We start from the raw sequence: 72089 nt of genomic DNA, 5'->3' as shown, positions 1-72089 counted from the left end.
ATACGTAAAAGGGTAGCTTTTTTGTGAGTAGGCACGATCGCATATATCGTGTTTAGGGTATCAAAAACATGAAAACATGGGAAAAAGGGTGGCAAATTTCCAATTGCTAATACGCGGAAATAAAATTTAGGGTATGAAATTTGATGTTAGGTTTATGAAAACAGGTGCGTTTACCTGTTTAGGGTATCGTTTTAGCCAAGGGTTAAATCCTTGTTTAGGGTGCTTTCCAAAAGTTGATTACCGCGGATGGTGTACAGGCCACAATGGGAGTGACCCCCCTGGGATGTCATGTCATGTCTGTTATCTTTGATCTACAGGTCTGCTGCATGCATTGTTATCTGTGTTTGTTGAGCAGATGGTCATATTGATACCAACTTTTTAATCTCTCATGTTACCATGGTTACAAACTGGTGTATGGAGTTGTGGGCATGTGAAATGCAACAGGTGTAATACAACAATTTTTTATCACCGAGTATTTCATGCTAATTAATTGGTCATGCATCATTTATGGCTTTGGCTTTTACTGCTATTCTTTCTTCCTTCTTCCTGAGTAATGTGGAAGTTCACTGATTTTGCATCTCTGTGGAGTGTGGACTAGCTCGAGATACTCTAGCTAAAATACAGGTTTACATTTACTATCTTACATTATCTTGCTGTATTTCAGCTAGAGCTCCAAACGACAAGCTTCCGGGTTTTGTTGGAGAACAATACTGTTACGTAAGATGAAGAAGAAACCCGCCTCGGAGCCCACCCTACTCATTATTTCATTGTACTTATTGCAATTTGCCTCCACACATTACGTAATCAACACAAAGCTTTTGTGAGGATTAGTGAGTGGATAAAAATTGACAGTGGAGGATCTGAAGGACACGCCGATTGTTATTGTCTGTCCAAATAACTTAGACACCCGGTTTTTATGATTTATTTCGAAAAGTTTTCACTTTGGCAAAAAGTCATAAAAGAAAAGTTACTAAATACTGTCAGACCTGTCAAAAGCGATGAAAATTTTTTTTTCCATGTCTACTTTTATTCAATTTTGACCGATTTACAGCAAGATATCTGGGTCCAGGCGAATATTCCTAATGACATGAAACTTTTGATGGGATAATCTATTTAAAGTAAGGGGTGTTTGAACATTGTAATCATGCATATAGAGGTTGTGCATAAAATTATTGATTGGCTCCAAACAACAGATTTGAACCGGTGTCCTTCACCGTAATCATGACGCAGTGTAGTCCATTCAATCAAATGTTGTTATCAACCTATTTGATCATAGTGCATTTGTTATAGGAACTGTCGCGATATATTGCAAATGCAATCATGCTTTTCTTGAATGCATTTTTTCTTGGTTCCTTATCATCGATGCAATATAATAATAGATGCTTTTATTAATTCACAATAACTCAAAAGATGTCACAGTTGGTGCATTATAACAAATAATAGGACAAGTTACTATGCGTCTGGAGTGTATTGTGGATTATACTCCTCACCAATAACATCAGAGCATTCATAGGGCATACAATTTGTATTTATTATAGAATTGGGTCAAGCCACAAGCATGCACAGAAGAAGATTCAAATACCACGCCGAATTGTTGTAATTGGCTGAGGGACAGCTGGGATCACTGATTTAGTACACAAAGAATAAATATGCCAATAAGAAACGTCTGTAGTTTATGAACTGAATTATATTGAACAAATATTTTTGGTGAGGAGTATAATTAATGTACTACTCATTCATTCATCCACTATATGCAAAATCACCATACCTACAAATCCGTATAATGAGACCTTCCAAAATAATGGTACCCAACTTCTACCGGATTATTTTTAAAGTGTTGAGAAAAACCTTCTAATTTCAATAGAATTTCAGGTAAACTCTCACTCAATGCTTTGGAAACAAAAAAATCCGTTAGGTCTCAGCAAATGTTAACACTTTTCTTTCATGACTTTCTTTGAAAGTGGATATTTTTTCCAATACGTAATAAAAACTGGGTGTCTAAGTTAATTGGACAGACAATAGTTGTCAATCATGAATTGCCGCAATGTATTAATATTTTACTGCATGGCATTCCGCAAACACCAAGACAAATTATGCCGTATTTTTCCAAAGATCATCTCATATGAAGTAAGCTGAATGCGATCTGTACTTTTGTAACATTCCGATCGCTTTTGATCACCTATTATCGGCGAATTTGCTTTAAAACACATGAGTTCATGTTGTGTAAACATAATTAGCATAGACACAAATGAAATTACGATGCAATACAATGCAATTTGAATGCGCAGCAGATCTATAGAAATAACGCGTTGCCCGGTTTTATGCAGAATTAGACCCTGTCTGGTGTGGGCCCATTTTCACCATGTGGATAGTTTTGTTGTTGTTTTATACATGTAGGCCCCTAGGCTAATGGTTTTAATAATCTGTTTCTTAATAGTTCCTGTTCTGTTCCCTATTTCCCAGTTGTGAAGGTCAAATACCCTCTGATGATATCCTATCCCCCAAAAAGGGCCAAAACAGGCAGGTCACAGATATTGGAATACCTGTGGGCAAGTCAATTGAATCAAAGGCCTTCTGAAGGGCTTTAAATGAAATCTGTTATCATGATTATAGCACTATTACCAGTTTAAAGCACAATCAATCATTTTGTCTTAATAGCCATGTTCAGACGGGCTTAGGGGTAAGTTTGTGTTAAGCTAACACAAAGCTACCTCTGAGTAAGCTTCGTGTTAAGCGCCCGTCTGAACAAGTATCGTGTTAACTACCTCGAAGCTTAACACGGAAGATTTACCACAGAGAAATCTCTGTGGTAGCGCGCTAACACGAAGCGATCGTTCCGTGTTAGCGCCCGTATGAACAAGATTCCGGGGTAAGCTTGACCTTATGGATACAACACTTACAGTTTCGCAGTCTTTTAAATTTCTTCAGCAATAAATTCACAATAATTTATCTCCGTTTCTCACCGAGAATGAACATGATGAAAGAAGCACCACAAAAGCGAAAACAGAAACAGGAACAAAAAAAAAAAACCCAAAAACCCATTAAACTGGTCAAAAGAAGAAACGGAAGAGCTGATAAGTGTCTTGAAAGACAAAGAAACTGAGTGGAGAAGAAAATAACAGCTAAAAAACATGTGTAGGACATAATTGCCCTGAAACTAAGAGACATCGGCATCCACACACAGTGCACTTGCAGTATAGCAAACGGCCCTATAACTTCCAGGAAATTCCTATATTTACCACGAAGCAAAGACCGACAAGCCTCGAAATAAGCAGATCTGGACCAGGAGCCACACATTTGGAAAAAGCGGCTCCTGGTCCTATGATTATCTAGCGAACCAGGAGCCATTTTCAAAGAGCTAAGAGTCATTTAAATGTTAATTGTACTGTTTGTACATATTAAATACAAAACCTGCTTTAACTACCAGGCTCTATTTTTTTTTAAATGTAGAGCCTGGTTCACATGATTTTGGTGTGGACCAGGAGCCAAAATGTTATGACCATTGGGTAAATGGCTCCTGGGTGCCTGGTTATTTCGAGGCTTGAAGACCGAGCCGTGCAGCTAACACGGAGTGCTTAGAGTTAAAGACCACGAGGAAGGACCGTGTGGACAAGTATCCGTGTTCAGTCATGACCTTGCACTACCTGTGATCATGCCTATTGTGAATGTGGATTGGATTATTCACAGAAGGAATATTTTGGTTTATTTAAAACTACAGTCCACAGTAATCATGGTAATGCAGATCTATTCTAACAACACCCAGTGACACCTCATAATTTCCCTGGACATTTGGATGTATTGAAATAGGTATTAACATTTTACAAATCAATAAACAGGGTTGTTATATTCATGGTAGTGCTAGTGTTAATGCCTTTCCAGTGAACATAGGCCTAATCTTACATTGGAACTTGAATATGCATGAGGTGTCATAGAATTGGAACAGATAATAGGTCCAAATCAAATTCTCTTTTGATACTTGTTCCATGCCATGTATTATATTCAGTAGTCTTAAGTGGTATTTCTAGGAAAACACATTCTTTTTTCCCTTTTGTATTTATTTTTTTTAAATTTCTTTCATAATTAAATAGCTTTATTCTTTGGCTTGTTTCTGGGCATTCTGTATAGAACAGCATAAAAACAAGAAGTTTATTTAAATTCTTGGCCAGTGTTGCCAAAACTTTTCAGCGCCAAGGCACGGCACTTGGTAAAGGATTCTCAAGTAGCCAAATTTTAAACTTCCAAAAAGCGTAATAGAATGCAAAAAAAAAAACCTTTATAAATTGGCTAAATTGAAAGGAAAATACATCAAATTACTACCACAGCCTGACACTGGCAAAAGTAGCCCAATTTTAGGCAAGATGCAACATGCTTTTTTGAGTAGCCCAATTATGCGCCCAAGGCGTGGCATTGGCATCACTGTTCTTGGCCGACTTCCAGACTGCCCCCAAGTGACTCACATTGGTTAGTGTGGCACATTCTCCAATTTTAGGCATTTGGGGGGGGGCAGTGTTGAGGTTCACAGCGGTATGTCCAGAAACGAGCCCAAATTTAGAGCTATATTTAAAATAATGACATACATTTATAAATAAAAAGGTGAAAAAGAGTGTATTTTCCCAAGAAATACTATTTAAAACATAACAAGAATTTGTCTTTAAAAAAGACAAGTTCACGGATCAGGTGTATAGTACATACACATACTTTGAGCTCATCATCATCAGTCGGCTGCGGAGCAGGCGACTACAAGCTTTCTCCAACTGTTGCGATCTTGGGCAAGCGAAACAATTTTGTTTGGCTGCAGCATCCCTTCAGTATCTCCCAGGAGGTGCTGTACTTACTATAAGTACAGTGTCCGTGGCCGTCCCGGTTTCCTCTTCCCATGTGGTGGAATATAAAGGGCATATTCTTTCACAGGCTCGTCATCTTCAAGATGCAGTATATGGCCGAGAAATTTGAGTTGATGAATCTTGACTCTGGCAACTAGTGGAGTGGTGTTGGTCAGATTGTAGATGGTTTCATTTGGAATCCGATCCACACACTTGCTGTTTAACATGACTCTGTAGCAAGATGTTGTAAAGGCATTGATCTTGTTTTCCATGGCCTTGGTGATTACCCATGACTCGCACCCGTACAGAAAGATAGTGACACAAGTTGTCTCAAACAGCTTGATTTTTGTTCCAATTGGTAGGGATGGGCTTCTCCAAAGGCGTTCCAGTTTCCAGAAAGCGGCCCAGGCTAGTGCTTTTCTTCTTTTTAGGTCTCCAACACTAGAGCCCATCTTGGAACCCAAGTACTTGAAGTCTGTGACATGGTTGATGGTACTACCATAGACTTCAAGTGCTGGCTGGGCGTTACAGTTTGCAGTCATATATTCTGTCTTAGGTGCGCTGATGACAAGGCCTAGATCTGCTGCTGCTGTTGCAGTCCTAGTAAGCTGTGATTGGGCCCGGGCTATAGAAGATTCCAACAGGGCAATATCATCAGCAAAATCCAGGTCATTCAGCATCTTAGCAGGATACCTGCTTGACCGACGTGGGTAGGTAACAATTCCAGCGTCAATTCCAGAAGTTGATTTCTTCAGGAGGTAGTCTGCCAGGATAATGAACAGGAATGGTGCCAACACATCACCTTGAAGCACTCCAGTTGTTACTTGGAAAGGCTCTGAGATACTTCCATCTATCATAACAGCACTATTGGAGAGCACCTGGATGGCATTTACCACAACCTTTGGTATTCCATAATGCCGCAGCACTGAGAACATGACGGACCTGTTGATGGAGTCAAAGGCTTTTTTGAAGTCCACAAACGTGACTGCCAAGGGAAGGTGGTCCTCCTTGAAGCCTTCCATGATCCTCCTCAAAATGTGTATTTGCTGAGCGCAGCTTCGACCTGATCTAAAGCCAGCCTGGTTGCTTCTCAGTAAAGGATCAATGTGAGGTCGGATTCTGTTCAGAAGGATCTTGTTGTACACTTTTGCGGCAATGGACATAAGTGAAATACCACGGTAGTTTGTCATGAGAGAGAGGTCGCCTTTCTTTGGTAGAGGAATGATGACATTTGTGACCCACTGACGTGGCGGTGTCAGCATTGATCTAACATTTAATATTCATATCTAACCTACTCTGCACGTATTTGACAATAAATAAGTGATATGAGGCTTAATAATGATACCTGCGTCTTGACTCTGGAAAACAATATTTTTTAAAAACCTCATTTTGCATTTAGTTTTTTAAGCTACCTCGGAAGCCACCTACAGGATCTCATTTTGCATTTAGGTTTTTATTGCATTGCAAAGTAGCAAAACTTTCTTTATATATGGCCCAATTTGTGCCTGGAAAAGGCTATCCCCTCTTACAACCTATCGACAGGTCTAAAATCTATAATGAGGTGTCACCGGGTTTGCAAGAGATAATAATACCAAATCTAAACACCATGAAATTCACCACATCACGACCAAGCTCACATTGGGCACCCCATTCCTTTTTAAAGGAATTTTATTAACTCTTGCTAGCTTTTGTCAGGGTCAGTGATATTTGTCTTTGTCAATATTATACAGGTTTATACACATGGGTTATTACAAGAGTCAATAAACATTCAATTAACTGTAGATAATGGACTTAGTTTTGTGCAATGTAGTTATATTGAACTTTATCTTATCTGAAGTAAATCACCTGCTACACAGTTTTCTATACAGAATGATTTGTTTACTTTGTGATGAGGCCTGACCTAATCCCTGCTAGTTTTGATTAACCAATCAGTTATGTGTATTGTCAGCATGTGATGGCCATAAGCCAATTGAAAACATGTTTCTAAAAAAGGCTAAAAATTTCCTACGCTGGACAGACTCTTGGACAGGTTAAATGTTAAATAGTAAGTTGTCAGTGGGGCAAGATTAGATAAAAGCATACAAACTAGGGTATGAGATATTAGGAATTATTTCCTAGCCTCATAACCACAGGGTGGTGTGCTATGTAGCTATTCAAGACACAGGATATGTAAGGGATAAACTGTGCATATGAGATACGGGTGCAAGTGGCATCATTTCACTGCCGTGAAAAAAATAAATATATACTTGGTATGTAAACTGGACCTATTCTGCATTAACTCTTGCATACTGTGCCTGTAATGGCTTTCTCGCTGGTTTCTGCTTAAAAAACTATCACTAAAATTGACCCACTTATGTGTATAAACTAGAGTGGTTTGTAAGTAAGTAACATACACTTCTATAGGGTGGTCCCGCTATGCGGTCCACCAAAAATCGTGAAAATTTACTGAGCCAAGTGCAAAAACTCTTAACAACTTGCCCCAACCAAAATTTTCAGCCCTCCACCAAATTCTGTTTAAACATACAGTGACCTTGAAAACAGACAACAGCTAATTACCGTATTGGTCCGAGTATAGTCTTACCTGATTTGACAATGTCCTTTTTGTCCTTTGATGATCAACCAACATTGATTCCAGACAATTGATGTGGTTATGAATAAAATGAATAAGATTTTGGTCAACAAAAATGCTTTGTTATGAGTATAAAAGATAGGACAATTGATTTCTTCAATTCTATTTTATGAAAAAATATTTGAATTTTGTTTGCACAATTGACATAAAGGATTGGAACACAATGAACATAACTCTGTCTTGTAGTCTGCTGTCTGCCAGTCTTTTTATTGATTGGAATGTACTTTTGGCAGGATTTTTGGGTCTTATCTAACTTTCTTTCATAATGGACTGATATAATGAATAGTATTTCTAAATTATAATCATTTTTTTAGACAAAAGATGATCAAAGATTTATGCAACCATTGTGCTATAAATAGTAATAATCAACAAGATTTGGAGGCCGTCAGTCTCATCATCTTAGGTGGCATCACCTGAGGTGATAGATATCATGTGACTAAAATCAATAAAGATGTAACAAAAATCAATATATCAATATTAGATTCAAAAGTTGTTCTAAGGGATGCACTATTTGATTCTCGGGGCATGGGAGCTTGGGTCAGGCAGAATTTTTTGGCCAGAATTTTGATGAATACCTTTATTTTTTTTACTCATCAGTGAGGCAAATGTTTTTTCTTCTAACTAGTAGGTGAATGGTTTTTTTTCTTCAAAACATCCCATGCCACCCCTGGAAACCTAATGGTGCGCCCCTAAATAGATCAGATTTGAAACATTGGCCCTGCAAGCAAAATGGAATAACCTTTCTTATAAAAGAGGACTGCAGTTAATCCCCAGACCACAGTATTACAAATGAAACCTGAATCAGTGCAGGGCAAGATGTGCTGTTGGCAGGTAGGTGATTTTATTTCATAGACTTTTGGGAAATGAGGAAATATGAAATTCTGCAATTTATTTTCTACTAATACCAGAGAAGATGAGAAAAATCTATTCTCATCTTCTCTGCTATAATACGTTTTAGCTGAAGGCGACATTCAATTGAGATGATATCACATGAAGGGATGTGTGCCCGGGGATGTGTGGTCTAGTAATGTCACTTGAGGTGATTTTTTCCTGAAGTGATGTCACCTGAGGTGAAGCTAGCAGAGGAGATGTTACTTGCTGATTTTATATGAGTTGATGACCTGAGGTGATGTCACTTGATGTGAGTTGATATCACCATAAGTGATGAGTTGTCATGAGGTGGTGTCACCTGAGGTGAAGCTAGCAGAGGGGATGTTACTCGCTGATTTTATGAGTTGATGACACCTGAGGTGATGTCACTTGATGTGAGTTGATGTCACCATAAGTGATGAGTTGTCCTGAGGTGGTGTCACCTGGGGTGAAGCTAGCAGAGGGGAGGTCACTTGTTGATCTTACATGAGTTGATGACACCTGAGGTGATGTCACTTGATGTGAGTTGATATCACCATAAGTGATGAGTTGTCCTGAGGTGGTGTCACCTGAGGTGAAGCTAGCAGAGGGGATGTCACTTGTTTATCTTACATGAGTTGATGACACCTGAGGTGATGTCACTTGATGTGAGTTGATATCACCATAAGTGATGAGTTGTCCTGAGGTGGTGTCACCTGAGGTGAAGCTAGCAGAGGGGATGTCACTTGTTGATCTTACATGAGTTGATGACACCTGAGGTGATGTCACTTGATGTGAGTTGATATCACCATAAGTGATGAGTTGTCCTGAGGTGGTGTCACCTGAGGTGAAGCTAGCAGAGGGATATCACTTGTTGATCTTACATGAGTTGATGACACCTGAGGTGATGTCACTTGATGTGAGTTGATATCACCATAAGTGATGAGTTGTCCTGAGGTGGTGTCACCTGAGGTGAAGCTAGCAGAGGGGATATCACTTGTTGATCTTACATGAGTTGATGACACCTGAGGTGATGTCACTTGATGTGAGTTGATATCACCATAAGTGATGAGTTGTCCTGAGGTGGTGTCATCAGAGGTGAAGCTAGCAGAGGGGATGTTACTCGCTGATTTTATGAGTTGATGACACCTGAGGTGATGTCACTTGATGTGAGTTGATATCACCATAAGTGATGAGTTGTCCTGAGGTGGTGTCACCTGAGGTGAAGCTAGCAGAGGGGATGTCACTTGTTTATCTTACATGAGTTGATGACACCTGAGGTGATGTCACTTGATGTAAGTTGATATCACCATAAGTGATGAGTTGTCCTGAGGTGGTGTCATCAGAGGTGAAGCTAGCAGAGGGGATGTTACTTGCTGATTTTATATGAGTTGATGACACCTGAGGTGATGTCACTTGATGTGAGTTGATATCACCATAAGTGATGAGTTATCCTGAAGTGATGTCACCTGAGTTGAAGCTAGCAGAGGGGATATCACTTGTTGATCTTACATGAGTTGATGACACCTGAGGTGATGTCACTTGATGTGAATTGATATCACCATAAGTGATGAGTTGTCCTCAGGTGGTGTCACCTGAGGTAAATTTTTACCTTAAATTATGGACTTGTGATGATTGTTTATGAAGTAAGGAAACCTGGCTGCGGGAGACATTTCTTACACAAGGTAGAGGGTGATGGTACCATTTTTGTTTGAAACGGGCTGGGAGCAGACATCTGGAGAAAAAACCCTATAACCTATCAAATACTATACGTCATCAGAGCACTGCTAACCAACATGAATTCCAGCGAACAATACATTCAGATATGATTCAAACTTGTTATTCAATTGTACTCGGAAATACTTGAAGCCTGTTCCTGTTCCACCAACATACCTGCCATTTCAATTGTTAAGTCGTTCCGGTTGGTTTATTCGATATGGTCTAATGGTAGAAGATAATGATTAGAAAACATATTAAGAGTGTTTATCTGTGGAGTGTGTATGTGTGTAAAATATTTGGATATTTGGAAAATTGGGAAAAATCCTGCCTCTTTCAACAAGTTTAAGACAGCCTGTTAAAGCACACTTCCAATATCTGTGGTTAAAGTAAGTCATGCTTCCCTGGTGTGACTAATGGTATCAAGAAATGATATGGTCTGATGGAATACAAGGAAAATCATGGTTTAATATGTTTAAATAGGGTATGATTGGTAATCATGTTTATTGTGTGTGACCACAGACATTACTTGGGTCTGTGACTGGATTGTCAGCCTCATCTTTTGATTGGACCACCAAAAAATGCAGATTTAGAGGAAATTTTTACATGGAAAATATTAAAAATGTGTAATAAAGTTCTCAAGGATATATTTTAAAACTGGTCAACAACACTCACTTTTTGAACCGAATATTTCAGAGAAACCATTCTCGGTCATCAGCGGTGTAATGCTGTTGGTAGACTGACTGATGATTCTCCAGTGTTTCTAGATGTAGTTGACAATGTCCTTTTGTCGTTTTTTGTCCATCACAAAGGACAAAAAGGACATTGTCAACAATAAAGTGTGTCAGATTAGAATTCTTCTCACTTGAAATAATGATATCAATCAACATTCCACAATTCCATTCCAGTCAACCAAAAAGCCACTTGTTATTGAAGAAGAAAAATGTTCCATTATCATTTGTCCACAAAAATGTCTGTAAATGAGCAAACATAATAACATACAAAAGAAAATCTTCCAAAATGGTATATTAGGATTAGAATCAATTTGAAGGCTTTAAAAAAATTCAGCCATACTTGCTAAATCAGCCATGCTATTGACAAGAAATGATGCAATGAGTGGTTTGTTAAGGAAATTTGTAAAATCTTAGGAATGTTTATACAAATGTTTTGTGGAATTGTCATTTGGTATTTAGGCTTATCCACTTCTGTTTGTGTGCCAATTCTTTTTTTTTTTTTTCAGGGTTTGACTTATTGTGGTGTGAAACCAGTGTGTATCTTGATTTATAAGTGGTCACAGACAGAGTTGCCAGATTTTTGTCAGCCCAAAAACACCCTGCGATGTTTAATACTGAGTGGTGAAGTGTTAGGCCTAAAAAAAAAATTGTTTGATTGGTGTAACATAAAAAAAAAATTAGGGTAGGTCAGTCGGGATTTTTTTAAACATTTTTTATTTTACTTTTTAAGCTATACATTTTGTTTGACAAAGGCTTCGGAACTTTTTATTTATTTTATACAAACAAACCGGTGCACCCGGTGCACAATCTCGTCAATTAACTTGTCAACGTGCCTGGAAACCAAGCCACAGACCCAAGCCGATGCAACTATGCTGAGAAATAAAATGTGATCGTACACTACGAATCAGCCATAAAGCCCTGGTCAATTTAGTTTTATTTCATGTTTAGGGATGCACCATTAGACTTCAAGGGGGGTTAGGAAGTTGGGGTCGGGATTTTTTTTTTTGCCATCAAAGGCGGCAAATATTTTTTTTGGAAAAAAAAAACCCTGCATAGAAAGTTTTTTTTTGCTCATGTAGTGGGGAAAGTTGTTTTTTTCAAAACTTTCTAGCCCCCCTTGAAGTCAAATGGTGCGTCCCTTAGAATATATATATACCATAAGCTTTAGAATGGCATATCATTTGACTTCAAACAATATCCAGAAGCGGGGTTATGGTTTGTTGAACTCTGCTCCTTCAACAAAATGGTACCTTTTTGGTTCTACATGTGTCTCTTTTTCCACATTGCTGGTAATAAATATCAAACCGTCATAATTGGCGGTCATTTCAAATTATCCCCAAGTCAACAAGGTTTAGGAAAGTCCTCTCATAGAGGTTATCCGTGTTCTATAAGCTGTATATCCTATCAGCAACTGCTAATAATAGTGCTATACCTTGTTTAGGACTTTCAAAAGAAGTACCTGCATATGTGCAACCATGACTGTTTCAAAATAACCTGCCAAAGTCATGCAGGTAACTCCCGAGGTTGTGCATTGAATTGGTTTGAATGAGGAATACTACGGGAACCAGCGCCTTTTGTTGGAAGTCACACATTAGTGAAGTGGATAACCCCTATTATTGGTTATCTAGACAAAATACAATGCAATTGTAACCCACCACTTGAACAGGATTTAGCCAAAGCATACAAAGACTAGAGCTACTTAAGGATTCTATAGAAATAGGTAGAAGCTTATTATCCTCTTCAGCAATATTAGGATTATATTCTTTTCTTACGTAGCAAATTATCATCAGAGCTAGAGTCCAAAGCATAGAAAAGGTCTAGAATCATTTGCAGAAGTGGTAGAAGAAGATAAACCATAAATACAGCGGAGTGAAACAAGTGCGGTGGCTTGACAGTCGCTGTCGCGTTGTTGCTGCAGTTGGAATGAGAAGCATATTTGCATCACCAGTTGGACTCCTTGAAAATGCTGCATTTCAGGGCTATCAATTTTTGGAATTGCTTGGGGTGAGACACTGTCGAACAGAGGCGTACCGGGACACAATTATTATTTTTGACCCATGATTATTTTTGACCCATGATTATTTGAGCCACTGCGCTCAAGAATCTAAAAAGTGGGGGGTAGGGACAACATATAATTTTTACAATGTGTGAGATTTTACTCATTTGAAAGCTTTATGCGTGAGATTTACGACATGGACGTGAGATTATACTACCTTGGCGTGAGACCGTGAGAAAGTGGCCCAATGCCACTGCGCTCAAGAATCTAAAAAGTGGGGGGGGAGGGACAACATATAATTTTTACAATGCGTGAGATTTTACTCATTTGAAAGCTTTATGCGTGAGATTTACCTCATGGACGTGAGATTATACTACCAATACCATGGCGTGAGACCGTGAGAAAGTGGCCCAATACATGAGACTCACGGCCAATGCGTGAGAGTTGACAGCCCTGTGCATTTCCATGTGTTCAAAATAAAATAGTTGTCTGGAACGGCGGATAAGGTGTTGGTGTCTTTGGAGTGTAATGGGTAACATAGTGTTTCTTTTTAAATTGGGCTTCCAAGTTGTGGGTGTGGCAACACTCATATATTTTACAATCCAATCAATTTTGAACTGGCTCATGGAAATAGTATACCTCCAATTTGTAAGATTGGATGTAGCTCAACGAAGGAAGGTAATTTGAGACCATAATGTGGTTGTGTCCACACAATTGCCTCTGGTTGTCCACATGGCGGTGGAAAATTCAGGTTATCGAAAAATTCAAGGTATCAGATGGGGGGTGACCCGAGGTATGATGCCATGTGCGGATATTATTCAGCTTTTGTTACTGTGCGCATCAATGAAGTCTCAACTCACACTCACGTAAATTCACATTTAAGCGTTCGCCAGTCACTCATTATGCAACGCACAATTAGCGTAAGTACATGTATTGCGCCCAACTTTGTGCATGCCATTCTATCAATGCATGATGTTATGAGTTTTTTCCTCCTTAACCCTAACATGCCTGAGTACTACAAAATACTACTTGATATCCCACGTGGTGTGATGACGCAATCGCCCTAAGTGATATTATAGGCACGTTTTCGCTGGCCAGCGAAGCCCAAGACCCGTGGCAAAGTGTCGCCGAGCCAGTGGTTGGCATGCGAGGGGTCTCGGGTTCGAATCCCACCCGGAGCAAATAACTTTTTTCTTTGTTTTCTCTGTTTATTCCTTCCTTCTTTCCCTTCCCGACGCCAAAAAGCCCCTGGCGGGTTAGGGTTAAGCCAAACAAACTTTAAGGATACGCTGGACAGTTAGCAGTACATGTATGCTTAATTTATGAAAAGAATTCTGCATGTTTTTACACGGGAATTTGATTTTACAAAACACCTGTAACATAAACAGTGTGCCTATAATATATTTGACTTGTGGACACACATTTATCTTGATTGGTGTGCAAGGATATGGATTTTTCACACCTTGAGTAGACTGTATCTTGAATTTTCACACACATTCAATATGAGTACTCAGGTAGTTGATTTATTATTTAAAGTACAAAAGATGTTCCACTGATGACTTCAGTATCTTGTACATGTAGACAGGCACAAACTAGGGACGGTCAATAAGTTCCCGCAACTCAGGTCCACAACTTTTGTGTTTCCTGCATGACTTTGATGACCTTCACATATGATAAATACAAGTTTCACATTATGCATTTGATTTCCATGCATTTATAATATGTGATAGATGTAGAGGTAAACACAAGTTAATGGTTTGCGTATTAAGAATTTAACAAACTGCAATTTTTTTTCCAAATTAACTGTGTATGTTCTTACATGTACCACTTCAGAATAGGTCTAGTGGTTCTCCAAGTCGGTGAAAACTTCGACATTTTTTTTTAAATTAAAAAAAGATTTTATATCCTATCCGATATCGATACGATACCGGTACAATACTGATTATCAGTTGAGCCCTAATTACAACACATTGTCTATGGAGCAGTGTAATACACATACTCATGCGTAACTCGCATATGCAAAATCAGAATCAACTGAAAATTTGGGAATAAGCTTTTTTCGTAGAACTGAAAATGTAATAAAAAGAGGATGCTAGGATCACAAAATACTCCTTTAAAGACCCATTCAGTGATCCCAGCGCAAGTGTAAAAAAAAAAATTGTTTATAAATTACTAAAAAGTGAAGGATAAGTCATTCAAAAGGTCATTTGGTATTTTTGAAACAACAAATTTGGCAAAAAACAAAGAACACAGCAGTACTGACGAAGTTGAAACCCCATTCAAATACATGTAGCTAATTTAGATACTTTCAGTATCTAAATTACAGATTCGTGTAAAATGTCTTATTTTGTCATAAATACACAACTTTTGGCTGTACCACTCACAGGCTATGTTAGCATGGTTAGCACATCTATGACAATGACAAAGGTACCAAAATCTAAATTTTTACGATCGTCCGGATGAGCAAATCACTGAATGGGCCGAATTCACATGCTTTTTCAGGCAGTTTAAAAAAAAATCCATTCTCATGCCTGTCTTTTTATTACATGTTCCTTAACTGCAGTTCAAATTTCCCGCCAATGTTGACAATTGTCAGTGTATATAATAATAGCAATGACTATATGCAAAGACATCACATAATTAAAGGTTCCGTTGTAAGTTTTGAAAGATAAAGGTATTATATAGATGTTATTATTGTAAATAAAATGTTGCTTGAGTCACGCCTGAATGGAGATACACAATGGTTGCAGGAACTTATTGAATACCCCTTCAGTGTACACCATCTTCAATTTTCATGCCCAATTAACAATTAACTTATTTTCACTCAGGAAGTTGATTACAAAACAAAACACCTGTATAAACTTAAAGGGAGTCTCCGGCAATCACAACATTATACCTTATATGTTAGAAAAATAATTATCAAGCACGAATCACATGGTTTTATTCAAAACAAACTCATATTGACCACAAAAACGAATAAAACAGTCGGCACTCACCACGCGATATTCAAAATTCCCGCACCGAAATTGTCTCAGTCCAATGGCGTAATGGTTATTTGTGCTCAATTGTCGTCAGCTGTTATTATATTACTGGGGACGTCATTGCACTCGACAATTTCAGCGCCGGGAATTTTGAATACGGCGTGTTGAGAGACGAATGTTTATTCGTTTTTATGGTCACTATGAGTTTGTTTTAAATAAAACCATGTGATTCGTGCTTGATAATTATTTTTCTTTCATATAAGGCATAATGTTGTGATTACCGGAGTCATCCTTTAAACTGTTGGTCTGATTACTTCATTATCTTGTGGGCACTTTAACATGTTTAATACCGTTAATACATGTTATTTTCCAAAGGTGGCGTTTATTAGAAGTCATTTTTAGAACGATAATTCCCGTTAAAATCATTAGGTAAGCTTAAAACTCATGCTGAAATGACGAACTATGAACTTAGGAAGGATGACTTCCAGTTCACTTCCGGGTTTACGATCAGACTTTCGCCAAAATTAGCGATCGTGTGTGCACCTTGGTAAGCTTACTACATAAGTAAAAAAAATAAAATAAATAAGATAGCATGGAAATATCGGCATTTTTGAAACATCTTGGTTGAAAACAAATGGTGGGGGCATTTAATTGAAGGGGGCGACTATTCGAGGATATACGGTAGGCCAAAAAAATAGGTTTAATTGTCTCATGTCCTCTTTGCACATTTGATTTCTGATGGTGAATATGTTTTATATAATTTTTTCAATTTTTTTCCGGTTTTAGGGTTTTTTTTCTTTGTACAAGTGAAAAAAAAAAAATTGTAATGCATAAAATAAGCCGTCAAAAGCGTAATGCGCATGCTACAGGAAACCTTTTACCTTATTGTAAATAAATTTAATGTTACTTGAGTCATGCCTGAATGGAGATACACAATGGTTGCAGGAACTTATTGAATACCCCTCATATTTGCATGATTTGTGTGCAAGGATGTGGATTTTTCACACCTTCAGTGTACACCATCTTCAATTTTCATGCCCAATTAACAATTAACTTAGGAAGTTGATTACAAAACAAAACACCTGTATAAACTTAAGCTGTTGGTCTGATTACTTCATTATCTTGTGGGCACTTTAATACCGTATATCCTCGAATAGTCGCCCCGGGGGCGTTGTATTTTTCAAAGGGGGGGGGGCATTTATTAGAGGCCATTTTTAGAATGATAATTCCCGTTAAAATCATTAGGTAAGCTTAAAACTCACACTGAAATGACGAACTCTGATCTTAGGAAGGATGACTTCCGGTTCACTTCCGGGTTTACGATCAGACTTTCGCCAAAATTAGCGATCGTGTGTGCACCTTGGTAAGCTTAGCATGGAAATATCGGCATTTTTGAAACATCTTGGTTGAAAAAAAAATGGTGGGGGCATTTAATTGAAGGGGGCGACTATTCGAGGATATACGGTAGGCCAAAAAAATAGGTTTAACTGTCGCATATCCTCTTTGCGCATTTGATTTCTGATGGTGAATATGTTCAAAAATAAAATTTTATTTCGCAATTTTTATTTTATTTTCAAATAATGATAATTGATAAAATAAAACAATGCATACCGCATTAGATTTGTAATATACATACATGTACATACATACACAATTCTTTTATAAAGTGCCGTTACATCTAGACCACAGCGCATAAACAAATTCAAAGCATAAACACAAGCAAATACGAGACAATTTTTTTGGCCTTAATTATTGACACAAATTTGTGTGTATTTTGATGCAAATTTTTTCCCTGGGATTTTTCACCACTAAAAGTGGACTACACCTTGAATTTGCATGCCCATATGAACGCTGACTTCTTTTCAGGAAGTTGATTTGATAAAACAATAAGCAACAACCCGTAAATTGATATTTGAGCAAATTGAATGGGTTCCGAATTATACTCAGGCCCACAGACATGGATATAGGTGCAAGATTCAGATTACTTGGAACTAGCTGCAACCATATGTTGCACTAATAATATTAATCTACGCATTATGTTGCACTAATTTGTTAATTGGGATTTGATTAAACGTAAACTATCTTATAAAAACAGATACAAAATGTGACAGGATCTACAATACTCTAGAATTTGAAGCTGGTTTGACGTTTGCTCATCTTCTCTGGTTGTCCATAAGCATATGATTCCTTGAAGGATGATTTTATGGTGTGATTTATGATCTTGACCATCTCATGACCTGTGATCTCATATCTTTCAAATTTAATTGAATATGGATCAGCAGCATCATCAAGAAGTTAGTTAGCAGAATCATCAATGTACGTAATTGTAGCAATTCTTTCATAGGAGATGTTGGTGAGTATTTAGGCTTTTACTGTACTGTTTTAAGAGCTTGTTAATAAGCATATGTGCCTATTAATTAACAAGTTGCTTGAACAAGAACAAATGGAAATTTTTAGTGTAGTGTTCTTTGTCTGAGCAACTCGTTGACAGGCACATGTTTATTATTATAATCTGTTGCAAGGTTCCTTTTATTCCATAACCAACCATTGCGTATGTATACGTGTGTAACATCAAGCTTGTGCATAGGAAGTTGTGGAAAATAATATGTGCTGGCTGATTAGCAGTATCAAAAAACAGACATTTATTTGGGTTTTCAATGGAATAGAAAATTTTGAAGGAAACTGAATCCTGAGCTTGATACCACATTTGAACCATGTTTTGAAACTAATGTCTTTGACCAATCATTGGTGATAGGTGTAGATTCCAGTGCCTTTCAAATGTAGATAACTATATGATAGGTGTATGAGTTTGCAAGGTGGAAATTGCCATAGGGGTTTACATCAGCATTGGTGTTTATCTGACAGGAACAGTTTGTTTCATTTCCTTGCAAAGTTTACATTATTCTGTTATTTAGTTTCATTGTATATAATTATTAATATTAGACAGGAAGCAGCAGGTGATAACATGTGGAAGTTTCAGGTGAATCAGAGTATTTCGAAAATATGATTGTGAACACTATGTAAAAGGACATTGGCCTGGATAGTATACTAAAGCAATAGATTCTGAAAGTAACTTAAAAAAAAAAATCTAATACAGGGAAATTTATATGACATCATTGCTGTCTGCACATGATCCATCTTGTTGATTGTACCTTTTCAGCCTTTATCTTCCCTTAGGCAAAAACAATAAATTGATTGTTCATATAGGTGTCCTTAAAGGGGTAGGGTTGTTCCACAACGCCCCCCCCCCCCCCGTCAATATTGTTTTACTTTATATTATAACGAGATATTTGAGTGGTATTCATTTTTGCAATTTTAACTTTTCTGAACATTTTCTTCAGGAGGAGATGCTAGCAAGCAGTGGATCGATGAACTCTGAATAAAACAGGGTCGACCCGGTTTTAATTTTGAAAGTTAAAATTTACTGTTATTAAAGCACTTCAGGCTTAGTCTTTTACCATGTTTACTGGTATTTTAGTACACCACTGGGCAATGCATTATAATTATGCAAAAAGTAGAAATCAGAGTAAAATTGAGGGCATCACTGTGAAGCAAATCACACATGGCTTTAACATAAGACTAATCTCAGGACTAGTAGGATCTAGATCACCAACAAAGTGGGTGGGGTCCCTAGAGATGATCAGAATCTTGGAAAGGGATGGTTTGGCCAAGGTATGCTAATTAATAATATTTTGACATGTAATTTCCTTGGTCAAACCACATTGAAATGGTTTTATAATTATTTAGTTGGAAAACGGGTTAAAAAGTGACCATTACTTACAGGCCTATAGATCAAACTGTGGTCTTCTAGGAATTTCATCTGCTCTTTTAACATCACTTACTCACACCAGGATTTTAACTCTGTGTAAGAGTTCAACTTTCTCTTACACACACTCATGATTCACTTCATGCATCTCACAACAATTGCTTTTGTGTTTACTGTTTCCCTCCTGCATACAAAATTGAAAATTGCAAGATATTTAATTATTTGATTTTTATTTGACATTTTCTTTGTTAAATGACATTTTAATTACATTTATTTGCTACTTTCTTACTTCGATCATCCTAACTATGATGCTGAATGAACAAAGAACACCCCTGCATTATTATCAATGTATAAAATCAACCATAAGGCGACGAAAAAAGAAAACCCTGTTCTACGAGCCCGACCGACCCAGATTTTGAACAAATTGGGAAAAACATTTTCCTGTACAACCACTACAAATGAATGCCGACCCAAATTTCGGAAATTTCAGGAACAAATTTTTTTTTTGTATTTTCTCAAATTGCAAATTATTTACAGATTTTGGTGATATTTTGGGTCATTTCCAAAAATAAAAAGGAAAGAAAAAAAAGGCCGACCGACCGACCCTACTTGAATGGTCCGTCCGCCTGTAGAACAGGGTTTCTTTTTTTCGTTGCCTAAGCAATATCCGCAGTGCCAAAATGTACTGTTAATATTGGCCTGTGACCGCTCATTTCAAAATAAAGAAAATAATTAGTAATTAATAAAGTTACCTCATGCCTTTTTAAAAATATTAAACGGTAAACTAAGAATTGAATGTGAAGGGCCTTATCATGGGTCCATGTAAACATTGAACTTGAGTTACAATTCAGATTGGAGTATCCCTACTACATGCTACTACATGCATCAGCTAAAACTATGTAGCAAGTCACAAATTGCCACGTCAGCATTTATGATTTATTATACATGTAGCAGCGAAGAGAAGATTTATTTATAGCTGGTGAAGATATACCAGTCACAAGATATAGGCCTATTGGTTTGTATATGTATGCCGGTTCTAACTTCATGCATGGCCTGTCAGCCGCTTGTAGTCAGCTTTGTTCTCACAAAACGTATGGTACATGTTTATTCTACACTGAAAACAAATAATATTTTGGTTCTCGTCACCTCCCACCTCAGTTACTGGGATTTCTCTGGGTTTTTTTTAGATTTTTCAAAAAATATAAGACTTTGGAATGCTATAGGAAAACTCAACATACATAATATTTTTATTAGAGAGACCAAGGATCATTTCTAAATCTTTTTGTGCAGAGCGCACCCACCAAATTTGAAAAAGTATACAAAAATTCCAAAAATTAAGAATTTTTGAGCATAGTGAGCCAAAAAAAAAAGCTTGATTTTTAAAGCTTTTTTGGTCAAAAAAGGTCCACATTTGGGGAAGAAAGTCCACTTTTCACAAAATTGCCCCCCTGGAAAAAAGTCCCGTTTTTGTGGTACTGTAGGGGGTTTATCCCTCAGAAGCTCACATTAAAAAAGAAAGAAAAAGGGCCTCCTCCTTTCCTTAAACACTGTTGGAAAAGACCAAAAACTACTAAATGCTCGTTTTACATTGAAAAAAAAAACCTCATGAAATTCATGAAAATCCCCTGGATGGGAACCAAAATATTAATTTTATGCAGCCTTATACCCAACATACCTAATTGCTAGTTATAGTTACTTCCAGGATTATAATAATTAATATTAATTTAAAGATTCTATAAATTAACCTAAAATTTGAATTAGAAGGCTTCATCCCAATGAATGCATCAATGATAAATTTTAATATCCAGTCCCGGGGGTATTGTTATTTATTGGGTACTATACAGGGGGAGTTTTTACAAGGTTTTTATTTGTGCTTTTCGTTGTTAATTCCAGAACTGTGAATTTAAAAGCCCAGAAAAATATTTTTACCCATTTAAATGCACTACTGTTTGTAATCGCAAATACAATAAACTGCAAAATTGCTCGGACAATTCAAATTATTAAAACATTTCTGCCATCCTGCTATAGTCTACAGTGTGACATGCGGCCTACCTACAATATGAGATAAATATAGTAGCTACCACAGATAGGAATGGCTACCCCTCTTTTGTGAACCTAATTGATGGATGCTATTGCTATTAAATATAAATCAAATCAATAATAAATCAATTAAGTTGACTGACAATTATGTTTGTCTTCTCCATGTAAATTTGGCATAACCAATGATGAGTCACATCTAGGAAGTTATACAGAGATCAGTGCCGTACTATTACGCTGACTTTCGTATTCGGCGAGGAGGACGATTTCGACCTCCTGGTTTGTTTACAAACAGAGAGGTAGACAAAAACTGTTCCGCTTGTCCAAACACTCAAGTATCAGAAGGATGGTCCACAATAGCGTGATTCACGTAACCTGAATAGGGATTAAAAAGCTGTCACGTAGAACCATGTGCTTCTATTGTCCAATTTGCCATCAAGATTTCATATGGAAACAGTTCAGACCCAGTACACGATCATGTCAGAAATTAATATTTTGTTCTGGGTCTGATTATTCGGACTAAACAGAGATGATAATCCATCAGCCAAGGCTGATTTTCAGAAAAATGTAAGTTTGACTCCATCACTTCAGAACTCATAAATGAACTCCACTGACTTCCCATCAAACAACGCATTGATTAAAAAATTCTCTCTCTTGTTTATAAAGCACTTCACGGTCAAGCGCCATCGGACATCATTGATATGCTTCAAATTCGAGTTACACAAAGGCAGCTTAGATCATCATGCTCAGATGGTACCTCTCTTGTTGAGCTAAGAACGCAATGTGTTTCTTTTGGTGACCGGGCTTTTGCTAACTATGCTCCCAGATTGTGGAATAAACTAGCAGTTCAAATCAAAAATTGTACTTTTGAACAGTTTAAGAAGCTCCTGAAGAGCCACCTTTTTCAGGATGCTTATCAGCAGTAGTTTTTGAGCTAATAAGCGCCATTGAACATTTTTGAAATGATTTCGGCGCGAAGACATAAATGTAACTGATTGATTGATTGATTGATTGATTGAAGCCTGCAGCCAGAATATTTTTTTTTGTGGGAGGGGGGTGCAGATTTTCCAAATGCAGACCATTTCAAAAGAAATCTTCATTCTGGCCAAAAATAGACCTTTATCCCCTCTGCAATTGATTTTTCAATCCTATCTTAAGGGATCCAAAATGATCGTTTATTGCGTTTCGACAGTATTTTTTGTGGGACATGAGAGCACCTCAGACCTATAGAATTGCATTCTGAATACGAAGCATGTCTTTATGATATCAAATAATTTTAATTTTTTAAAATCACAATATAATACAAATTTTATGACAAATTATAAAAATTTGATATTTTTCAAATTTTGATATATAACAGTCCTCGAAGTAAATTATATAAATCTAATGATATATTCTTAAAGTGTATGTAGCAGGAGGAAAAGCTGACGGTCAATTGAAAATGCTGACCTTTCATATTGAAGATATGGATTTTTTTCCCAAAAAGACCTAATTTTTTTGTGTGTTTTGGGAAAAAAAATCCATATCTTTAATACGAAAGGTCAAAATTTTCAATTGATCGTCGGCTTTTCATCCCACCTACATACACTTTAAGTATAAATCATCAGATTGATAAAGTTTACTTCAAGTACTGTTAAGGAGCCCTTTTTCTAAGAACCTCCTGAATTTTGCTGAGGCGGGAAGATGGAGGTTCTTCAAATCTCTTCATACTTTTCTTATGGACATATAGTGATGAAACATTTCACATGGTGAAATAATTTTGCTGTATCATGTGCCAGTGTTTCTAGAACAAAAACCCTTGATTGAGCCCATTTACGCAATTTTGTCAGACTTTTAAAATCGACTATATTTCCTGTTTTCAATGTATTTCTAGATCTGAGTGTACAAGAAAGTTAATATTTGGAGTAAACATTTCAAATGGTTGGGTTCACAAATATATTTAAAGATAAAGTCATAGTTTTGGTGCCTTGTGTGTTTTTATATTATGTAAATACCTTAAAAAGAAGATGTTTTTAAGCAAAAATAGGTCATTTTTTAAATCTGTATTTCTCTCATGGGCAGTAACTTTTCAACACAAATCATACATATTTACAAAGCCGAGGAACAGTTCTAAAAAATATAAATTTTCACCGTTGTGTTTGTATTTACTTACTTAGATACACACAATTTAAGTTGCATGGTTTTAGTGAACTACTAATTTGCATAACACCAAAGGCGCACATACTTTATCCATGCCTCGCCCATTGTGCCACTGACGTACACTTTTTCATTAACATAATTCATAAGATGCATTTTATCTGTTGTATTATATCAGCTTCATTTCTCACTAAAATTTAATTTTCTTCATGTCCTAGCCCCTCTCTCCATATTAATCGGCATGGAAATCTGACCTTAATTAGAAATAATAAAAAATCATGATAAAATGTATTTATTTAGGTTTTAAATCTTTATTATTTTTATATAATGCAGATTACTCAGTTAGTATTCATGTTATAATTCATAGATTTCTCCTCTTTCCTATTTCAATGGTCAGTTGTAACTATACAGCTACTTGTAAGACAGTAAAATTTACTGCTTTATTTAATAATGCTTACATGCAGCAAGAAAAGTTCCATTACAGCACTTCTGACAACATAGGGTTCTTTGGCATACAATGATACAAGTGGCATTGATTGGTGACCCATGCTAAACTTGTTATATTTCATATTAAGGTTATTAATTATTTTAAACTGTTGTGATTTGGTAGTTCACAGCATATTACGAATGGTAGTGAGTATAGCAAAAACTGCATTGCTCAATTTATAGCGAGCGTGTAGAAGAATTCAAATATGACAGATATACTTTTAAAGGTGCTGCGGTTCTTGAGCTACGTTTTAAAGAGGGATGAAACTACAACACTTTTGTAAAACGTACATAACTCATTAACAACAATAAATTAAGCAAGTTTGCAAAGTATACGATTTGTAGAATGAACTTTTGCAAAACATGAAGGTGTTAATTTTCAATAATATATTGATCTAGATAATGAAAATCAATTTTTAGGTTGCTTCGACCAACAATACCTCGTCTACCCTTAAGATTTGATTATTAACTTGCACGGTATATTCTATATTATAGGCCTATAGGCCCATGTTAAATACAAGATGTGATGAGTTTATGTTTATTGTTTTATGTTCATTATAATTACATTTTCCGCATTCTAATATAATAACTGCAATGGCCGCTGACAAAACATTTGCAAAACTATATTTGGAGTCTAATTTTTAGAACTAATGTTTTTCCACTATGTTCTGTTTTAATTTAACCATATACTCTGAATAGAGTCTATGAATAGAATCTATGATTTAACCATAGGTCACGCTTCCATCAGACAGGGCTTGTGCACCTCGTGCTATTCCATGTGTATATTTGTGTCAGCATGGATCATTTGAAATAGGAATGCATGGCTGTATGCTTGAAGAAATAGAATTGAGCAAAATAACGTTTTAATGCATAAATCCTCAGCGATTATTGCAATCAATTTTAATTTTAATAAAGAATGAACTAATTCTTTCAGAGAATTGAAATAATGATTTCAATGTATTTTTAACTGTTATTCATGACCCAATGAGTAGAGTATGCTGCACAATGGTGGTGGCTGGTATTAGTCCGGTATCTACGGGAAGTTAATGAAGATCCCCCCAGGACTCTACCAAACCAACTTTTTTAGCTTCCTTTTATGGTCCTATAACACATTCAAGATGTTAACAAAAAATAATTCCTGGCACTCCAGCCATTTTCAAGGTTAAAGGTTGCTCAAATCTGGTTAACAAGCACACCAAATTATTCCTCTTATTGTAAGGATTCAGATAAAGTACATGTGACATACCGTTCTTGAGTTATAAAGCAAAAAGGTCCATTGGGGGGTGGTCAGTTGTTGTTTTTGGCCACTCAGGGGGCGAAAATTAAAACTGCTCAGATTTCAACGAAAATGGTCTCAAATTGATCGTCATGTAAAACCAAGTAATCGTTTGCACTGTCTAAAGTGCTTTGTTATTGACCAAATTTGCCAATAAAGGTCAGTCCCCATTACAGCCTATTTGACCACAACATTTGTTGTGATGTTTCCCAGGTAACGAAACATCCTACATGGTTACAACCATTCCTTATTTGACTCGTTTTTTAATGACAAGCAATTTTAGACCAATTTCGTTGAAATTGGAGCATTTTTAATTTTTGGCCCCTGTGTGGCCAAAAAAACTGACCACTCCCCAAAGGTTTAAACCACTAAATTATCTTGAATGTGTTATAGGACCATAAAAGGAAGCTAAAAAGGTTGGTTTGGTAGAGTCCTGTGGGGGTCATCATTAACTTCTGGTAGATACCGGACAATATTGCCAGCTGCCAGCTCCATTGAAACACTGCAAAAGAGGGTAACTTACATGTCGCAGAAGTACACTAAGGAGTAAAAACACAATGGTGATTTTATTTATTTTTGAAAACAATATTCAAGGTCCCATTTGACATGTAAATTTTTTCTCAAGAGACTGCCTGTAAAAAATCTCTGTTTGAAATTAAGCTTATTTTTAACAAAAAATTGTCGCAAAACTATGGTCTATATTAAGGTATCCTGCGAATAGTAAATAACACAGGGACAAAATGATGCATGTTGGGTATGCCCTATAATGTTGTTGAAACTATGTAGGAGTATCAGTATCAAAGTCAATATCGTTTGAAAGTTATGGGATACGATATAGAAATCCATGTATTCGTTATTTGTCAATATTTTGCATTTAGGGCAAAATTAGTGATTTTTTGTCTAGAAACACTGATACGAGGTAGGCAAAAAATTCATTGCCATGAGCAAGTAATCATCAACCAAGAGGCATATACCAAATATGAAAGGATTTGTCCAACCTTCATCTTCCCATGACCTGGTGGTTTTTACACGGAGGCCTCCTTAAATATCAAAAATATCAATTTTTAATGATTTGCCATAAAATGTGTATTAAATTGCGAATTTCAAAAAATCAAAATTATTTGATATGGGAATGACATTCTTCATATTCAGAATGCAATTCGATATGTCTGATGTGCTCTAATGTCCCAAAATAAATACTGTCCAAACGTTCATACCCCAGCCCTTAATAAATTTCACAGAAAGTTCATGATTTGGGGTATATTTAATTTTATACATTTTTCTTGTCATTATTGGCCCAAATTTGCTATTTTTTGAACGGACAAAGTAGACCTTTTGTAGATTTATATGGGGGAGGGGGCATCACCCCACTGCACCCCCTGGCTATGGGCCTGCCATCAGTGCATAGACCCTGGAAAAAGTTCCAGGGTCTATGATCAGTGTCACCACACATAAACTTTTTTGCATGAACATTATTTGGGGGGATAGGAAAGCATTTCAAAGATTTCAAACATGTGACAAGTGAACTCACATAAACTTACGGAGCCCCTGAAGTTTGGAAATTATCTCGAGATAATAAAATTATCCCGAGATAATATCTCGAGATAATAAAATTATCTCAAGATAATAAAATTATCTCAACATAATAAAATTATCTGGAGATAATAAAATTATCTTGAGATAATAAAATTATCTCGAGATAATAAAATCTACCACAAGCTGTATACATAGCTGATCTTGCTAAGTGTAAGGACAACAGTTGCGTAGCCAGGACAGAGGAGGGGGCAAGGGGAATGCGATTTTTGAGGGGAGCAAACTTTGACAAAAATGAGCAGGCCTACAAAAAAGGCCTAGGGGATAGGCTTGCTTCTAACCCATTTCTCTTGACCCATTTCTCGGCTGACAGTAAAATTTTATTATCTTGAGATAATTTTATTATCTCGAGATAATTTCCGAAAAAATATTTTTAACATCCCAAAAAAATATTTTTAACATCCCAAAAAAATATTTTTAACGTGTCACTTCAGGGGCTCCGTATAAACTCACAAATTTTAACAGAAGATAAAATGAGATTGTAGAAGGTACAAGGTACAAATGTAGGCCAAGTCAAGAGTCAGTTGGGGTCAAAATGCATAGTTATTAGTGTACCATATTGGGTGTATTCACACATTATGTATTAGAAATTTGGCACACATCTGGAACTTTCAAGCACTGCTGCCCAGTGACCATTTTATCTGTCATAGCACTTGTTAAGTGCCTAGTATATCAGTATATGAGACCATGACATGACAACTCTGACATTTACAAAATCCACCAGTCTTCGCTGGCGCGCCTCGCTGGACGCTTCGCGGCCATGCACGCTTCGCGCACACCCACCTCTCGAGGAACTAGATCTAGTTGTCATCTGTCACAAATAGTGGTATGGGAGGTGAAAGAGGTCAAAATGTTGGTGTCCATTGTCTGATTCCATCCATCATAGACTGCTCTGCATTCCCTTTTTTTGATAAACAATTCATACCTTTCCATGCATAAGGCCAAATAAAAAAATAAACATGTTTCACATCCCCTCCCGCTTCCTTTTTTGAGGTTTTCTCAAATAAATGTTTATTTTTTGAAATTCAGTTATAACTTTTCAAAAAATATGTCTAGGAAGTTGTGATGCTTTCTATAGCCTTGTTAAGATACAAGAAACATTTTAGGAAGGTTTTGTGATCATTAGAGGGGGTGTAACTCTCAGAAAAAACAAATAAAAAAGGGCCTCCTCCTTTTTCCAGGCATTATTGTATGTACGGATTATACGCTAAAACAGCTCTAAGTATGGGTATTTACACCAATTTTGCAATAAAAAATAGAAAATAAAAAGCCCCCTCTTCCTCCTTTTTTTTTTAAACTAGGACCAGAAACATGTTTTATTTTTTACTTAGCCTAAAACATAACACCTTTCCATGCATAAAACATATAAACACATCCCCAGCGACTGCCCTGCCCATATCCAGAGAAAAAGGTTTCAGATAGTGTGTGGTTCCTAGTAGTTTCTCTCCCTATGGATAATACACACGTCCCTTAGGGACGCACCATTAGATTCTCAGGGGGGGGGCATGGGAGTTTGGGTCAGGCAGAATTGCCGAAGGCGGTGGAATTTTTTTTTCAATTTTAATGTATACAAAGTTGGGTGGGGGACATTTTTTTTTTACTCATCAGTGAGGCAAAAAAAATTTTTCCGTCTCACTAGTGGGCGAAGTTTTTATTTTGTCTCACTAGTGGGCGAAGTTTTTTTTTTCAAAAAACTCCCATGCCCCCTTGCAAGTTGTATAGAAGTGCCAACCATCTGCTAGTCCAGAGAAGATGTCTTACCCTTCCCAGAATCCTTTGCAACCAGACATATCACCTCATTACATCAAAATAAGACACTCCCATTATTTTGTACACAGGCCCTATCCAGGGGAGGGGGCCTTTTTGGTCAAAACATTTTGGAAAAAAAGTCCACTTTTTCAGAATCCGTCCCTCCTAGGCCAAAAAGGTCCACTTTTTCAAAATCAGCCCCAAATAAATCCCGGTTTAACAGGTTCCCTTTTGAGAATAGCCTGACTAAACATGGGCAGATAGTAGTGATCTGGATATGCTTTGTTCATGGAGATATTTTGTCACGTTCAACCTACCCCCCCCCCTCACAAGTAGGTCCAGGTCCCTTGACCTGGCACCTGGACTGAACTCTTTTAAAAAGTACAAAAACATATACCCCAGGAACGATGTATAAACAAGCAAACAAAAAATGATGAATAAAACATGCTACAATTTTGCTTCAGTAGGGCTGGGAATGATGACGTGACACTTTCAGACACCAGAAAAAAATGTAAACAAGCAAACAAAAATGATGAATAAATCATGCTACAATTTTGCTTCAGTAGCGCTGGGGCTGGGAACGATGACACGTACCTTTGGGCACCAGGAAATTGATCACACAAATTGATTCATTGATTTATATGCTTCCACAATCTGCTATAAAACAACTTTGCAACTCACACAAAAGTGTCATTTGGCTATTTGGCTTGAATGAAGACACAAGCACTAGCGGTCCGATGCAGCACTTGTTGAAGTTGGTTACTGGCACTGGTTTGACTTTAATTTGACCCAGTGTTTGAGCAAATACATTGTACATTGTGCCTTTACCTGGGGCCTTTACCATGTTTACAAACCATACCACTGAGATGTAAAACCAGTCACACTGTGTGTGATAATAGTAATTTCAGTATGCAATCCAAGGCAAACATAGTTATGTCACACATGGTCACACCAGTGGATTGTCAAACCTGATTCGGAGAGCAAAGAGCAGTGCAGTGCATGATTTGTCTGCGCCTGCAACAATTGTGGGGATATGCGGAGAGCCTACTGGCATTCGAAGTCCTGCTACTTTTCACCATATGTTTTCACACAGTATTGGAAGTTGAGCGGACAGTGTGTGCAGATGCAGTGAATAGCGCTGGAAATATTGAACTGCAAACAATTTGTGTAGGGAGTTGTTTTGAACTGACGTGTAATGCACACACTGCATAGGACTTTGTATTGGCATGCACACACTGCACAGGGCACAAGTCCGTAATAAAACTTTGTTGATACACATGATGTAGGCGTGGACAAGATGTTACTATGTTAGGAAAACTAACACTAAATGAGTCAAAAAGTGAGATACAGAATGGCAGGACACTTACATAAAATGCATGTATGATGTACTACATGGGTACTAGCGATTTAAGTGCAGAAGTGTAGCTGGACAAATCAATTGGATATGGTACCGGTGATAAAAACATTTCTGAATGGCAACCATCAATGATCAAGCACCAAGATTTTGCGTTTGATTCAAATATGCAGCGTGTGACAGACACAAAAATTGGACAGTAAGTTCCAAGTATCTCTGTTTTTACATGTTGTGAAGTAAAACATGAGTGAATTGCAATCAACGATCGCTGACAGTTTGTATTTGATGCAAACTAATTTAACAGTGGCTCTTATGCTGAGCAACTAGGAAATCTGTGATAAACTTGGCTTTTCAGGCCTTTTTTGCCTGGGCTTGGGAACAATGTTTGGCTTTTCCCCAGGCTTTTCCCAATGGAGAGGAAGACCTTTATGAATTGGGCACCTAGCGATCTGTGATAAGCTTATGAAAATGAGCAACTAGCAATCTGTGATAAAGTTTTTTCAAAGAAGAGAAAACTTTATGAAAATGAGCAACTAACAATCTATGATAAGTGTTCTTGCTAAAAGAAAACCCTTGTGAAAAGCAAGCTACCAAATCTGTGATATATCAGTTTGTTAAACATTTGAGCTATAGAAGCTAGAGGAGCTTTTGAAAGTGTTTGTGAAGAGCATAGTACCAAATCGGTGATAATTAAAATCATGTAGGTCTACATGAAATTGTTGAACATAAAGAGCTGGAGAAGAGCTCATAAAAACTTTGTGAAAAGCAAAACAAATACATGTTTTACATTGTACCATCTGTGATATAACAATTCCAACAAGAGCTTTTGAAAACTTTTTTTGAGAAGCATACTTCCAAATCTGTGACAATTTAAAACAGTTGAGCTGTTGAAGAGCGTAAGATATTCTTTCGTGGAAAGCAGTATGCCTATGAAATCTGTGAAACATTTTTGGCAAGAACTGTGGATGAGAAGATCCACTAGATTTTGATTTGGACCAAAAATGCCATCAAGATTTGCAACAAGATCAATTGTTTACAAAGGTAAGTTTAATTTTAACCAAAGGTTGATAAAACTCATCAAAATACTGGTATCTCCAGGCCCGTATGCAGGATTTTTTTTGGGGGGGGGGGTGCTGATTTTGAAAAAGTGGACTTTTTATCCAGGGAGGGGGCAATTTTGTGAAAAATGGACTTTCTTTCCAAAATTTGGACCTTTTTTGACCAAAACCCCGTAAAAAACATGATTTTTTTTGCTCGCTGCGCTCACACATTCTGAAATTGTGCAAATGGGGGGGGCAGGGAGGTGCTTGCCTGTGTATGCGGGTCTGGGCATCACCAGCATATTTTATTACATGCAGGCATTGGTAACCAACCATACTAGATGATCAAGTTCCAACAATTCTAGATCAAGTTCTTAATTTAACAATCTGTAGCTGTATCTGGATGATTTACTCTAATAATATTACTTTAATATCAGGTTAGGCCCTTCACAATTAATTCTTAGTTTCCTGTTTCAAGTTTGAAAATAAAGGACGAGGCGACTTTTAATTATTAATTATTAATTATCTATTAATTATTAATTATCTTTTACTTTCTTTATTTTGAAAATGTGGTCGTGACTATTCTCAACAGTCCATTTGGTCATTTTGACTAAGACTACGGATTTAATTATTTTACCTTTATAATTGATTTTTAACATTAATATTAGTAGGGGACCCTACAATGTTCTTGTTTTATATTCATAATCAAGTTGAGATGATCAAAAACAGATATTAGCAAATAAAAATATTTACAAAGTCAATTAAAAGATGAAAATACCTAAATAAAAATAAAATAATTAAATATTTTTCCTTTCTTGATTTTGGACGCGCGAGGGAAACAGGAAACTAAGGATCAATTGTAATTGGCCTTACCATGGTTACTGCATGGCATCAGAGGTTGATCTATTTGGCCTGTAATTGTTTGAGTGACTAGATTTAGCATAAGCATCTGACAATAGCAACAATAGCACGTACCAGTGATCACGTTTTAGTTCTCAAGACTATGATTGACAAGTATATTACAAAAGCCGGTAAATCTTATCTATATGTTTGTTTTGTTGATTTTTGCAGCATTCGACACTGTTTGGCGTAAAGCACTTTTATATAAATTATATAATTCTGGTATTAATGGACTTTTTCTTAAAATAATTAAGTAGTATGTATGAGCATGTCTCATTTGTTATTAAGTATAATGATAAAGTAACAAATGCTTTTCAAACTTCTGTTGGTGTTAAACAAGGATGTATCCTTAGTCCAATGTTTTTTAATCTCTTTTTGAGTGATCTTCCAGACATCTTTGATAATCATTGTGATCCAGTTCAACTTAATAACTCTAATTTGAATTGTTTGATGTATGCTGATGATTTAGTCATTATTTCACAGAGCGCTAAGGGTTTGCAATGTGCTCTAGATAGACTTTCTAATTATTGCAAAAATGGAAACTTATGGTAAATACTGATAAATCAAAGGTAATGATATTTAATAAGAGTGGTCGTATTATGTGTAATCATGCTTTTAAGTTTGGTGACTTATTACTTCAAATTGTTGATGAATATAGTTATCTTGGTATTGTTTTTACACCATCTGGGTCATTTACTAAAGCAATGATAAAACTTAAGGAAAAGGCTTCTAAAGCATTTTTCAAAATTAGAAATAATTTATATAATTCTTCTGTTAAATGTAGTTTCCAATTATTTTACTCACTTATTCAACCAATTCTAGCCTATGGATGTGAGGTTTGGGCACCTTATATGCTAAAGAACTTAAAGGATGATAATTTTATTCAATTATGTGATAAATTACCTAGTGAAATTCTACATGTTAAAGTATGTAAGCTTATTTTAGGTGTCCACCGAAAGACTACAAATCAAGCTGTAAGGGGTGACTTAGGTAGTTTTCCTCTTTTGATTTTTATGCTTAACCTTTCGGTTAAATACTGGTGGCATTTGAATGATTTATGTATGCAAAATAGTTATAGTAACAAACTAGTTATTGATGCTCTTGTTGAAAACAGAAAACTGTCTAATAATAGCAACAGTTTTACATGGTCACTTGGTATTAAAAAGGTTCTTTCTGTTATCAATAGGGATGATATTTGGGACAAACCCAATGCGTGTAGTTCATCTAGTATTTCTAAAACTATTACCACTGGTCTAGAACTTTTATATAATACTCAGTGGAAATTTGTTACTTCAAATTCTCAACCTAAACTGAGGACTTATTGTACTTTTAAACAACAATTTTGTAAAGAAAATTATACTGTTATGTTTAATCGTAAACGTAGATTAGCATTCACTAACCTTAGAATTAGTTGCCATTCTCTTAGAATTGAGTCAGGTCGACATACCTCGCCAAAAACTTTAATTGAAGACAGACTTTGTGTTCATTGTGACGCAAATAAGATTGAAGATGAATATCATTTTGTTATGGAGTGTGGTCTATACAATGAACAACGTTTGCACTTCCTTTCTAACATGAATAAGATGTTACACTGTAATGATATGTCATTGAATGACATATTCTTGTTAATTATGGGTGCTTCAGATTATGATGTTCTGAAAATAGTAACCAATTTCGTTCAATCATGTTTTGATGTTAGATCTGGTAAAGTATGAGTATTTCTTGAGATATTTACTTCTTATAGTTTATATAGGTCTATTGTACAAGTTTGTGTTATTGTCTTAATTGTTGATTATACCATAATGTTTGGTGATTGTCAATAAACTCTTCTTCTTCTTCTTCAAAGGAGCACAAGCTAATGTGAAAGTGTCATTCTTACCATAAGAGCAAGAACAGATATCATATCAAGAGGGGCTGGGTAGTTGTTGTGGAGCAATTTTTTTAACACCTCGGCAAGGCAACTTTTTTTAACTCCTTAAGTTCTTGGTGAGACAATTTCTTTTAAATATGCCATGAGGACTTTGACGAGGTAAGTCATTCCAGGCTTTCGTGATTCATGGGAAGAAACTTGGTATGCGGATGTGAGTTCTGGTTTACTGGCATGGACTCGGTTGCTTTTTAATCCAAGTTCCCATTTACCACTTTAAAAGATTTTTTGTGATGTATTCAACATTTTGAACGTTTTGAGCAAATTAGAACATTTCAGTGTGTTATGTTCTACATGTACTCTATATATTCAATGTTACATGTATGTTAAAGATATATTCACTAAAAACTATGCTTCAAAGTGACTTAATTAGTAAGATATTAATTAAATTATGTCGTATTTGCGAAACCTTGAAATGTCTGTATCACATAACAATGTATTTGCCAATCATATATACTGCGCAAGTCCAGTATGTCGTATTTGCAATTTGAAGAATTTGATGTTTTACCTAGTGACGTATTTGTGCAATGTATTTGCCCAACTTTTTCATTGCAAGGTAAAATTGCTGTTTTGTCCTTTTCACATAGTGACATATTTGCGCAACTGTTTCACAGGTAGTGACATATTTGCACAATTTATTTTGTCATTTGAGCGTCAAAATTGTCATTAGTCCTTTTCAGATAGTGACATATTTTATTTAATATTGATTTTGCAGAATAAGTAAATGCTCTGATAGTGAAAACACATTTGTGTTACTTTTAACCAGGTTTTAATCGACAATAACATTTGAATCAAGAGGATGCTGCAATTGAAAATCGCTAAATTTTCAAATTCAATTTTCTCGAAATGTGTATTTTGCAAATCCGTCACTATATGATACAGGACAGGTGACGATATATGTTTTAAAACAGTTTCTGAAAAAATACATTTCTAAAAAATCCAAAACAATTCTCATAATTTCCAAAATTAGGTTCGGCATTCTTTATTACAGTAAAAACTTTTTTCATATTTTCAAGATTAATGTCGGTCTGTTAAGAACAACCAAACAACTTTTTTTGCTTAGTTAAAGAAGTATCGTGATACTATCCTCTTTTTATGACAATTTTTAATAGATATCCATGAAAAAAGCATATTCCCAAAATTTCAGTTGATTCCAATTTTGTGTGTGCGAGTGTATTACACTGAATTTCGTTCTGGTGTACCATAACGTAATTTAAATTTCACAATGTTTTTGCTAAACAAATTAATCTGCAAGAAATTTTTTGTACATAAACATTATGTAGCTTGAGGTTTCCACCCCCAGTGGTATAAAAATCTCAACTTTTTTAGAGAAAAGTGGGGGATGATGCTGTGGATCACAAAATGCCCTTTTTAGTGTAATTTACATGCATCATTGCATATCAACTGCTTGTATTGAATATAAAATTAATAGTGGGGTTTTTGAGGACTCTCCCTTTGCTTTGTATAGGGTTAAACTACATGTATGGGCGCACACCACTAAATAAACGTCCCATTGAAATGCACATGAAAATACAAAAGAAAGTAAGTTTGATTTTCTACCTCGTCTAATATTTTATTATTTTGATTGAACCAATATCTTAGATAAAGATTTTAATCTTTAATTTAAAATTTTTTATTGCAATTAAATTTTTTGAAACAAGGTTTCTTAAAAGACTTACCTGAGAGATATAATTAAACCCCTGAACAGCGCCATCCTGAATTTCATCCGACACTCATGCCTCCTTACTCAGTTCCAGCCATGATATTGTTCCGAGAGCCTATCACCATGCACATTCAATTTGAAAAGATTTGTATTTTGTATTATTGAACATTTATTCTATCGTTTATATCAAAACAACCAATATTACTCAAATTCAGTTCCCTCGGGATGCCAATATATTTCCCATAGGCGCTATTTTTAGTGGGACTATGAAGGGTTACACCAAAGGATTTAGTGTAGTGCACCCCTATTGGAAATGAAGGAATTGACAGCCATGGTGGTGCACTATTTTGCAAAGAATTTTCCCACTGGCCGGCCAACGACACTAAATCTGGCAGTGTGAAAGGCAACCAAATTATTCTGTAACAAAACAAAAATATACCAAAGCAAGTATTAGAGACCAGCATATTTTGTAGGACAGTGGGAACAGAAATATTAGGTGTGTTTAGACAGTAGCCTACATTTGAATGTTACTTTCTAGCGAGCCAGCAATTAAATTATGCTACAAGCGAGTGTGTGTCCACACGGGACTTACTTGTAAGCCAACTCACATGTGAGTGACCTTCACTGGTAAATTATGCCATGATTATGCACAATCAGAATAGGATTGGGTCATCAAGGTCATGCTTACAAGCGAGCTAACATGCAAGTCTTGTTCACACTGGCCTTACATTTGAATGTTACTCGCTACATGTAAGATATCTTACATGTAAAATTGTCACTGGTAACTTGCATGTAGCTACATGCGAGTGCGTTTAGACGGGCACTACATACAAGTTTACATTTGAATGTAGTTACAAGCGACTTTACAAGTGATCGTCTGAACAAGCCTATTGTGTTAATTGTTGAGAAATAAGGTCAAGTATAATAGGTGTACATCCATTGGCAAGGTTAGGGATCAGAGAAGGTATAACACTTCCCATAATGCATATCTTCATTTCAATTGTCTGTACTGATTTGCTGTGTTGTGCCACAGTGATGAAATATGCCTCAGTGAACAGAGCACATCCAGATGTTGAAAAATCTGTTTAATTTCATGACTAGAGAGTAGCGACCCATGTTCAGCTAGTCTATTCTCAAAATAAAAACAAAGGAAACCTGTAGGCTGTACAAAGTAAATGGGAGTGTTATTTGATGAAATGAGGAGATGTATCATGTTGCAAAGGTTTTTGGGAAGGGTAAGACATCTTCTCTGGTTAGTGATTTATTTTAGCTCCGAACTGGTACGTATTTTGTGCACATTTGATTGTGAAAAGTTATTATGTGAGCCGGATCTGTGAGTGAAAACGCTTGTTTCACTCTACTCAGTTTTTTTTATGCTTTATCAAATTTTTCCGCCCTTTTTTATTTAATAATTCTTTTTGCCGCCACCTTCGTTTTTGCCGCCCCTGTTTTTGCTGCCCCTTCTTCTTCCGCTGCCCTTTATTTTGGCTGCCCCCTGCTTTTACCCCGGGGGCTGGCGCCCCCAAAGCCCCCCCCCAAATACGCACATGCTACTTCACAGATTTTCACCAAATTCCACCCCAATGTCAAAATTATTATAGAAATCTGTGCCTGCCGGGCCACATGACTGATTGAGAGCATATAGGCGTAGATCCCGGGGGATAAATTCCCCCAATATTTGCTAAGGGTGGTCCATACAATCATCCCCAATGTTGACGCCTGTATGTGGGTTTCTGACTAAATTAACCTGAAAAGCCCCAATTTATGCGCGCTTCGCACGCATTTATTGCACATTTGTACCGTATTTCACCAGTTTAGCTCCAATATGCCAAAATTTTTCGCGCCAAAAGAGGTTCATTAGGGGAAAGTGGGGTAATCCCGGGCACCTTTTGTTAAGGCTACACAAGTACAAGATTAAATAAAGTTCATCAGTGAAAATCATATCAATGCAAAGTAGGAGTAATGTTCTAACTAGTAACCAGTTTTTAATAACTCAACATGTATAGTTAATAAGTTATAATTAAAAAACAAAATGGTAAAAAATGATAGGGTAATGCCGGACACGGGGTAATCCCTGACACATGATTGTTGCTAAGAGGGAAAGTGGAGTAGGATGATAATCCCCTGAATGTATTAGGTACTTCTGTTACCTCAAGCATACAACTATGGGGGCTGTTGTTGTTGTCTATATTTTCGAAATAACAAGTGCCCGGCATTACCCCATCTGTATAGAGACGCATGTGTGTCCGGGATTACCCCTCAGGGTCCCGATTTATTTTTTCAGTGCTTATTCTACTAATCCAGTTTAAGATACCGAAATTTATACATCCAGCTAACAATCAAGTATCAAACATAATTTTCATCCATACTTTATCTATGTCCCTTGTCGCATTAACTGTCACCCAGCTAATAAATCACTTTTCAGATAAAAAGTCAAAAATTACAATTTCTGTTTTTTTGTAATTTTCACAAAGAAAGACGAGACCCAAAGCGCTGAGTAGTAGTACACGTCAGGTACACCTTGAGGTAGCTAATACCTAAGGTAGTATAATAGTGCCACCCTTCTCCGTTTAGCTGCAATCGATGTGTCCGGGATTCCCCACAGTCCGGCATTACCCCACTTTCCCCTATATTTCAAGAACATTTTTACACATAAAAATATTGATGTTTTTTGTGGCACTTGAAATTCATAAAAATTATTAAAAATATGGACAAAATTTTATAACTCGACAAACAAATTGTTGAAAATTATGGACTTTATGATTGCAACAAAAAAAATTTTGTCTCTCCGAGGTGTTGAAAATTTTTTTGCTTCATCCAGGGGCTAAAAAAAAAAATTTGCTTCACCGAGGTACTAAAAAAAAAAAAAATTGTCACGACCCCAACTACCTAGCCCCCCCTTGATATCTAATGGTGCATCCCTTACTCCCTCTTATATTCTGGACTAAAATTCCTTCTACTTTTTCTTTGTGTTATCTTTGCTGACATTGCTGTTGACTACTGTTTGTTGGAAGGTGTTTGATCAAGAAGATCTTCTGTGGTGGTCTGATATGTCTTTAGATGTAATTGTAATCATAGACCCTGGGAGATTCCTTCCAGGGCTTACAATTGATTATCTGGGTTTTCATTTTCATCATACATGTGTTATCTAATCAATTGTATTGTTCATTCTTTGAACTACTTTGCTTTTGTTAAAGATCTTAAAAATACATTTATTTTTAGGATCTTTGCTGTTATCCAAATACATATTATCTCTAAAGAGTATTGATCACAGTTGCTTGTTTGTGCTAAGTTTTACATTGTAATCAGTCCATTGTATAGCAAGATACATTTATTCCATCTAAACATTTTTTCTGGCATGCTATTTATCTACTGTAGATAAGGAATTTTAAGCCCTATGGGAATGTTGAAATAGTTTTGAATGAGTGACTTCTTTTTACTAGATGCAAATTTTTATGCAAACAATTACTGACTTTCAATATTTAGTATTACCTGTAAGTCAATAGTTTCTTACTGTGGGTGCTGGTGTTGTTTATCTGGAGATCATACAGTTCTTTTCATGGTTGTGTGATGCATGTAAAATGTAAAATGAAGTAATTTTTAAGTAAAGGTGAACAATAGGGTATATTGCTGATCCCTTAGATTATTAATACATGGCTCCATTAATTATCCTTTTCTGGTGCATTGTGGGATAGAAAAGGGGGCAAATCGATCGCTAATTTGCTCCCTTTTCTATCCCACAATGCACCAGAAAAGGATAATCAATGGATCAGCAATATACCCTATGATTGTGCTATTTATCATAAATCCTGTTTGCATCTTTAAAAGGGGTAGAACATCAGAAAAAAGACAATGGCAAGGAAATGTTCAACTTCAAAACAACTTTTTATAATGAAATGTAAGGATAAGTCATATTATTTGGCTAATTTAAATTTAAAATATACGTATTAAAAAAGCACCATCAATTTGTACACAAATGTACTGCACAGTTTACAGCTGAGACCATAATACCTATGGTCTCAGGTTTACAGAATAAAAATTACCACAAAGAGGCAGAAAAAGATTAATAATTTGATAAAGAAGCGAAAATCTGTTAAAATAGCTAAAGAATGTATATAGTATGATATCTGTTGGTATTGTCCATGTCTAGAATTGAATATTATATAATGTTTTGTTAGAAAAATGAATAAATGACCAAATCAAACAACCAAAAGATTAAATAAATTAACCCTAACACCCAAATTATACCACAAAAAACATGATGAAAAATGAAGCGCATGCATGAATCCCAGGGTCTGCGATGACGCAATCACCCTAAGTGTTATATGCTCACAGAATTGCTGCCCGGGCAGCGATAATCCGTGTAGCTACCAGTCCGTGATCGTGTGGTTGGCATGCGGGGGGTCAAAGGTTCGAATCCTGGGGGTGCCAAGTGACTTCTTTGTTCATCTTCCCCCCTCTTTCGTATCTTCTTTAACTTCTGATATAAAAAAGCAGGGTTAAGTGTTAGGGCTAAAGCGCTATTGGAATGTGGAAGTTCTGATGTACATGTATGACTTGTTTTGATCTTACATTGGTGTACCGTACTGACTCGAGTATAGTTCCACCCCATTTTTGGGTGAAAATTGTTCAAAATTGGGGGGTGGGACTATACTCGAAATGTTTTTTTTAAGTTATTTATTTTTTCGGCTTTGGAGTGTCTCTGGATCTAGAGCTAAATGCTAGGATCATTCATGGTTGACTTAAAAAAAATTGTAGGCCTATGTGTTTTGAATAAATTTGTACTCATGTCATACTCTATTAATGATTTCAAAATGCATACAAATATTAAATTGACCTTTCTTCTTTTTCTCTTTTGTCCATTGCAGATAAAACATACAAGATTGTTATGATGAGACCCCAAGATCAGCATAGTCCGCCTCCTCCTGGGCCAGCAGAACCAAGACAAGTGCCACATGATACACCAAATGAAGATCCTATCCGAGACAGGCTTAAGGTACCTGCAAGTGCGAAAGTACCCCAGGGTCAGCCAGGTCAAGGAGTTCAGCAGGTCAGAGGTCAACGGGAGAGTAGTCCACAAAGAGGTAGTCAGTGGGAAGGTCTTCAAAGGCACAAGCAACATATTAAAATACTGCGCAATTTAAAAATAAACAAGACACATGGTGTGCGTAAGTGGCATAACTACTATTGGAACGGTACCTATCGATGTTTCAAATGTAGCAAATACTTTTTAAGCTACATGAGACTCTTTAATCATTTTGTCAACGACCACAAAACGTTGTTAACAGAAAAAAATTGCAGAAATGCAAGAAATGTGGAATTGAATATGGAAGGAAAGTTTCAAAAAGGAAACAAAGGTCTGCTCCTGCAACGGTGACAACAAGTGAAGGTGGAAGCTCATTAAGATCAGATGCACAGATGATGTCAAGGTCTGCTCCTGCAACGGTGACGACGAGTGAAGGTGGAAGCTCATTAAGATCAGATGCACAGGTGATGTCAAGGTCTGCTCCTGCAATGGTTATGACAAGTGAAGGTGAAAGCCCATTAAGATCAGATGCACCGGAGATGCCACCAGCAAAAAGACAAAGAATCAACTTGTGTAAAGCAAAGTCTGAATCTCAAGATTCGGAAACAAATGAAAGTAATTCACCAGCAACGTTTGTTCCTAAAAGCAAAGTGAAAGTTAGCAGTGAACCAGTGTTAACAATTGGAGAAAATAAAATTGAAGTTCCTGATACAGCAAAAACTGATGTGCAGGATGCTATTTCTGCTCCAGAGAAGAAAGTATTCGACACCGATATTATCGTGATGGGAGTAACTGAAACTCGCACATCCGATAAGGATGTGGAAACTGTGACAATTAGTGATAGCGATGATGATGTGATGGAGATACCCATCGAGCACACATGTGGTCATCGGAATGTTGAACACACACATCAGCAGAAACATTCGAGTATTAGTATTCAAAGGAATGATGCGCAGCCCCACCATGGTGGGCATCATCATCATCATCATCGGGATGGCAGTAATCATCATCACCACGGTGATAGTAGAAATCTTCATCATCAACATCATCATCATCATCATCATCATCATCATGACGGACAACTTTCACAACCTGCAGCTTCACATAGTAGTATAGGGCACGTGGCATTGAACACTAATAGGCCTGCAAACTCAGTTGAAACAAGGCCACCTGTATTCCAACCTGATAATCGGATTGCAAACATTGGTCATCATTTAGACACGGTGACTTCTACGGAATCAGCGCCTGTCCAGCAAGTCATTCATCACGGAGTTCAGCAATTTGTAAATCTCGGTGCAAATGCTCATCATATAAATTTACCCAGATTGACAGCTGATGATGGTTCAATTGAACCAAGAACTTTGCAGCAATTTGATCGCCACACTGCAAATATCGGTCATAATATAACTAATGTAACTGCCAATGAAAATGACGTATTTGAACCACAAACTGTGCAGCAATTTGATCGTCACACTGCAAATATTGGTCATAATATAGCCAATGTGACTGCTAATGAAAGTGATGTATTTGAACCAAGAAATGTGCAGCAGTTAGATCATCACACTGCAAATATTGGTCATAATTTAGCCAATGTGACTACTAATGAAAATGATGTATTTGAACAAAGAACTGTTGACCAATTACCCAGTGTCAATGATGACATTCATTACACATTACAAGATGCCAGTATTCAAAATAATGAAGACGGTCTGAATACAGTTCTTCCAGCTGAAATTCAAAGGGACGAGAGAACTGAAAGTCATCTTGTTGTGCATACATGTAGACAAGAACAGTTGGATGTTGATATATTGAGGAACCTTGATCATAATCAACCTCAGTCTCAGGAGACAGTCTGCGATCCACAGAGAACACCTCAACCTCAGGAGACAGTCTCCGATCCCCAGAGAACACTTCAACTTCAGGAGACAGTCTCCGATCCCCAGGGAACGCCTGTCCAGGAGACTTCAGTTTCCTCAAGTACCTGTGTGAATATAGAGGATGTCACATCAGCGGATGCGCTTATAGAAGATGCCAGAAGGAGGAGATGCAGTGTTATCCTGGAGAACCTGGATATATTCTTTTGCAAATATTGCTTCGAGTGGTATAACAGGAGACATGAATGGAAGCGTCATAGATTCTTTCGTTGTCCAGTAAGTAAGAAACCGCGGCATAGTAAAGATAGCACCCCATCGCCAAAGAAAATGAAATTCAGCGAGATGCATCCTCCTCCTCCTCAGTCGAGAACGAGTTCTGATGGTGAGAAGAAAAAGATGAAGAAAATGAAAATGAAGGATTTTGTTCTTCAAGAAGCAGGTGACACAAGGGAACAGGCATCAGTGTCAGGTGTGAAAAAAGAGTACAAAAAGAAAGAGAAAACATAATTCAAAAACAACATCAAAGACATTGGTACAGAGCAGTGATGATAGTATGTCAGAAAGTGGTCATTCATCGGTGATGGAACAATCATCGGAGATTGAAGGGTCAATACCAGCAGCAAATCAGATGGTATCTGATATAAGTGACAGGGAACAGCCATCAACATCACATGCAACAGGTGTGAGCAGAATCAGTAAAGCCCCCAAGATGGCAAAGAAACGAACAAAACAAAGGAGGAAAGATAGCTCTAAAACAAAGACAAAAGGGTTGTCCTCTCATGGATTGACAGAGAACAAAAGTGGAAGTCAAAGTTCTTTGACTCTGCAACAATCATCAGATGACACTGAAACCCATTTGTCAATGCATATGTCTTCTGAAGAAGGAACAGCAGGTGCCGAGCTTTTAAAAGAAAAAGAAGGTCATAATAAGGTGCCTTCATCTGGTAAGAAAACTGACACATCCTCCAATAAGCCAGGGACTTCCTCATCTTCCAGCAATAATTCTGTTACTAAGTCAACAGTCCACTCAAAATCACCAAGTACAGGTAAAACCAAAGTTTCATCGGAGAATGTAGCTGATTCATCTGCATTTGCAAACTTCTTGTCAGCATTTGACACAGCTACAGTTAAGAAAGCTTCCAAGAAGCGCCACATGGTGGCACCAAGCAATAAAGGAAAAGAATCGCCATCCCATTCCTCTAAATCATCTTCATCTTCGCCATCTCACTCCTCCAACAAAGTTAAAATGACACCTTCATCTTCCAAAGCTAGTGAAGTTGCCAATGAAGGAAATGTGCCATCACCCAAGTCCTCCAACAAAAGTACATCAAAGATGTCTGCATCTTCCAAAGCTGGAGAGGTTAGCAGTAAAGGAGAGGAAGCACCATCTCACTTGTCCAATAAAGTTAAAATGACGTCTTCATCTTCCAAAGCTAGTGAAGTTGCCAATGAAGGAAATGTGCCATCACCACAGTCCTCCAACAATAGTACTTCCAAAGCTGGTGAGGTTAGCAGTAAAGGAGAGGAACCACTATCTCACTCTTCCAACAGAGAGAATTTGAAGTTGCCTGCATCTTGAAACCGGGAGATATTGGCAATAAAGGAAAAGAATCACCATCTCACTCCTTCAACAAAAGTATTTCAAAGACATCTACATCTTCTAAAGCCGAATCATCTTCCCATTCCACCAAGAAAAGTACTACATCTACAAAAGCATCTACATCATCTCAACCTAGTGAAATCAGCAATAAAATAAAGAATACAAATTTCAACAGTAACCCCTCAAAATCATCTGTATCTTCCAATGCAAACCTGAAAGACAATGAACAAGGTTGCCAAATGCCAAGCACGCCATCTGAAGAAACATTGCCAACAACTTCAGCCACTGTAATAAATTCTGAAAAGCAGCAGCCTTCTGCTCAGTTAGAAAGAATAGATCAGACCCAGCCTAAAAAGCTGACATTGATGAGTTCCATATATTCTAAATCTGGTGACTTTTTGAAAAAGAAGAAAGCAGGTGTAAGAAACTCAGAAGGGGCTAGCAGTGATAAACTAGGTAATATCTCCCAGAAAGAAGCAGTGTCATCCAGTATGAAAACGGACCATGTTGAGAAGCAGATTCTCTCTTCAGAGGATAGTAGTGGTGTAATTCCAGCAGAGAGAGGTCTTGATTCCAGCAAAAAGTTAACACCTGTAAAGAGCCAATGTTCTAGCAGTGTGCCTGTCACAAAACATGGAGCAACATCTTCATCAAGCCCAACGGGGCATACCAAGGTACCTTCCAAGAAACTATCTAATTTACAAGAATACTCTTTAGAACCATCTAACAGTACAGAGCGTGCAAATCAAGAGCAACATGAAGCAACTGTGCCAGGGACCAGCGTGGCATTGACAACTGGAAACAGCCAGGCATCTGCTGAAGCTGAAGTCTCTGAAGAAGTAGAGGCCCATAGCAAACAAATATCTGGTGAATATTCGGGAGAAACCGAGACAGGTGTTGATGCAGCAAGCAGAATGGAACCAAAAGTAAGCAAATCTGATGTCTATAGTTATCTAGGTAGTGTTTGTGCAAAGTACAACATTCCTGTAGAACTTCCTGAACCTAACGATGAAAGTAGCAATGATTCTAAGAACAGGGATCAAGATGTGGATACTGGGAACTGTTTGAATAGTTTATCAGAACAAGAGGGAGTTCAGGAAAATGCACCTCAGCCAGAAAAAAATGGCGATGCTGAACCAAAAGAGTCGGCTGAAGGGGCTGGTATGGAAAAAGATGCAGCTGTACCTCAAACCCCGACTGAAGATGAAGGAATGCTAGAAGACACAGCTAGACCTGGAACCCCTACAGCAGATGAAGGAATGAAAGATGCAGAATTTTACAGTCCACCGTCTTGGCAGAAAGTCTCAAGTTACATTGATAGTTCAGGGTTAACTCGCATCAGATTAGGCAGACGTTCAAAGTCCACTTCGGATAGTGAAATGGAGCCGGTTCAGCAACCACAAAATGTTGATGTTGGTGAAGGTGCTAGTGAATGTTCAAATTATAGTGAAGCCAGTGTCCCCTTGAATGAAAGAAAAGTAGATGATAGAAGGAATATGCCATTTAAAAAGAGGCACTTGTCTGCTCAAGAACCACGAGTGCAAGAACAAGTACCAAGCAGTAGTGTGCTCGAGTCGCACATCAATGAGATTTCAGCTAATTCTCAAGCAGAATCAAGACCGAAAGTAGGATTCAGTTTGAAGACAGCTCGAGCAAAATTTTCCAACATTTTTAAGAAGGTGAAGCAGAATGTAGACACTCCACAGGCTGCTATGGCAGATTTATCTGAAGCTACAGCGTCTTTAGGGAATGTAACTCAAGTGGAACAAGCGCCCTCTGCTGATGTCAATACATGTGTAGATGATACAAGTGTGTTGTACACTTCTGAGCAGCAAGATCCAACTGTAGAAGATGGTACAAGTATATCACACAACTTGGAGCAGCAAAACACCACTGCTGGTGTTAATGTTGTGGAAGATAGTGGATGTACATTTTTGGAGCAACAATCACCATCGGCTGATGTAGAGAATGTTGCAGACGACACTGGTGTAACTCACAATGTAGAGCAAGACATTCTGCCTGCTGCTGATGTTAATACTGTAGTACAGCAGCAAGAGGAACAGACAAAGGAATCTGATGTCGTAGCTACAGAAAATGAAGCAGATGATGAAAATCGGACGAGCACAAACGCTGTGAATGATAGATTACTTAGTGAAGTTGCAGAGAAATACAGTGACGTGTTCACAGACCTGAACATGTCACACTCAAGCAATGGCAGCAGTCTATTAGAGCATCACCATGACGATGATATTAATCAGATGGCAGCTGATATTGATGAAGAAGTGTTCAGACCAAGTGACGATGCTGCGGTCGAACCGGAACAAGGTGATTTAAATACGCACATCTCACTTTCCAAGCCATTCCTAGGCAATGCAATTAGACAGTTGAGTGCCACTCTTTTGACATCTCCTTCTGTACCAGCATTAGCTCAGCAACCTCAAGCTGCAGATACAGATTTTAACAATTTTAAAAAGCGGTATTTGCAAGGGCAGAAGCAAAAGAAATATAGTCCTAAGAAAAGTAATGATGGTCCCAGAAGAGCTACTACTTCAACTGTGCAGAGTTGGAATCAGCCAAAGCCATCTGAGAGTAGGAGCGATGCACCTTCAGAAAAAGAAAAGGAAATATATTGGTGCGATGAGTGCAGTAAACCATTTGAAAACATTGTATCGTACTATTCAAATCAACACCAATGCCGATACCGAACCAACCAACCCAAACGGGTTCCAGTATCAAAGATTGTTGGCTACCAAAAGAGTAACCAACCTGGTGCAGCATCTTCCAATCCAAGCTACCAATACCAAATGAATGAACAACCTTCTCCATCTAATAATCTAAGTCATCCAAGAAGTAACCAAACTGCTGCATCCAGCAGTCCAAGCCATCAAAGAAATATCCAACCTGCTGTTTCCAGCAATCCAAGCCATCAAAGAAATATCCAACCTGCTGTATCCAGCAGTCCAAGCCATCAAAGAAATATCCAACCTGCTGTATCCAGCAGTCCAAGCCATCAAAGAAATATCCAACCTGCTGTATCCAGCAGTCCAAGCCATCAAAGAAATATCCAACCTGCTGTATCCAGCAGTCCAAGTCATCAAAGAAATATCCAACCTGCTGTATCCAGCAGTCCAAGTCATCACAGAAATAACCATCCTGATGCAACCAGCCACAAAATTGATCCAAAGATAGCCAGAATTCAGCACCCACCAAGGAGACATTCATTACCAACAGATGCCAGTAAACCCACCAAAGATAAGGATTATAGAAGAGGCAGTGTAGTACCTATAGTGCCATTGAATCGTCAGAGACACATGTCTGGGGATAGAAGGCATAATGAAGCTTCAAAAAGTGGACCTTATTCATTGGCAGGGCAAAAGCATAGAAGAGTTGAGCGGGAGAGACTGGCCTCATCACACAGCTCACAGAGATTGGATAGATCTGGACGACAAGTACATGAATCCAGGCTTGCTAAAGCTTTCCCACAAAACAAGCAATCACATCAAGATAAACCAGAAAGGAATCAAAGTCGTCACTCTGATGGAGCTGGAACATCATCTTCAATAGCTGAATGTTCAATAGAAGCCAATGATCCAATAAACTTGATATCAATTGCCTCACCAGCTCCAAGGGAGTGGAGAGATCAGAATGACCCACCAGGACTGTTATCAATCCCATCCCCAGCTCCATCTGCTGATGTTAGTGAAAGAAGTGCTTCAGAACAGATCCTACCATCATTATCTCCCCCCAGACCCATGCAAAAACAAACAACGCCTGCAGATCCAGCAGGAACACCTGTATCCAAACTGCAGCAACAGCAGTCATCTGCTTCCATCGAACCAGTAGCTGTTGGGAGGCCAAGAGATTCTACTGCTACAGAAAAGCGTAATGAACCAACAGCTGTAGGAAAGCACAAAGAACCAGAAGTGGTCAACGAAAGTACAAATAACACTTTCCAAAACGAATCCGAGAACAAACAAAATGAGTCTCGGAATGTGTCGGGTGAAAGCGAAGGAACTATGACTTTAGAAATGACTTGTGAAGATGAATCTGATGAAGTTTATCCAGATTTAACTGCCACTAAAATTGGTGCTTCAACAGGTGGCACTGCTGCAACCTCTATTAATACTGCTAATGCAGAAACTGCGAAAGGAACAACTCTAACTACCACAAGTATGGCCACTTCAGCAGATGCCAATGCTACAACCTCAAATGCTGCTATAACAGAACCTGCCACTGCTACAACTACCACAAGTATGACCTCAAATACTGCTATTACAGAAGCGGCCACTGCTGCTACTACCACAAGTATGGCTATTTCAGCAGATGCCACTGCTATAACCTCCAATACTGCTATAAGAGCAGATGCCACTGCTGGAACTACCACAAGTATGGCCACTTCTGCAGATGGTGCTGCTGCAACCTCCATCAGTATTGCAACTACAGAAGCTGCTACCACTGCAGCCACCACTTGTACTGCTTCAATCACAGCTGCTACTGTTGCAGCTGCTGCAATTTCAAGTAGATCTGCAACAGCCAGTCAGCCTTTGGGGCAACACCTAGCACAGGATGAGGGAAACCACCCATCAACATCAGAAAGTGGCCCATCTTCTTCTACTGTGTCAAACACAGAAGGACTAAGTATAACAGATATTGATGCTCAACAAGATGAGTTGATTAAAAACATCATGTTGTCCTATCAAAAACTGAACAAGCTGAAACAATTGAAAGATCAATGGGATGTACAGAAAAGCAGCGATGGTTCAAGCTCATCACAAGAGCCACGCTCTAGACATAACAGTTCCCCTGAGGTAGTAAGCTCTAATAATAGCACAGCTGAACCACCTCATAAACATGCTCTTTCAATTGAAGATGCAGCAAGAGAAGGCAGTCACTGTGTTCCTCCAAATGTAACAATTGGACCTCCAAGTAGAAGACCACTTGTAAGCCCTCCTTGCTCCAACCAGTCTTTGGCAACTTTAGCTGTTATTTCATCCCATACTGTGACAAAAAGTACCTCCCAAGTTGTGACAAGTACATCAACTGTATCACCAATTTCGGGTGTGTCACCAGTACCAATGGTGCCGATTACATCTACTTGTAGCATTGCTCAAGGTCAGGTGAGACCTCATAGCCAGGTACGACAGAGGTTTGGTGAAAGCCATGCAGCACACCAGATGGCACATCATAGTAGCACAAACATGCCTGTTGTATCAAGGCAGAACATACCACCCCAGGAGCCTCTTCCACCATGTCCAGGTAGAAACACTTCAGCAAGGTATCAACTACAGATACAAGCGGAGAAAAGGAGGATGCAGCAGTTGATGGACAGAAGTGAAGAAATACAGGAACGTCGCCAGCAACAACAGGCATCGTGTGAGTTACTGCATCTAATATATCAGCAGGAGCAGGAAGAAAGACAGCAGCAGCAACAGCAACAACGACAGCAACAACAGCAGCAGCAGCAACAACAGCAGCAGCAGCAACAACAGCAGTGGCAGCATCAGCAGCAACAACAGCAGCAACAACAGCAGCAGCAGCAACATCAGCAGCAACATCAGCAGCAGCAACAACAGCAGTGGCAGCATCAGCGGCAACAACAACTTACTCAACAACAACTCAATGGTCAACAAAGACAAAATGATCAAATCCGAAGACACTTGCAAGCACAACTTCAGCAGCGTCAGCAGCTGCAGCGTCAGCAGCAGCAGCAGTGTCAAAGGCAACTACAAGTATCTGCTCAGACCTATCAACAGCTGCAGCAATTGCAACAGCAAAGGGCACAAAAGCAGAATCAGCAGCCAAAACCGTTACCACGAGCATCCATGTTTCAACCCAGACAACAGCTATCTCAAAGACCACAGTATCAATCAAGCCAGCATCAGCAGCATCCTAATGCAAGAGCAAGTACTGCTGTGCGACAGCTTTTAAATACTCCAAGTCAGGTTTATCAACAGCCCAACATGTCTGCAATACAGCAACATGGTAGTCTGCCATCATCACATGACCAACGAATGGCTCATATGCCAAGGATTACTCAACAGCAGCAAGGAGCATCTTCTTTGCAGCAAGGAGCACATCCTTCACGGCAACGATTGTATCAACAGCAACAAGCTCATAATTACCAACAGCAAAGGCACCAACAAGCTGGGACCCCACAGCAGCCACTAAGACAGTCACAGCAGCTGCCACAGCAACAAGTGCAGTCTGTACGGCAACAAGTTCATTCTGCACAACGTCCATCACAACAAGTTCAGTCTGGACATCAACTGAGGCAGTCTGTACACCAACCTCTGCAGCAACAGGTTCCACAAATACAGGGGTGTCAGAGCCAGCCTGATCAACCACAGCTCAGGAGTCAACCTCATGCAAGTAACGTGACCCAGCAACAAGAAGGTCAACTCACACGCCAAGAGCAAGAGAGACAACCGCAAAGACAACAGCCATCGGTAACAGAGTCAACGCCACTTCGAGAAGAACGATATCTCGTAAATTTATATCATCACCTGGGGACTGGTAGTGAAACATGGGTTCCCAAGTTTCAGAAGCTCGTAGATAATATCAGAAGGAAACTGTATGGTGATTGGGCAATACAGCAACCCGACAGGGGTAGCGGAGGTGGTAACCAGTCATCATCAGCAGACCTGAGCTCCTTTGAAGAGGAATTTGGTTATCTACAAAACATAGAGCAAAATCTGCAGGAACATAATGAGCCTGTTAATCAACTAGATGAAAGAATAATCAGCAGCATCAGGAATAAGCTGCTTGTAGATCATTTGCAAAGAATGAGATCAAGTATCAGCCCGGCTGTTGAAAGCAGTGCACACCCGGCACAAGCTCGTCCATCGGAACAAACTAACGAAGTTTTGGACAACATGGTGAGAGATTCTATACAAAATCTGCAAGCTACTGCGAGTAATTCAGTTCGAAATTTAAGACAGCAGAATAGTGTGCCAGATAAACAGATGCAAAGAAGTGGAACAGAGACAAATGATGCCCATCCACCAGCTGATCAAAATAGTTCTGTTCAAGAAAATGTTGTCCAACAAGCTGTGTTAAATCAGCAGAATCAAGGCTTTCAGAGACCAGGTCGTCATCCGACTCCAAGCAGTACCCCAGATTCAATTGCATCTCATCTTCCCTCAAGAGACCCTTCACCTTCAGGAAGCAGACCAGGTTCATGTGATGCCCATCCATCAAGAGATCCATCACCTTCACAGCATGGAAGGATGGCTTATCCATCAAGAGATCCGTCACCTTCACAGCATGGGAGGGCTTCTCCTTCAAGAGATCCATCACCTTCGCCGCAGCAAACTCGGAGTGTTGGTGATTATTTAGTCATTTGCGAACAGTACTTCCATCAGCTTGATCGGATTCAGCAGAATGTGAGTGTTGCTGCGCAGATATGCTCTCTGAAGAGAAGGTTTGCACAGCTGAAATCCCAGTCGGAAAATACTCAGATGACGCCTGTGAAAGTGTACATCATCCAAGTGATGGTGAGGGTTCTTCTCAAGGATTTGCGCATACTGGTGTTCAACAACAAGATAAACAAGGCGGAGAGGCAACTTCAAGACGTAGATCCTTCCAGTCCAGATGCTTACAGACTTCGAGAAAAGATCAAAGAGATGAAGGAACAGAAACGGAAGGATTTGCAATTAAAAGAAGAGTACCATAAACATATTGAATATTACCAGAATCATCCAGAATCATATGACCCATTGGCTCTTGTCTCACTTCAAAATCCTACCCAGAACCAGCCTACACAAGACACCGCTACAGAACAGCTTAATCAAAATTATCCAACTCTGACGCACCTGTTAAACACACCAACACCAGTGTCTGGATCACAGCAAACATCTGTCAGAGGTCATTTGCGTGTCAAACAGGAGCCAGAAGAACAGGAGTCACCTCAAGTGTCAAGTGCATCTGAAAGATTGACTCAAGCAGTACTTAGAGTTATACCAACTCAAAATGACTCTGAGCATGGTGCAAATAATGCACAAACAATTCAGCAACAAAATGAACATCAGAGAACCCCAGCTTGCAGCAGCAATCAAGATAATACATCCTCTCAACCTTGCGGGGTGTCCAACGTATCTAGTGCTATACCAAATGAAGAAGTTGGTGCTCATCAAGTAACATCCAGATACAGTGAAACCGCAGATGGATGTCAGACAGAAAATGTCACCCAAAAGAGTGAAAATGCGCCAAGATCTACATGTAGATTTGCTCAAAATGAACCAAGCACTCAACTTTTAATGGATGCATCATCCACTTGTGACACAGGATGTACTCTCTCAGCAACATCCTTGGATGAGAATCAGAGAGCATTGACTCCAAGACAGGTGTCTTCACCACATGAGGAGGTTTCTGCAAGTGGTGATATCCAAACCCATGCTGATCATATTACATCCAAAAGAGAGAAAATGCACCAAGACCTACATGCAGATTTGCTCAAAATGAACCAAGCACTCAACGTGTACTGGATGCATCTTCCACTTTGGGCACAGAAAGTACTTTCTCAGCAACATCCTTGGATGAGAATAATAGAGATTTGACTGCAAGACAGGAATCTTCACCACACGAGGAGGTTTCTGCAAGCGGTAATATCCAAACCCATGCTGATCACATTACATCCAATGAAACACAAATGGACTGTGGTGATGACACTTTGGCTTGCGCTGAACAACAGACATCTCAGACTAGAAGTCTACAAGATAAAGATGATCTGATTGCCTCAAACGGACACGCTAGTCATGATGAAGATGGTGTTCCTCACGAAAGAGATGAGTTGTCGCAAAGGCCTCTTGTAGCTCCCCAAGACGTGCCTGCTTCAGTATCTAGAAGGCCATCTGTTGCTGAGTATTCTCCAATCTCTGATTTTGATGCTGATGACGAAGTTAACAATGAGATTGAGGAGAGCGTGCATCCAATACAGGAAAGACAGACCTGTGAGCAAGCTGCTTCTCCAGGACAATCACATGCCAATACAGTACCAGTAACACAATCAGGAGACATTTCTCAACAGAGTGTACCATCCATAACACCAGTCTCTCAAGGTATGCCAACTGATGAACTGAATGCAACAGAAATGGCATCATCAGAAAATGAACCATCTTTGTATGAAAGAACTTTGACAAGGACCGACGATGTTGCTTCTAACTTACAAAGAATGCAACCTGAGACTCTGCCATGTATGGAAGACACATCTGCAGAGCAAGATACTGCCAATATCCAAATTGATAGTGGGAATTTACAAGGGCCATCGGCTTCAGAACCAGAACAACAGCAGCAGCAGACGGGATATGAAACAATGCCATTGGTAGAGCAGCAGACATCAGGACAAGCATCATTGGCTGAGCAAGATAAGGTACTATCAGAAGCATCAGAGTACAGCAAGTTCAAGGTGGAGACTTTGCTTCAGGAACAGGTTAGTTTGAGATTTGTGGGGTTAACTGGTCTTTTATGAGGAGAGGGTACTATAGACCACTTGACATGTGACATCATTGCCCGGCAGTATGCGCACAAATTATGGCAATTTCCATTGTTCTTTGCCCTGCCGTGTGCGTACACATCGTAGTTTGCTCAGGGCATGTGCATTTTAAATCGCCTACAACATTTTATATAGTACAAGAAAGCCATTGAACAGCGTAGCGATTCGTTCGAGCATATCGATAGACGGGTCCCTCACTTTTGTTGATAAACAATGATGTCAAGTGGTCTATATGCCATATTAACCCTAACGCCTATTCTTACAAAGCCCTCCAATTCATCTTGGTACAAGAATTATGCAATACAGAGCTTTATTGTCTGTGGTCATCTTCATTGTTTCTTTATTTAGAGACGGATTCAAATATTTCCATACATGCCCACCTGTGTTTCAATTTGTTGGAAAAGTCATGTTTAAATTTTAAACGGGCTCCTCATTGTATTTTGATGTCACCTCTTCGTTATTTTCATATAACGTTTCTCTATCACTTTCACTCCAAGTACAATTCCTTGCAAAATTACCATTTTCAATATCTCCTTCATGTAAATGTACAGTATCTTTTTCAAGCAAGTGTAAAAAAAAAGCCAATTTTGTTTAAAAAGTTGGATAAAGTTTTTAATTTTAATAACTTCTGCTTCTATTGAACAGCTAGCAATGCATATTAATTCAATGTGTCCCTGACTGTTCAATAGAAGCAAAAGTAATCAAAATGTACAACTTTATCCAACTTTGTATAATTTTTTTTTTAGTAGCAGTTTTTCTATGGTTTCCAACCTTGAATAACAAGTAATTTAGGGCCTAAAACTTGCTTTCTTGGCCAAAAATATTTTTTTGAAAATTAATTTTTTTTTTTTAGATTTTTTTTTTGATGTCGACATGTCGGGATACGTGCAGATGTCAACATAAGGCATGTCGACCACGGCCTTACTAGTTACTGATATAAAGAAATTGAAACTGAATATGTTTGATATTGCTGTACACTCATTTCCCTTGTCACATTATTTCAAAGGTGACTTAATTCTCATTGTACTTTCACACAGATTGTTGTCCCAAGGAGAGCTTCAACTGAAGACGACGCCTACTCGGACATCAGTGATGCATCTTCTGATCTTGAGTTTGTTTCAATTACACCTGCACAATCAACTCATCCCTCTACCGGCAGAAGGAACAGCTCTGACCATATGGAAATGTCTGTGAGCAGAGTGGGTTCAGTTGATACCACAACATCACTTGTTCAACATAGCCCACTTATCAACCAGCAAACGTTTGGAACGCACTATGGCACTATGACCTCTCAACGTGTCACATCGACCTCGCAGTGTGTCCCACAGACTTCTCAACATATCCCACCAACCTCTCAACATGTCCTCCCGCAGACCTCACAACATAACCCTGCTACCTCCCAACATAACCTCACGACCTCCCAGCGACCTGTGCAAGTGCAAACGAACGCTGCTGGACAAGTTGTAATTGATGTGGATGAGAACACGGCCAAGGAGATTATGAACAAGGCAGCCAATATAAACGCCACACCAATGGTATTGTATCGGCGTCCCAGTGGCAATATACAAACTGTACCATTAGCAAGTACATCATTAAATGTTTTGAATGTACAACAACCTGGTGGCAATATACAAACTCTACCATTAACAAGTACATCATTAAATGTTTTGAATGTACAACAACCTGGTGGCAATAAACAAACTCTACCATTAACAAGTACATCATCAAATGTTTTGAATGTACAACAACCTGGTGTTCCAACTGTAATACCCTTTAATCTACAACAACCTGGTGGCAATATACAAACTCTACCATTAACAAGTACACCATTGAATGTTTTGAATGTACAACAACCTGGTGGCAATATACAAACTCTACCAATAGCAAGTACACCATTAAATGTTTTGAATGTACAACAACCTGGTGGCAATATACAAACTCTACCATTAACAAGTACATCATCAAATGTTTTGAATGTACAACAACCTGGTGTTCCAACTGTAATACCCTTAAATGTACAAGGAAGTCTGCATGCAGCCCTTCCCAAACTACAAATGGTCTGGAATCCAAATTCATGGAAAGCATCGTCTGTGCAGACTTCTACTGTAACATTACCCGCAGAGAAAACACAACAATTGCCACTGTTACAGCGAGCGCCACACTCTAATCAGGGAGCTACAGTACAACAATCATTACCTACGCAGAACTCTTCCCCTATAGAACATAATCAACAGCAATTGCCACATTTACAACGAAAGCGCCACACTCTAATCAGGGAATTACGTCACAACAATCATTGCCTATGCAGGAACCTTCCCCTGTAGAACATAATCAACAGCAATTGCCACATTTACAACGAGCGCCACACTCTAATCAGAGAATTACGTCACAACAATCATTGCCTATGCAGGAACCTTCCCCCGTAGAACATAATCAGCAACAATTGCCACGGTTACTCCCTGCTCCGTATGCAGGAATGAGAGGGACATCTATGCCATCAAATTTGACTTCTACGGTGCCAACAGATCCCACCAATTTGAGTAGAACTTATGTACCGGAGTCAAGGCCTACAGCTGCTTTAGATTCAACTCCACCGCCATCAACTGAGCCAATTATGCCGATTATTGTCAGTGTGCAGTCACTAAATCCTGATGCATTGAAAAAATAAGTGAACATTTGATGAGTTTGTATGCAAAAGCAGATAAATGCCATTTTCAAATGTTCGAGTTTTAAGGGCACTTACAAGTGCCCTATAAAAATGCTAGCTTTAAATTGACACCCAGTTCAAAAATTCCATAGTAAATTTTTGAAACTATGATCAAAAGTATCGCATATTTTTGTATTATTTTCTTATATATTATTATATTTGGCCAGTCAAATAAGAGAAAACTGGATGTGTCAGCAGCAGTGAAGGCTCATATATCAGGCTCTGCATTTGAACCCTGTGTTTGATTATTTGGTGTATTTTCAAGGACATTGTTAAGTCGTCTTCTGCAATGCGTACTGTCATATCTCAAAAGGCTGCCTTGTCTTTGTGTGATTTTTATTATCTTTTAATTTAGTTTGTTCTTTCTTTTCTGAATGGACATGAGATTGAAATGATATTGTGAGATTACCTCAAAACTAGTATATAAAGTTAATTTTATGGTGTATCAAATCACAATTAGATGACAATAATAAATAAAAAAAATCACACAAGGCAGCTTTTGAGATACAACAGTATGTGATGCAGACGGTGAATTGATGTCTTTCAGTCTGTTTGAACTTTCGTAATTTCTGAGGAAAAGTGTGTAAAAACTGAAAGCATCCATAACTTCAGTATTTGAAGAGCTTGGTTCCAAACCATGTTAAGTCCACATACACAATGTTTCTGATTTACCTGTGCCATATTGCAATGGGTTGTGATGCTATAGGTATAGTAATTTCAGTTGGATGCACCATTACAAATCATTTTTGAAATCAAACAGTGGATGGATGCATAGTAACAATACTGTGTGAGGCTTTTGGTTCCCAAATGAGAACAATAGTCTGCATATTGTTAAGCAGCATTGTTGTGGTAAATAATAGCTTGTTGATGGTACAACCCATTGTTGCTAATGTCAAACTTATCAAAGTAATTGTGATTGTATCACCCAAGATATCACCCAAGTAAATGTGAAACATGTGGTTGTGGACTTAACATGGTTTGGAAACAAGCTCTTCATTTTACGATAATACAAACAAAAAGTGTGTTCCTAACTGATAAAGTTTTCCCAACAAATTGTAAGTGTGTTGTATGCAAAAAAATGCCACCAAACTTAAATAGTGTTTTTCTACATGTAGTAAAAATATGCAGTATTATTTTTATGAAACGGCAAGTTTTCTTAAAATTATCATTAGTGTGTTTTTGTATGTTTCAAGTATTCCCACCATGTAAGCTGCATCTTTAAATCTTTTTCTAATTATTCCCTATCCATGCCAAATAATTATTTGTTTAGTGACCCAATACAAAGTTGCCGAATTCAGCATTATTTGTTTGATACGTATTTTTAAACATAGTTGTGCCATATTTTGTTAGATTTCTATGTGCCATGTGTTTTGATAAGGTCCACATGTACTAAAGTGTTCTTATCATCTTAATAGTTGAATTCTGAAAGAAATGTGTTCTCCATGTACAGTACTGTAAAAATGGTTAAAAGTGGAAATTTACACTTTGCCAATTGTGAACTGTTTCGCATGTTTTTAAATTTGCGATTCTACGCATCCATACGTTGAACTATACACAAAAGGAATACATTTGTACGTTGTCATTTTCGTGATAGCTGCTTGGAATGTAAAAAATTCCACTTTTACAGTAATTTTTAAATCAAGTCTGATTTATGGTGTACAAATATGCAGATAAAATTGTTTAACCCAGGGGTACTCTAGGAATCTAAGAATTATCTTGATTGGTTATCTAAAAACCTATAACATTCATTGAACAAAACAATAAGGCAGATTTTCCGTAGCATTTACACATGATGCAAATTTGAGTCGGTACTCTTTGGGTATAATCTCTTCTGGCAGGGACAAATGTCAAGAAGAAGAACAAACTTCAGACATAAGCTAATTATGTAAGGTGACAGAACCAAAAATTGCACCGAGAACACAACGTCTGATTCATCAGAGAATCACACACATTAATGTCGGATAATAATATTCTGGTGTTAATCATTTAGATACCTTTTGAGAGCAAGACACTGGTGCTGAAGTCCGGTGCTTAAGTTTTGCAGCAGAATTATCTATTGGCAAAACATAAAAAGTATGCAGTGAAAATTTGTATCAAACTTGATTTTATAATGATTATACTTTGTCATATTGTTGTGGGTACAAAAACTCAAACTCCGCAACTTGAGGTCAAATTTTTCACTATGATTGTTTAATTGAGGTTATTGAACTATGCCATTGGGATGAGGCCCTTGTGGTCCATAATTCTTGGCTCCCAGTGTTGGAGATGTACTGTGTATGTGGTATTTTTCGCGTACAGTTATTTTCGCGATTTGTAGTGTCAGACATATTTTCGCGAATGTTATTTTCGCGATTGCCCAGTCCTTCCCTGTACTTGTAATACATTAATGAATATATTTGTGAGGTGTTATTTTCGCGGTTGAAGCTCTAGTCGCGAAATTCACGAAAATAAAACCCTCGTGAAAATTACCACTTATACAGTAGTGTTGTACTGAGCCCTAAAATGCATGTGATGCAAGAAAAGAATCCCAATCATTTGTAGAACAAAACCAATGGGATACATTATAATTATGTGATGCGATCAAGCAAAATCAGTCGGAACTCGGAAATATTGATTCTGATAACCATACAAAGGAAATATTTCCTTTCGTTTCCTGTTGTTTTGGATACTCTTTCATTGCATATATCTTTGGCACTGGTTGTTCAATTTTAATAGGGTTTTCTGCAAAATCTAGATAAAATGTTTTATACTATCCTATAAGAAAATGAAAATTTAATATTTCCGAATTCCGACTGATTTTGCTTGATCGCATCACATATGCTGAAAATTTGTTTAAGCAGTCATTTTGAGTGGGTGCTTATTTTTTTCTTCAGTGAAAACAAATACAACTAATTGTTATAATAAATACCGTCTTTCACCACCATTGAAAACTAGTAGCGATGCTATTAGAAAGCTACTATTGTTGGCATATGAGAACTTGATACAAACATATGTTTAAATTGTTTTTAAGATGTATGAGAAGATGAGAACTTAACAATATTATGCCAAATGTTTTTCTATAAAAAGTACTAGATTTTAAAATTTCCTTTAATGACCAAACTATTTGAAAGTTTCAAATTACAATCCATGAAGAGGTGAAGCATGTGACGACATTAGTAAGGTAGTGCAACTGTGAAACAGTATAGTTATTTTTAATACTTCCATAGTATTTGCTGTGCATCCAGCATATACAAGACATTTGACCCATTTGTCATTGGCTTGTCAACCTCGTCTCTTCTATGCGGTCGATCGCGCGTACCTTGACCAAGAAGAATTCAAAGACTGACTTTATTACACTCACATTGACCTCAGTAACTTAGTGAAGAGTAGAATGTTAATGTAAATAAGAGCGACATGTTTATTGTAAATACTGTATAAGGCAGCCAAAAAAAACCTGTCCTACGGGCGGACGGACCTTTCAAAATATCCGCAAAATCGGATGATTTTTTGCAAGCATATTAATGGCTGATTTGACATGATTTTAGCAAATTGAAAAAAAAAATCTCCAATACGCAAAATTGTGGGTTGGTCAGGTCCGTAGAACACGGTTTTATTTGTTGCCTTAAGGAACAAACTGAAAGATTGATGAAGCACTATGAAAGACACTAATATCTTTAGGGAAGGGTTCAAAATGTTGGGTATATATCAATAAACAATATACTATGGACCCACTTTTGGCTGTGTTGTTATGTTCATAAGGCTTCATCGACCCTTTGTTTTGTTTGATGAGTGTTGACAGTTAAAATGTTAATGCTGGTAAATGCTGCATCATCATCATTTGTGGAGTATATTTTTAGTCAAAGTAGGGCAAACTAGTAATAATGATGGGACTTTGATGTGCAGCTGACATTTTGAAAATGTACTTTAGTCTTCATATATATCGAATTTGACAAAAAGAACCAAAAATATATTGATTTTTGATTAATTCTGTTCAAAATTATGCAAAATTCTGGCCAAATTTGTGCAAATTTTACTTAGATTTTGAGAGAAAAGTTTGAAATTGCACCCAAAAATTATATCAAAGAGCCTGAAAATGCACCCCTGTCATACATCACCATACCCACCTTTCCTCTAAGCACCTGCAACTTACTTCTTGCATGAAATTCAATATATTTCAATGCTCTAGCAGTTGGCAAATTTTCAAAGAGGTGAACCAGGCCAAACTCAGAGTGAAAGCCCTGCCAGAGCAGTTCTTCTGGGGTGAGCCAAGCCTGCCTGGTTATCAAGTTAATCAGTGATAAGGTTATTTCTGAATTTAACAGGTGCTAATTGACGCAATATCATTAAAACATCAATTAGCACCTCTCAAATTCAGAGATAACCTTGTCACTGATTAACTTGATAACAAGGCAGGTTTGGTTCACCCCAGAAGAACTGCACTGGCGAGGCTTCCTCTTTTTTTTGGGGGGGGGGGGGGCACAAGTTCTACACTATTGCTCCAAGAATGTACCAATAAAGTTGAAAGTTCAAATTGAATGTGGGTCTTGCATAAAAGCTGAAATGATTGATGGTGCCAAATTATGTTTAAAGAAAGGGGTCGATATGATCAAATCAATGTGTCTTGAGGTCCGTTTATACTACGCCGCAATTGCTCTGTGGTATCGCAATGAAGTTAAATACATTGTAACATAGAAATGCGATGAGTTGCGGCAAAAAGTAATCGATATATCGGCAAATAACTGCATCGCAAAGCAATTGCGGCGTAGTATGAACGGACCTTTAGAGTTGCTTTTACTTTGTGTGTTTCCCATATATTGTTTTTATTTGTAGAAATCAGACCTAGTATGTAATATAGGAAATTCTGCTAGAGAATCTCTAGATAGTAAATACATTGTACGTAGTATCTTTTCAAAGAAATACTTAATCATCCTGTGTCAGAACAATTTGCTTGCAATAACATGCATTTTTTTGTACATCAGAATTATTTAGTGTTTAAACTAGAAGAACCGTGAAAATTATGCTCAAAATCATTGTTCAACATGTATTTCAGTTGAAATATCCCTATGGAAGACACTACCTCAATCTTCAGTACAGGGAGTGTGAATTTCAAATGGGCTTACACAGGGGTGTAGCAAGTGGGTGGACAGGGTGGGCAAGGGGCCCCAAGAGTCAAAGGGCCTCGAGCGAAAGCAAAAACAAAGTAAGGGGGAAAGAGAAGATAAAGGAGATGTTAAAAGGTCCTGCACTGTTCCTTGTCCACGGGCCCCTGAGGTTCTTGCTACACCCCTGGGCCAGGCTGGGGTTACTTGAAGATGTGACTTCATTTGAATCTACCCCCTATGTGGGAGATTTAGGTCATAATGTATTTCAACTGGAATAACCCAATTTGGGGTTATTTTGTGGTTAGCCACTGAATATGTAAAAATATATATTTATATACTTTTTGTCTGTTTTTTGTATGTGTTCAAGATTGTTTAAAATAAATTGTATATTTATATTGTATTTGGAAACATGTATTGTGTTCTTAATTCTTCTAGACTATCAGTGTGTATTGGGACGTACTCCTCCTAAATTAAAAAATGTTGTTATACAATTTTTCACCCTGATGTGGCAGTGACGTCAACATGTTCCTGTGCACGCATGTGTGTACGCTAGCGTTTTGAGCGAATGCTAGCAATATGAAGCTACGCCCAATGAAATGCACACTTACATCACTGCCACATTAGGGTGAAAAATGATATACTTTAGTACTTTATAGCATTAAATAAGAAAATATAATTAAGGGGCACCGGGCATGTAGGATCACTCAAAGTGGGGAATTTTAGACATTGTTTTGCAAAGTAATGATGTAAATTAAAAGTATACATTTTCGGAAAGAAAATGATGCAAATCCAACAAGCACAGCAGATTTCTGAAAAAATTAGCATTTTTGAGAAAAATGCCAATATTGATTTTCCATGGCAATCAAGGGGTTGGCAGGATATCCCTTTCATTCACATTTTACAGTATATACCACTTCGAGTGACCCTTTGAGTTTAGCAGAATGCCAAATATCGATTTGTCTCTTTGGTAAATTTTACACATAAATTAATTGTAAATTTGTAACAAGTTAACAAATAATAAGGGCTTCCCTCACCAACTGTTGAGAAAGTCCGGGCGATATAGGCCTACATGTTATTTACTTTAATTTGCCTTATGAAATGATATAAAATGGACGGTGCCATCTGGACATGGTCTGGAGTGGTGGCATCCAAAACCATGTCCCATTCCCTGGTCCCACTCCAGACAAAATTTTTGGGATCGCAATTTTCAAACCTCAAAAGTAATGGTCTAGATACATGTTGCGAGCGCAATGAGCAGGAAAATTTGCATATTTAAGCGTTTCTGTACTGTTTTCCTTAGCCTTTTAGAGCGTGCCAAAAATTGCTTGCCCCCCCTCTCGGCTTGCCAAAATTGCTTACCCCCCTTTGGCTCGCCAAAAATTTCGTGCCCCCCCCCCATTTTACCCTCCCCAGGGCTCATAATTATTGCACAGCCCCTAATGACATGGAAATAATAATGATAATAGCATAAGGCTTTGGTACGCATTCACTATGAGCGAGGATCACCAGCTAGCCTCCAATATCTTCGCAACCGTTTTACTGCGGCATACACAAGTATACGGTGCACAAGGAGGAATGCAACGCATAATTGATGCAATGAGGACCACTGAAACATGCATTCGTTAAGGAAGCAACCAGGTAGAGGGCACAGCAGCACAGTAAACTCACTTCAGAACTAGAACCAATTAAAGACAAACCAAATTGCCCTTTTCAGGGCTACCTTTTATCCGAAAAAAGAGAAATGACTTTCTGATAGAAGTAAATTTTTCCAAAGGATCTGTCCCTCAACTTTGGAAGTGACGGTATGTGCCTGTCAATAGGCCCCCTCTTTTGAAGTCGACTATACCCGATGACCCCCTTTTTTAAAAGCCATACCCGATGACCCCCTTTTTTTTTAGTTGCGGCTACCCAATGGCCCCCTTTTTTTGGTTGCGGCTACCCAATGACCCCTTTTTCTAGAATAGCATCATCAAAATGCAACAAAAAATGCGAAACTGTTAAATTTTGCTCCATTTTTTCAAAATTATGCCGAAATTTTCAAAATTGTGCTCCTTTTTTCAAAATTTTCTACCCGATGACCCTTTTTAAAAATCTTATACTCGATGACCCCTTTTTAAAAATATTGTACCCAATGACCCCTTTTTTATTTTGTTTGTACCCAATGACCCCTTTTTTAAAATAACGCTTTGTACCTGATAGGCCCCTACTTCGCGACTGCGGTAGGCACATACCCGTCACTTCCAAAGTTGAGTGCCCCCCCCCCCCGGGATCTGTCAAGAATGAATAGTGCAGGTGCAGACTTTACAATAAAATTATTTGAAATGCACAAAGAATCACAACTCGGTACACACCTGCAAGCAACCGCTGTTTTGTTGTTGTTGTTGCAAAATTATGGAATAAAATCCAGAAATTGGTTTAAAAGAGTATTCTTTTAGGGGGTCCTTGGGAAATTTTTTTGTATGAAATCAGGTTTACTTTCTGACCTTGTGAGGTTTTTTGTTTTCAGCATTCATGGCTTTGCATCTCAAATACCTGGTATTTAAAACAAGACAAAATAATGCCAAAAAATGATAATTGTTTAAGGGATCTGGAATGAGTGTTTCGACAGTATTTTTTGTGGGACAAGAGAGCACATCGGACATATCGAATTGCATTCTGAATACGAAGAATGCCTTTCTGATATCATATAATTTTCATTTTTTGAAAATCACGATATAATACAAATTTTATGACAAATTATTAAAATTTGATATTTTTCTAATTTTTTATATATAACAGTTATAATGATATATTCTTAAAGCGTATGTAGCTGGGAGGAAAAGCCGATGATCAATCGAAAATTTTGACCTTTCATATTGAAGATATGGATTTTTTTTTCCCAAAGACCTAATTTTTTTTGTGTTTTGTGTAAAAAATTCATACCTTCAATACGAAAGGTCAAAATTTCCAATTGATCGTCGGCTTTTCATCCCACCTACATACACTTTAAGTATAAATCATCAGACTTATAAAGTTTACTTCGAGTACTGTTAAATATCAAAAATATCAATTTTTAATCATTTGCCATAAAATGCGTATTACATTGCGAATTTCAAAAAATCTAAATTATTTGCTATCAGAAGGACATTCTTCGTATTCAGAATGCAATTCGATATGTCTGATGTGATCTAATGTCCCGCAATAAATACTGTCCAAACGTTCATACCCCAGCCCTTAAGGTTGGTCTGAACCCTGGAATTATGAAAACTTTCGGGCCTCATAACTGCTAAATTATTAGTCTAAAGAATATAAAAGTATACATTTTTAGAATGGAAATGACTTGATGAATTCATCTGTGAGGTCCAATTTGGGCCAAAATGCTCATTTTGGAGAAAATCCCAAAAAGCGGGTTTTTGGCCCAAATTTTAAAGCTGGCAACGTAACAAAAAAAATTGGTTGGCCAAAAAATTTTTTCTATTAATTTTTAAAAACTAGATAAAAATATCTAGGGACCGTTTTTTCATTTTTTAAATTTTGACCAACTTCACCAAAAATATTTGAAATTTGGGCGAAAATCAGGCTTTTTTATGATTTTTTGAAAATTTTGCATTTTTGACCATTTTTGGTGCAAATTTCTCAAAGTTGGTCAAAATTCAAAAAAAAAAAAACGGTCCCTAGATATTTTTATCTAGTTTTTAAAATTAATAAAAAAAATTTTGGCCAAACAATTTTTTTGTTACGTTGCACGAAAAATTTGGGCCAAAAACCTGTTTTTGGGGATTTTCTCAAAAAATGAGCATTTTGGCCCAAATTGGACCTCACAGATGAATTCAGCAAGTCATTTCCAGTCTAAAATGTATACTTTTATATTCTTTAGACTAATAATTTAGCAGTTATGAAGCCCGAAAGTTTCCATAATTCCAGGGTTAAGACCACCCTTAAGGGCTGGGGTATGAACGTTTGGACAGTATTTATTTTGGGACATCAGAGCACATCAGACATATCGAATTGCATTCTGAATACGAAGAATGTCATTCTGATATCAAATAATTTTGATTTTTGAAATTCGCAATTTAATACACATTTTATGGCAAATCATTAAAATTGATATTTTTGATATTTAACAGTACTTGAAGTAAACTTTATAAATCTGATGATTTATACTTAAAGTGTATGTAGGTGGGATGAAAAGCCGACGATCAATTGAAAATTTTGACCTTTCGTATTGAAGATATGGATTTTTTTCCCAAAACACCAAAAAAAATTAGGTCTTTTTGGGAAAAAATCCATATCTTCAATATGAAAGGTCAAAATTTTCAATTGACCGTCGGCTTTTCCTCCCTGCTACATACACTTTAAGAATATATCATTAGATTTATATAATTTACCGAGGACTGTTATATATCAAAATTTGAAAAATATCAAATTTTATAATTTGTCATAAAATTTGTATTATATTGTGATTTTCAAAAATTAAAATTATTTGATATCAGAAAGACATGCTTCAGTATTCAGAATGCAATTCGACAGGTCCGAGGTGCTCTCATGTCCCAGAAAAAATACTGTCGAAACGCAATAAACGCTCATTTTAGATCCCTTAAGGGTGCATTTTTAGATCAATTATGTTTAGGGTGCTTTATGAAATTGTGGGGTAAGCTTTCATTAGGGTCCACAACATGCTCATCTAATCAGGGCAGTTCTTTAACCCCAATGCATTTGTATATTCATTGAATGACCTCTGAAAATTTGGGTACAAAAACTCATACCTGGCAACTTGAGGTAAAATTTTGCACTTTCATTGTTAGATTGGGTTTATTGAACTATGCCATTGGGATGATGCCATTGTGGTCATAGTGCTTTACAACAGGAGTTCATAACATTATTATTAAGTTTTTAGTGTGTTCGCTGCCATCCAACAAACTAATTTGTTTGACCCACTAAAAACTTACTAATTGCTTTTTGGAAGTTCATGTTCATGGATGGATGTCAAGTGCCACCCTCCAGGGAAATTGATCACACCCTTAATCTGAAAATGATCTCTTTGTCCTTGATCACTTTCTAGCATTGATCATACAAATAAGCCTGTCCCTTTGGTTTTAAAGGTGCAGTCAACCTTTTCAAGCATGGCAGGTGTCTTCAAAGTAGTAAATCTTTTGAAAGCTTGACCATGAGAGTTAATGATGCATTAGGTGAGGAAAAAACGGGCCCAGCTGACCCAGATTTTGCATTTTGGAAGAATTCTTTTTTTGTACTTTTGCTAAAATCATGTACAATCGTTTTGGGGCCAAAATTGATTAATGTTGACTGAAAATTTTCAAAAAAATATAAAATTTTTATCAAATTTTCAAGCTTTGGGTGATATTTTTGGCGTAATTTTGGCCTCCAGAAAAAAATCCTGACTGATCGACCCTACTGCCCGTAAAACAGTGGGGTTATTTTTCGTCGAATTTTGCACAGGCTTATGCAGGTGTGTGGAGAATGCACAACTAAAATTTATAACTTGAATTTTAATTAGTCTTTGTGTCAATTTGTTTTCAGTAGTGCCCAAAGGGGTGTCATCCTTGAACATGGCCTTTCAAATTGGCTTTTGCATCTGAACTCTTTAATGTTAGGGACCATTCACCAACACTTGTTAGGGGGCCTGATGCAAAAAATCATCACAAAAATTTTTCGGGCCCCCTTTTCAAATCTCAAAAATTTCAGGGGCTCCCCCCTTTTTGACATGAAAATTATGGGTCAACCCCATAGAAAATCATTATGAACTCAATTTTCCCAGGAACGTTGTGGTCATTTTTTTTCAAAGCCCCCTTAGGAGGGTCAAAACTTTTAAGGGCCCCCTTTTTGCATCAGGCCCTCCTAACAAGTGTTTGTCAACTGTCCCTTAGGCCAAAAAAAAAAATTGTTTGTTTGAAAGAGGAAGTGGGGGCGGGCAGATTTTTTTTTTTTTTTTTTTTAATTTTTTTTTTCGGATTTGGTGTATTCCTGGAGTCTGGACCTTGCTAGAGCTAAATGCTACAATCATTCATGGTGACTAAAAAAACATTTTGTTTCTTTAATATGCAGTTAAAGTTATAATTTGTGTTCATGTCATAGTCTTTTTATAATTTGTGTTCATGTCATAGTCTTTTAATGATTTCAAATCCAATGTATTTTGAAGTCACTAAAAATAATAGACTATAACATGAACACAAGTTATAACTTTGCATATTGAAGACACAAAATGTTTTTTTTGGGGGGGCTTTTTTTAATTTTCAACCATGAAAGATCTTAGCATTTAGCTCTAGGTAGGTCCAGAGATACTCCAAATCTGAAAAAAAATTGAATTTTACTTATTTTATTTAAAAAAATTGAAAAAAAAAAATTGGTCAGGCCTTCATCTGAGGAGCGGGCGGTGGAGGACAAACAAACAACTTTTTTTTTTTTTGCCTTATTCAGTCTTAACACAGAACAAAACACACAGATCATTGCTAGATTTAGTTTCATTGGTTGTTTATTACGGATTATTTATTCATGAGCCCTGTTTATTTGCAGGTTCACAATCACTTTCAAACATTACCCTGAAAATTCAAATATTTGTCCAAATAAACACAAACAAAAATATGAAATTCAAATCTAAAACACAGACCTAATAATATAGTCCATTTTCATAAACAGGTTTATAGCATGTTTACAAATTAAAAACATTGTATTATCATTTATTGCAACCCAATTCACTTTAGAAGTAGTGATGTAACAGGATAAATTACCATAGCAATAGGTGAAAACAATTTTTGAATGTATTGCCCTGCACTATAAGTAGGCTGCACTTATCACCGTGTATGTGTGTAATCATAGATGGAATACAATACCGCTCATTTCAAAGACACTAATCGTACAGGTGCAAGTCACTATGGACCACAATGGCCTCATCCTAATGGCATAGTTCAATAACCTCAATTAAACAATCATAGCATAAAATTTGACCTCAAGTTGCAGAGTATGAGTTTTTGTACCCAAATCTTCAAAGGTCATTCAATGAATGTACAAATGTATTGGGGTTAAAGAACTGTGCCCCTGATAGATGAGAATGTTGTGGATCATAGTGAGTGAAATGTACAGACAATGCATAAAATGTGAAATTTCCATAAAATTACAATCCAGGTCTTCATGCCTATTCTTTGATAATCAATGGTACGTCTAGTCCAAGGCAATAGAGAGTTCCCGTGTTTTCAAGCGGAACAGACTACAATAGTGTTTATAACGTGATTCGAACCGCCGTATTCCTCATTCCTTTGATTTGGTCAATGACCCTACTGGTGCTACATTCTACAAAATAACATTTGCTAATTATTGCGCGAGTGTTGGTATTCTGAAAATTGTAACGGAGTTTAGGTTTCCCTCCAAGATGGCGGGTAACCCAAAACACGGGAACTCTCTATTAATACATTCATGCAATTAGTCATGTCTCATGAGTCTGATTGTCAGTTTTGAGAAACAGATTTGCATCCCTATTTGCATGCAGGAAAAAATCTGCAATTGTTCTCTATTTGATAAAATTCTTTTAAAATTAAAATGAAAACTTCAAAAGTTTGATATTTCTTTTAAAATGAAAACTTGAGAAGTACAATGATGTCATCCCCTGGGTTATCAGACAACTCAGCTTTGCAATCTGCACTTTTGGACTGGATATTCAAATAAGTAGTTAAAAATTAACTAGAGAGGGCGCTAGTCATTATCAAGAGATTGAGCAGACTGAGATTGAGATGTTCACTGGGGAATGTTCCTATAAATCAAAAGATGCATGAGCATTTATCATGTTTTAAATTTGAAACAACACTTTCCTTCAATTTCACCTACATGTATAAAATAACCTGTTGCACAACAGTAAACTATGAAAGTGTAAACCTCTCTGTACTACATGTTGTGTACTTCTTAAAATTTGAGGTGATCCCTACTTTGCCCCACCATCCAGTCCTTTAACCTACATTTGCAATACTTATGCTAAAATACACAGATATATTAAAATACCATTTATAATACATCATGCCCCTTTTTGGTTGAAGAACAAGCATGGGCTTGTTATCCTACTTGTTATAGCTCCCATGACATTCAAGATAGAGAGCAGATGCATCTGTTTCTAGCCCAAAGTGAAAGTATTATTTTAGGCCAGATTTTAGGTGGGCTCCATCATCATAGTTCACTAAGGGAGCAATCATTATTTGCACAGGGAGGTGGAGGGGATTTACTTTTTTTCACACAAAATTTCCTTACTTTCCTAGCAAAAGTAACATTTTTCAATTATGGTCTTAACATAAAGTTTCATGTCCCCCCCCCCCCTCACATGGTTGTCTGTCAATTTTGTTTGAATGTCCCTCCTGAATTCGGGGCACTCACTAAAATGGGTGACAGGGGATGTGTGGCCACATTGACCCCCATTTTTCAACTCCCTCACCGAATGACTCTTTTTTTTGGACAGATTTTCCAGTCTCACAGAAAGACCAACCATTTTTGGGACCTTCCACCTGAAAGTGTGGTGTTAATGCTCTCACCGAAAGAGCCCTAGTTTCAAACTGCTGTCCGCACATCCCTGTCACTTCCAAAGTTGAGTGCCCCCAGGTCTGAATCCGCCATACCCCATGTGGTATAAATAGTGACCACTCCTTAAAAACACAGATTTCACTCAGTTAATATTTCATTTGAAGTGATTTCTTGTCACAACTAACCATGACAGCTGGTATGTACAAGTGGAAGTTCTAACCCTTGACCCTCCCACTTCCCCTAATTGATTTTGGATACACTTTGTTCTACCGACCCACTGACAACCAAAACCAGCAAAAGTTTTTCACAAAAATTGACCTGTATAATGAAATCTTGTAAATCTGTTTTCAAGTGGAATTTACAACCATCATACACAGATTATGTAACTTATTTCAAAAGTAAGAGAGAAAGTATAAAATTACAAAAAATGTGAGAAAAAGAGTTACAAAAATATTAAAATACACTGTGAGCAAATTGGGTTTTTATTAGAAAATGTAAAAAGTGACTAACTTCCCTGCACAACATATCATGTTTAGCACAGTGGTTTTGAGTACAAAATGCAAAAGTGTAGAACTTTGCTGCATGCACTAGCTATCTACTACAATACATGCTCTACTACTGATTCCAGAAAAAATATAACATTATTATGTGCAATTCCAGAAAAATAAAGCACCGATTTTTGGGGATTCAATAAATATTATCCTGTTTTGCCAAATCAAACCAAAGTATAGCTAAATTTTAATCCTTTAGTTAGAACTGGCAATAAAAGTCAAATTTTAATATTTTTGGAAATATGGGCCAAAAACATGCCATTTTGCACATTTCCTTACAAATGCAGTCGCAAAATTCAGATTAGAGAATGTGTTTTCCACAACTTAAAATGCATAACCTGTTAGTCTTTGATTGTCACAGCATAAAACACCCTAAAATATGTTTATTAAAACTGACCAAACATTAGGCCTAAAATATTGACGTTTACTGCCTAAAGGATTAGGAATTAGCGGTTTCATTTGACAAAACAGGGAAATATCTTTTAATCCAAAAAAGGTAGTGCTGTATTTTTCTGGAATTGGGGCATCAATGACATCATACTGGAGGTATGTTCTATTCCCATATTGATTGCCAGTTCCCTTTTTTGGTTTGTGGTCATCAATCATTTTATTAGGCCTATCAATTTCAATAGTTTTCAACCCAAATGTAAGTTTTGGTGTAACTTCTACAAAATAAAAAGAACATAATTGCATAGTATGAAACAATAGACCTACATGCTTTAAGAGGCTGTCATTTTCTTCATTTATAAGGGAAGGTCATTGAAATACTAGGGTCATAGTTTTTACACAACCGCTAGGGGGTCATATTGGTGTACACCTTGAATAGGGGGTCATAAAATTATCAAGAGCCACTGCAGGAGTGGAGCATAAAAAATTCAACCAGAGATAGGAGGGGCATAAACAACCTGAGATGGGGGGGGGGGGAGGACATAAAACAATTTCTCAGCCCAAAATAGGGGTATCATAACAAAATTGACTGGTTACTGACGTTCATGATGCACCCCCTTCTAGGGAAAATGACACCCACATCTGTAATTACAATATATCTTAATATGTAGGCCAACATAACCCCCCCTTCTGAGGAAAATGACACCCACATCTGTACATGCAATATTTTAATATGTATGCCAACATAACCCCCCCCCCCCTCTGAGGAAAATGACACCCACATCTGTAAATTTGACTTGTACTATAGATGTTTTCACAGGCAAAGGAAATGATTTGTGATAGTCAAAACAGAAGTATTTGTTGTGTATTAATAATACACAACAAATACTTCTGTTTTGACTATCACAAATCCAATTTCCTATTATGGACACCAGATAGGCCTACACCATTTGACTTGGGAGCTGGAAGTTAAGGTAGGGTCAATTTGTTTTACCACCAACGTTTTGCACTAGGTATTGCCCAAGGCTTTTTTTTAGGCATTATTGTCTACAAAGTTAGGTGGGGAATTTTTTTTAGTGACAGTGGGGGAAGTTTTTTTCTAAAACTTTCAGCCCCAAAATCAAACGGTGCATCAGGTTCATTGGCAATAAGGGACCGTTCACAAACACTTGTAAGGGGGGGGCCTGATGCAAAAACATTTCATCGCGAAGACATGAAAATT

The 72089-nt window shown here is 37.5% G+C and overlaps 3 protein-coding genes across 3 annotated transcripts; all 3 read left to right on the top strand.

Annotated features, from left to right (window-relative positions):
* The first annotated feature begins 31020 nt into the window (after positions 1-31020).
* On the top strand, positions 31021-43062 carry LOC140136522 (uncharacterized). The gene is made up of 2 exons (XM_072158230.1): positions 31021-31166; positions 40524-43062. Exon 2 carries the CDS (start codon positions 41074-41076, stop codon positions 43060-43062), a length of 1989 nt encoding a protein of 662 aa, XP_072014331.1. The 5' UTR covers positions 31021-31166; positions 40524-41073.
* Positions 43063-46313: 3251 nt separating this feature from the next.
* LOC140135709 (uncharacterized) lies at positions 46314-52713 on the top strand. Its single transcript, XM_072157303.1, has one exon. The coding sequence runs from the start codon at positions 46351-46353 to the stop codon at positions 52708-52710; it is 6360 nt and encodes a 2119-aa protein (XP_072013404.1). The 5' UTR covers positions 46314-46350; the 3' UTR covers positions 52711-52713.
* Positions 52700-57276, top strand: LOC140135710 (uncharacterized). The gene is made up of 2 exons (XM_072157304.1): positions 52700-53582; positions 54683-57276. Exons 1-2 carry the CDS (start codon positions 52803-52805, stop codon positions 55967-55969), a joined length of 2067 nt encoding a protein of 688 aa, XP_072013405.1. The 5' UTR covers positions 52700-52802; the 3' UTR covers positions 55970-57276.
* Positions 57277-72089: the final 14813 nt, after the last annotated feature.

Source organism: Amphiura filiformis, chromosome 16 (assembly GCF_039555335.1).
Source record: "Amphiura filiformis chromosome 16, Afil_fr2py, whole genome shotgun sequence".
NCBI classification, from domain to species: domain Eukaryota; kingdom Metazoa; phylum Echinodermata; class Ophiuroidea; order Amphilepidida; family Amphiuridae; genus Amphiura; species Amphiura filiformis.
Note: the sequence above shows the minus strand (reverse complement) of the source record. Positions and strands in the feature narration are given on the sequence as shown.

Bases quoted from the DNA above. Each gene is read 5' to 3' on its own strand.
- LOC140136522 (XM_072158230.1), top strand. From the start codon at position 41,074: ATGATGTCAAGGTCTGCTCCTGCAACGGTGACGACGAGTGAAGGTGGA.
- LOC140135709 (XM_072157303.1), top strand. From the start codon at position 46,351: ATGTCACACTCAAGCAATGGCAGCAGTCTATTAGAGCATCACCATGAC.
- LOC140135710 (XM_072157304.1), top strand. From the start codon at position 52,803: ATGGACTGTGGTGATGACACTTTGGCTTGCGCTGAACAACAGACATCT. The intron at 53,583-54,682 runs GTTAGTTTGAGA...ACTTTCACACAG, and splicing joins AGACTTTGCTTCAGGAACAG to ATTGTTGTCCCAAGGAGAGC.